The sequence below is a fragment of the Rhineura floridana genome, chromosome 2 (assembly GCF_030035675.1).
Source record: "Rhineura floridana isolate rRhiFlo1 chromosome 2, rRhiFlo1.hap2, whole genome shotgun sequence".
Taxonomy (NCBI): Eukaryota; Metazoa; Chordata; class Lepidosauria; order Squamata; family Rhineuridae; genus Rhineura; species Rhineura floridana.
In genome coordinates this window covers 152,000,341-152,072,429 of record NC_084481.1, presented here as the reverse complement: position 1 = coordinate 152,072,429, position 72,089 = coordinate 152,000,341, and the positions used below count along the sequence as shown (strand labels likewise).

The window sequence follows — 72,089 nt, the reverse complement described above, 5'->3', positions numbered from 1 at the left end:
CATATGTTGGATAACAGAACGGACCAAGGAATTTCAGAAGAAAATCACCCTGTGCTTTATAGTTTACAGCAAAGCCTTTGATTGTGTAGATCACAAAAAACTATGGAATACTTTAAAAGAAATGGGGGTGCCACAGCATCTGATTGTCCTGATGCACAACCTATACTCTGCACAAGAGGCTACTGTAAGGACAGAATATGGAGAAACCAATTGGTTCTCCATTGGAAAGAGTGTGAGACAGGGATGTATTTTACCACCTTATTTGTTTAATCTATATGCAGAACAGATACAGAAAGTGGGATTGGACCAAGATGAAGGAGGTGTGAAAATTGGAGGGAGAAATATCAATTATTTAAGATATGCAGATGATACCATATTACTAGCAGAAACCAGTAATGATTTGAAACGAATGCTGATGAAAGTTAAAGAGGAAATCACAAAAGCAGGACTACAGCTGAATGCCAAAAAGACTAAAGTAATAACAATAGAAGATTTATGTAACTTTAAAGTTGACAATGAGGACATTGAACTTGTCAAGGATTATCAATACCTTGGCACAGTCATTAACCAAAATGGAGACAATAGTCAAGAAATCAGAAGAAGGCTAGGACTGGGGAGGGCAGCTATGAGAGAACTAGAAAAGGTCCTTAAATGCAAAGATGTATCACTGAACACTAAAGTCAGGATCATTCAGAGCTTGGTATTCCCGATCTCTATGTATGGATGTGAAAATTGGACAGTGAAAAAACTGGATAGAAAAAAATCAACTCATTTGAAATGTGATGTTGGAGGAGAGCTTTGCTTTTGCATGGACAAAAAAAAGGCAAATAATTGGGTGTTAGAACAAACTAAACCAGAACTTTCACTAGAAGCCAAAATGATGAAAGTGAAGTTATCATGCTTTTGACATATAATGAGAAGACATGATTCACTAGGAAAGACCATAATGCTGGGAAAAACAGAAGGGAGTAGAAAAAGAAGGCGGCCCAACAAGAGATGGATTGACTCCATAAAGGAAGCCACAGACCTGAACTTACAAGATCTGAACCGGGTGGTTTATAACAAATGCTATTGGAGGTTGCTGATTTATTGAGTCCCCATAAATCGTAATTGACTTGAAGGCACATAACACACACACACATTACAGTAGGCCCCCGCTTTTTGGTGTTCCGCTAATACGGCGGCTTTCGATTAGAGTAAGGCCCCACTCATACGGCGCTTTTTCCGCTTTTTGGGGGGACGTTGGGCGCCATTCTATTGAATGAGTTCCGCTTTTCTGCAGGTTTCGCTTTTCGGCGGGAATCTGGAATGTAACCCGCCATATGAGTGGGGCCCTACTGTATATAAATTGCAGAGCCAATTCTGTGCATCTTGCATATGTTCAGAACCCTGCTGGCATCAACACAACCATTCACTTTGCTAAAGTGGATGTAGGTGACCCACACTTTGTGATCAAATTGTATTGTATTAGAAAATCTTATGAAGGAAGAAATTATTTTTACCACTTTCTTTGTTCATCTAAAGAAGCACACACAAAGTAAGTACAAAACCATTCTTACTTATATGTCTTCAGCCACCTATAGTTTGAGCTCTCCTTTTATATCTCTCTAATAATTTCAGTGTTTTATTTGGAACATGTTCCTATGTTTTGAACATAGGAAGCGTGTTGATAGTGTCATTATTATTACTATTACTGTTATTACTATTATTTTATTTTATTTATTTATTTTATTTTATTTATAGACCACCCATAGCGAATAGCTCTCTGGGCGGTGAACAGCAGAGTTAAAAGTGCAAAATGCGGCAGCCAGACTGCTAACAAGAACTAAGCGGTCTGAGCATATAACACCTGTGCTAGCCCGTTTGCACTGGCTTCCAATATGCTTCCGGGCCAGATTCAAAGTGTTGGTACTTACCTATAAAGCCTTATACGGCGCGGGACCACGATATCTGTCGGAACGCCTCTCCCGATATGAACTGGCCCGTACACTACGGTCTACTACGAAGGCCCTCCTCCGGGTTCCGACTCATAGGGAAGCCCGGAGAGTGGTGGCAAGATCTAGGGCCTTCTCAGTGGTGGCCCCCGAACTATGGAATGGTCTCCCCGAGGAGGTGCGCCTGGCGCCGACACTATCATCTTTTCGGCGCCAGGTTAAAACCTTTCTCTTCTCTGAGGCATTTTAATTCCTGTTAATTGTAAATTATTATATTTTGATTTTAGACTGTACAGTTTTGTGTACAGTTTTGCGTTATTTTTATTGTATTTTTAATGTTCACCGCCCAGAGAGCTGTTGCTAGTCGGGCGGTATATAAGCTTAATTAAATAAATAAATAATAAATAAAATACAAAGTTACAATAAAACATACAAGGTCACAACAAGGTAGAGTAAAAAACATTGAATATAAAACATGAACGTTAAAATGCCTGGGAGTATAACCAGGTCTTAACCTGGCACCTAAAAGAAAGTACTGTAGGCGCCAGGCGTATCTCCTCAGGTAAGCTGTTCCATAGTTTGGGGGCCACCACAGAAAAGGCCCTGGATCTAATAACAATCCTCCGGGCATCCTGATGGGTTGGTACCCGGAGGGCCTTGGATACTGAACGAAGTGAACGGGTAGGTTCATAGCGGGAGAGGCGTTCCATCAGATATTGTGGTCCCACACCGTGTAAGGCTTTATAGGTCAAAACCAGCACCTTGAATCTGGCCCGGAAATGAATAGGTAGCCAGTGCAAATGGGCCAGGACAGGTGTTATATGCGCGGACCAATGGGTCCCCGTCAACAACCTGGCTGCCGCATTTTGCACTAGCTGAAGTTTCCGAACGGTCTTCAAGGGCAGCCCCACGTAGAGCGCATTACAGTAGTCCAATCTAGAAGTTACCAGAGTGTGAACAACAGAGGCGAGATCGTCACTGTCCAGATAGGGGCGTAGTTGGGCTACTAAGCGAAGATGGTAAAACGCATTCCGTGCCACCGAGGCCACTTGAGCCTGAAGCGACAAGGAAGGGTCAAAAAGGACCCCCAAACTACGAACCTGTTCCTTCAAGGGGAGTGTAACCCCATCTAGAACAGGATGAACATCCACCATCTGAGCAGGTAAAGAGCTCACCAACAGTGTCTCAGTCTTGTCTGGATAGAGTTTCAGTTTATTAGCTCTCATCCAGTCCATTATCGCGGTCAGGCAACGGTTCAGCACATCAACAGCCTCACCTGAAGAAGGTGAAAAGGAGAAGTAGAGTTGCGTGTCATCAGCGTACTGATGGCAACGCACTCCAAAACTCCTGATGACCGCACCCAGAGGCTGCATGTAGATGTTAAAAAGCATGGGGGACAAGACCGACCCCTGAGGGACTCCACAATGGAGAGTCCAGGGTGTCGAGCAGTGTTCCCCAAGCACTACCTTCTGGCGACGATCCGCTAAGTAGGAGCGGAGCCACTGCCAAGCAGTGCCCCCAACTCCCAACTCCGCGAGTCTCCCCAGAAGGATACCATGGTCGATGGTATCAAACGCCGCTGAGAGATCAAGGAGAATCAACAGAGTCACACTCCCCCTGTCCCTCTCCCGACAAAGGTCATCATACAGGGCGACCAAGGCTGTTTCGGTGCCAAAACCGGGCCTAAAACCGGATTGAAACAGATCCAGATAATCAGTTTCATCCAAAAGCGCCTGGAGCTGGCCGGCGACCACCCGTTCCAAGACCTTGCCCAAAAAAGGGACATTCGCCACCGGCCTGTAGTTGTTCAGAACATCTGGGTCCAAAGAAGGTTTCTTCAAAAGAGGTCTCACTACTGCCTCCTTGAGACTACCAGGGACTACTCCCTCTCTCAAGGAGGCATTTATCACCTCTTTGGCCCAGCCGGTGGTTACAGCCCTGCCGGCCTTCACCAGCCAAGATGGGCAAGGATCCAGGGCGGACGTGGATGTGATGTTCCTATATTAATGTATATATGGTAAGTGTTGTTGTTTTAGAAGATACATGGTAAGTGGAGTGAAAGAGGAGGGGGAGTGAATGGGCAGTAGAATGCGAGATGATTGGCTGAGTGTTTAAAATGGCTGAATGTATAAAAGGAAGAGTGAGAGTGGAATCTGGGGGGGAGAAGAGAACTGAGTGGGTTGCTTGGTGGGGTTTAGAGAGTTGTTTGCCAGGAGGGAGGTGGAGTTCGGATTAGTATTGAGTAAAACCATATGCTTATGTGCCTTAAGAAGAAATCTTGTTAATCTTGTTAGCTTTGTTATCTGTAATAAATACTTAATTTGGTTTACCAAAGGCCTGATCCTTGGCTGGGGTTTCACAGACCAGAAGGGAGGGTAAGGTAATGACCAAGGCTGAAGGGGAACTGTAACAAATGGTGGCAGCGGTGAATAACAATACCAGTATTCAGAGTCTCTGGGAATACTAGTATTGGGACGTTACTGGTGGTTGCCTAGCAGGGGGATCTGTTGAGATCTGTGCTAGAGTGGATAGGTAAACCATAAGAGAGTGCGGTCCGGACTGGTGGAGTCCCTGGTGGTGCCTAGAGACAGGCAGTAACCACGAGCAGGTAGGAACCTGACAGGGAGAGCCAGGGAAGGATGCCTCACAGTGGACGCCCGCACCATTCCAAGCACCTTGTCCACTTCCTCAAGCTGCACCAACTGAAATTCATCCAACAATGAAGGACAAGACCGCGCTCTGGACACTCCAATGGAATCATCTGTAATAACATCAGAGTCTAAGTCCCGACGGATGCAAGCAATCTTGTCTTGGAAGTGCTCCGCAAATTCGTTGCAGCGGGCTTCTGATGTTTCTTTAGTGTCATGAGGGGCAGAATGTAAGAGCCCTCGTACCACCCTAAAAAGCTCCGCTGGGCGGCAAAGAGATGATCTAATGGTGGCAGCAAAGTAAGACTTTTTTGCCGCCCTAACCGCTTTTACATACGCCTTAGTGGAGGCACTCACCAAAGAATGACTGCATCCATCAGGAGTTCGCCTCCACCTGCACTCTAGCCTCCTTCTCTCTTGCTTCATCACTCTCAGCTCCGGGGTATACCATGGAGCTGTTTGAGTTCTGCACCGAAGGGGGCGCGCGGGAGCAATCATGTCAATGGCCCGGGTCATCTCCGTATTCCACAGGTCGACCATGGCCTCGACAGGAGCGCCAGTACTATCAGCCGGAAAAACTCCCAGAGCACTCTGGAAAGCAACAGGATCCATAAGCCTCCGGGAGCGGACCAACTTAATAGGTCCCCCACCTCTGCAGAGGGAAAGGGCTGTTGTGAGTCTAAAGCTCAGCAAGCGGTGATCTGTCCATGACAATGGGGTAGATGAAAAATACCCCACCCTCAGATCACCATCTCCATGACCAGTGGCGAAGATCAAATCAAGAGTATGTCCTGATACATGCGTAGGGCCAGTAACAACTTGAGACAGCCCCATGGTTGTCATGGAGGCCATGAAGTCCTGAGCCGCCCCGAACAAGACAGCCTCAGCATGAATGTTGATATCCCCCAGTACCACCAGTCTGGGGGACCTCAACAATACCTTCGAGACTATCTCCGTCAGCTCAGCTAGGGAAGCCGTTGGGCAGCAAGGTGGGCGGTACACCAACAGTATTCCCAATCTGTCTCCATGGCCCAACACAAGATGAAGACACTCCAAACCAGTCGCCGACTGGACAGGGTGCTTGGTGAGAGAGAAAAAACTCCGATAGACCACAGCAACCCCGCCTCCCCGGCCCTCAGATCTGCCACAGTGCTGCACCGAATACCCAGGTGGGCAAAGCTGGGAAAGAGCAACTCCTCCCTCCTCACCCACCCAGGTCTCGGTAATGCACGCAAGGTCAGCGCCCTTCTCCACAATCAAATCGTGGATAAGGGGTTTTTTATTAACGACCGACCTAGCATTTAAAAGCAGCACCTGGAGATCCGAGAGCTGGCTGACAGTACAACCAACAGTCCTGTGGATATGAGGAGAACCGGAACAGGGCATAGACACAACTTGTCTGGGACGAGTTCCCCTTACCTGGCACGTTCTCCTCCCAACACCGTACCTCCCATTACCCATCACAACATTAATTGGGCCCCCCAAAAAACTCCTTGCTAAACCCGAGGTATGTTCTCCCAGGCACATCTTAGGATAAAGCTAACACAACAAAACACTTAAACAACATGAACACAAAGACACACACACATCTACTCAATCTCATTCACACAACAACAGACAAACAAACAAACAAATTAAAATACAGCCAAACAACAACAATAACAACCAGCATTAAAAACCCTCCTCCGTAGCAAGTCTTCTCTAGAGTATCCTCCGCAGCGTTTTCCTGCCGCCGCCGTCGCCGCCAGCTGGCCCACGACGACAGCCTAGCCTCCTCCTGCGGTGCTCTCACCACCGACAAGCTGCTACATGGCCCCTGGGCGTTCACCCGGTCTTCCGCGTTGTTCTTGCCAACCCGGCCGTCTCGTTCCTCCAGCGTCGCTCCACACAGGGTCCTCTGTACTCAGCCGAATCTCTTTCCGCCTCATGTGCAGCTCCACGCGGTGTCCTCTAAAACATGTTGCTTCTGAATTTGTTTTGTCTTTCTATTTAGGCACACACCATCCTCAAACAGAGCAGAGCAGAGGGAGCTGTCTCAGTTGGTCTACCAGTGAGGACATATAAGCAAGCCAGCTTTCAGAGAGCGAGCGAACAGGAGTTTGACAAAGTAGCTGTAGCGAGGAAAGGAAAAACACCAAGAGGGCTCTGAAGCTGTGTTTTATTACCTGGCCTTCACTAGTAGGTCCTAGGGCGGGTTACAAAAATTTAAAATACAGTATTAATAACAATTAAAACACACTGCATTCACTGTAATACCACGGGTCTTGAAAACATACGTCTCAAGTGCCAAAGGCATTATATGATAATGGGTTGTATTCAAGGAAGTATTAAGGGGATTGTTTCATCAGTGCAAGCATTTCTATTTGCCTGATGGAACTATATCCCCTCTTCTCACCCCACATGTTGTTTTGGGGGTTCTGCTGATTCTTCTGAGCAGTTTTCAAGAGGGCACAGGGAACACATAGTGGGGGAGGGAGTCCCATTGTGCTAGTTGGAATCCTTGTTGAATACTGCCCAGAGTTAGTATGTGGTATATATATGTATGTGTATATATATATATATATATGGATTTATTACATATAGGTGGAGTCAGGAGTTTTCAGTTGCTGTTCAATCTTGGTTAGGAAAGACAGTAACTTTCTTGTCTAGCTTCCTAACTGGTATGCCATGTAAGCCTTGGTGTCAGAAGTCAAGTTTTAAACCTGCAGATTCCTAACATGATGAAGAAAATGGCACAGTTCCCTTTGGCTTTAATAACACTTCCTAAATGGAAGGAAATAATTGCTTGCTTTTGTCTGGCCACAAACATCCACAAGGAGGAGAGAATAATGTAAGTAAATTTGGACCTTGATGTCATAGGAAAGAAGCAAGTGATGTTTATAAAACCTTTACCTCGGCAGAGGATGGCCACAAACACAACTTTGAGAGTGTTTGTTCCAAGTTTGAGGGCTGTTTCATTTCCAGTAGGAATGTGGTTTTGAGAGGATCTGCTTCGGTCAAAGAGCTCAGAAGCTGGGATACATTATTGAGTCATTTGTTAAGGGCTTGTATGAATGCTGCGAGTTTGTTGATAAAAAGAAGCACCTTAGAGACAGATTGGTTCTTGGAATTCTAGAGAAAGGGAGCTCTGTGAAGCTAACAGAAGACTCTTTAGCTGGTATGCCATGTAAACCTTGCCACAGTAGTGGCAAGATAATCAAGAGTTGATCAAAAACCCAGAAAAGGGAGCAAAGACAATTTGGGAGTGACTTGGAGCAGGAAATCTCTACTCCACAAAACACCAGAAGCAACAGTAGCCATTTTGAAAAGGCAAATTCATTCCTCATGTCTCTGCAAAACCAGCAGAAAAGAAAGCCCGGAAAAGACGATCCTGTAATTTTAAAAGCACTCTGCAGCAAAAAGGCTCTTATTTTCAGTTAGCATGCACAAGATGTGAAAAAGGCCTAAACAATTAGAGGGGTTGCCCACTTAAAGGGCACAGTGCAGGCATTCTGCTAACATTTTAGGAAATAAGGCAAATAAGGAAATAAGGCATTTTGCTAACATTTGTCATACCAGATCATCTACCTGTTTTTCTGAGGAATGGTGAAATATCTAGATCTAGGTTAATGTTTGCAAGATATCTCAACAGAAGCACAATCACTAATTCTATTGCTGTATCCACCACAACCTGACTTTGGGAACTAGATCAAGGCACTACCTTTATAAAGGTAAATTACATGGTCTCCAATGTCCCAGTTGTATAGTTTCATGATGCCACCAGCTGGCATTAGTACAGGCGGGCCCTGCTTATACAGCAGGTTCCGTTCCGGACCCCCGCCGTAAAGCGGAAATCGCCATAAAGTGGAAACCCACTGAGTATAATGGGGCGCATCGCACAAAAATGACACGAAAATGCAGCAAAATCGGCTTTAAAACGGGGAATGAAAGCTGCCGCATTAGCAGAATGCCAGGAAGCAAAGCGTCGGGAAGCAGGGCCCTACTGTACTGAGCAAACAGCCTTACAATAGGTGCTACTACAACTGCATGGTTCAGAATGGATGTCAGTCAGGTTCTGCTCCAGAACTCTTGCCAAAGCACAAATAAAAAAGAAGTGTCTTATTAGCGTTTAGGCGTGTGAAACCTTTTACAGATATAAGTTTTACCTCCTTTCAGACTCCTCACAGACCATAAACCCATGCTGACCATTATAAAAGGAAAAGACTTGGACCAAATATGATTATAATGCCATTATAATCAGAGCTTGGAAAAGTTACTTTTTTGAACTACAGCTCCCATCAGCCTAATCCAGTGGCCATGTTGCCTAGGGCTGATGAGAGTTGTAGTTCAAAAAAGTAACTTTTCCAAGCTCTGATTATAATGCCAACATCTTCTAAAAAGATACGGTAGTTATATTCTACAAAAAAAGTTGTCCATAACACTCATCACAAAGCCCCACGGTGCAAATATTTGCTTACAAGTTTTATTTATTTGAAAATTTCTATTCTGCCCTTCTAATATGCATGTATTACTCAGCTTACAGCAATTAAAATCACAATCCCATGACAAAACAATACAAGGCAATATAAAATAGAGAATGGCTATGCAGATAAAATCAAAGCTCACCACATTTTATCTGCCTAAAATGTTTGCCAGAACAGGGTAGTCTTCTCCAAACTGTGGGAGACAGCAAAGGGTCAAGGGGACTGAAACTTATGTGACAAGGTATTCCACAGTCTGGGTGCAGCCACTGAGAAGGCCCTGTCTCTTGTCCAACCCACCATATGCTTCCACCATAGCTGGGACACACAGGAGGATCTCTTCACCAAATCTGAGGCAGCGGTCAGGCTGATATGGGAGAAATTAATCCCTAAATTATCCTGGGCTCAATTTAGGGTTTTAAAGATAATCACCAACACTTTGAATTATGCCTGGAAACAAACTGACAATCAGTACAATTAATGTAGGATAAGTGTAATATGGTGCCATGGGCGAACACTTACCAACATCTTTGCTGCTACATTCTGGGTCAAATTAAACTTTCAGACTCTTTAAAGGTAGCCCAATGTAGAGTACACTGCAACAATCTAATCTGGATGCAAGTAAGACATAGCCAAGTGTGACCTCCTCAGGAGTAGGAACAGCACTTTTGCCTCCAACCCTCCTGACTGGGCAATCACCTCTGCATGGTGGTGGAATATCAGGACAACTAACTCCCAAGGAAAGACCAGAACCATTGTAAATTGATATGTTCTAAACTGATCCCTGCCAGGTTACCCAGAAGGATACCAGGACTAATTGAATGTTGCTGACAGGTCCAGCATGGATGTATTACTTCTGTTCAGTTCCCAGCACAGACTGTCTAGTGTCTACCAAGGCAAGCAAAGCTGTCGCAGTCCTAAAACCAGGCTTCCCAAATGGCAAATTAGGGACTGGTCAGAAATTATCCAACACAGTGAGATTCAGAGAGGATGTTTCCCCACAGAGGTCTCACAGCTATTATCTTAAAGCTGAATGGGACTACTTTACACTAAAGAGACAATTCATACTCTTGTTACCCAGTTGACCAAGCCTCCTCTGACTGGTTTTATTATCCAAGAGGCTTGGTTGATCTCACACTACTTAGCTGATCTCACATCCTCATGCTATACAAACTGAAATGTATCAATCACAACAGGACAAGCAGGTGTCAAATACATATACCTAGGATCTGTCATAGCACTTAAGTTTTGTTTATTATATTTATATATTGCTTTACACATCCAGAGGTATCCCAAAATGATTAATAATAATCTGCTGGGAGGAAAGGTGGGATATAAATTAAATAATAAGTAAGTAAGTAAATAAATAAATAAATAAATAAAGTACAAAATACTAAGTCACAGCGGATGTAAGCAACTTTATGTGTTAAAGGCTTCTAGCCAGGGTCTAATCAGATTCAGCCTGAGTCTTCCTCTGTCAGGACTCTAATAGCTGTCCTTTCCACTTCATTGTATTGAGCTCCTTGTAAAACCAGGGAGCCTGTCTGTCTCCATCAGCAAGAATGGGGCACTCAGGAGCATTTATGTCAACTACCCGGGCCATTTCCCTGTCCCAGAAATCAGAGTTTTGACAGACTCAAAGGAAACTTCTCCAGAGTAGTGAAGAAGCCATCCAGATCTCTGAGGGAGGACCTTTCTAGTAGGCCTTTCATCCTTGTGAAAGTTAGGAGTTCTTGTAAGTCTAAACCCCACTGGATATTATTGTTGTTGTTGTTGTTTGTTTCTATGCCGCTTTTTGGCCAAAAGGCCCTCAAGGTGGCTTACAAAAAATAAACACAAATATGGAAATACATATCAATAAAAACAGTACAATATTGATTTGTCCACGATGAAGGAACCATGTACTGGCTCTCCATGCCTACATCACCATCATCTAGAGTTGCCAGGCTCAGGGCCTGAGACTGATCCTGTATCTTTAGGAGAAGAAAAAGTCAGCCAAGTACAGGTGTTCTTGCAACTCTGTAATGGGAAAAACCACAAGGTGGAATTCTCCCTTCCCCCTGCACAACTTTTAAAGATACAGAAGACCTCTTGGTTGTCAGGCCCGGCCTCCAAGAGGTCTTCTGTATCTTTAAAAGTTGGGGAGGGGGGAGGGAGAATTCTACCTTATGGTTTTTCCCATTACAGAGTTACATGAACACCTGCACTTGGCTGACCTTCTCTTCTCCTAAAGATACAGGATCAGTCTCAGGCCCTGAACCTGGCAACCCTACCATCATCCCATCAAAAAAAACCTGTACAACAGATCCAGAGTATGTCCTGCTGTAGGGCCCTATATCATCTGTCCCATGGTTGCCATGGAGGCCATAAATTTCTGAGCCATTCTTAACAGAGCAGTGTTTGCATGAATGAGGAAGCTGCCCACCACCATTAATCCACCAGACTCCAAAACTACACCTGAGACCACACAGGTAAGTAGAGAAGCTGTTTGGAACAGGGTGGATGGTATACCAACAGAATCTACTTGTCTTGGACCAAAATTATATTCTTTCCAGTGCAAACTTAATACATTTTATTTGCCCAGACATTTTAAATCATGGTATTTTAAGCTGAATAGTTTTACTTCTCTCGGTTTTATTGTACTGTTGGTTATGTATTTGCAGATTTTAAATTCAAATGTGTATTGCTTTGAAATCCATTTCTGGATGAAGATGTGGTTTATTCACTGTAGAAATAAACAAACTAATGATTGGTGTACTGACCATCCAACTCAAGGACAAACACTCAAAACAAGAAAACTGATGAACAGGACACCTAGTCAAGAAGATCACACCAATAGCACTTCCACGCCCTCCCCATCCTCCATCTTAGCTGTTGCTGTGCCAAAAATCTGGTTGGACAGAGCAGGAAGAGGATGTTAAAGCTGACATTTACGCAGTGCATGCTTCTCTACCAAGAGAAAGAGGACTTCATCAAATTAAAATGGCTACTTTGAGATCCAGAAATCCAAGATGTTTTACACTATATTAGATCAGGATGTCCGAAATACTTCGGTAATGTTTCCAAGATAGTTAGAAAGTTATTTGCTGACTGTGGACACCTCAGCAAATTGGAAGGCCTCATAACAAAAGGAACCATTTTCCGTTTAACTAGTTTTTGAGGAAAGGAATACTAAACCTTATCCACCAAGGACTTCAAGATCTAGCCACAAGCAAGTCAAATAGACAGTATGGTGGCTTGCTGTGGACATGATCGAACAAAAGGAACAAAATCTTACCCTGTCTCTACTGCAGGAAAAATAGACCAATACAACGGAAAGACCCTTTAATCTTTCACTACATCCCTACCCAATAATCCTTGGGAAAGGCTCACAGCTTATCTGTGTGAACTAGGAGGTCGACAGTATTTAGTTGTCATGGGCTAGTATTGCTATATTGAAATATTTCTCTTGCCTGATATACCTGCCATAGGATACTGCACAACTGAAGAATACCTTTGCTCACTTTGGCACTCCAGATGAATTTGCGACTGGTGGTGCAATCTAATTTATGGCATTAGAATTTCATTTATTCTGGGTATCTTACAACTTTCACCACATTACCACTAGCTAATAGCAGACAGTGTAGTGGGGCGGCTATGCTCACCTGACCTCCCAAAAGTTGAGTGACTGCTGCTTACCTGACAGGAGAGAGGAGGGACAAGGCAGTGGGGAGATTGACATGGTGCAAATGCACTGGCAACAGCAGTGGACATTTGCACTGTGCTGACCTCCCCACTGTCTTGCCGCTTGCCCTCCCACTCCTGGTAAGCAACAGCGACTCAACTGTTGGAATGTCAGGTGAGTGCCACTGTCCCATCCCTCACTATCTTCAAGTAAGCAGTGAGACAGAGAGCAGTAGAGACTGCAGTGAAAATATGTATACAGAATGAGCTACATATTGCTGTTTTAAACTATAAATCAACACCACTGATAGCCCAGCAGACTTGTTGAAGGGAAGACAAATCAGAACACCCATCCCAACCCTAGAGAGGAATCTCATTCCAAAGTGGCCTGACCTGGAAAAAAGTTGTCACTTTCAGATTACCAAGCTAAGACAGGTTATGAACACTTCTACAAGTGAGAACTATCACAGTTAGAATCAAGAAGGAGAGTTTATATAAAAATCAATACAGTAGGGCCTTGCTTCCCGGCGCTTCGCTTCCCGGCGTTCCGCTAATGCAGCGGCTTTCATTCCCCATTTTAAAGCCAATTTTGCGGCATTTTCGTGCGACGCGCCCCATTATACTCAATGGGTTTCCGCTTTATGGCAATTTCCGCTTTACGGTGGGGGTCATATAAGGAACCTGTCATATAAGCGGGGCCCACCTGTATAGAAAGATATGGTAGAGCCTATCTACTAAACAAAAGGGGGGATCATATTCAGAGAAGACCTAATGTGCACTACTTAAGGGAAACTAATGAGATCTTCTTCCTATCCCTGAGAAGGTACAATTGTCAACTGCAGTAGTATCTGAAAACCCAAGTTCTTCTACTGAGACTGAGCCATCTTGTAAGACTGCCAACAATGTTACCCCTGAAATTGCCATTTGCTCTAGTTAAGTTATGCAGAAGCCTTTGAGATTTAGCAAAGAATGAATGAATATCTGAACTAAGTCCAGATTTACTTAATTATTAATTATTTACTTAATTATTAATTATTACTTGGTCAAGGACTTGGGGATGTCCAGTGGAATCCTGAGCATATTAAAAAATTGAACAGCAGACTCCCATATCAAGAATGCTTTAGAGAGGCTCTCCATTTCAAAAGGGGCTTATGATGTAGCATTGAATGTTGCTGTTTGGGAAACACAAGCCGAGTACATACATTGAGTCATTCTTTAGTTCCTGGGCACTAACTATGGAGATTATGGTTGCTTTTTTACTGCGAAATAACTGGACCATTTAGTTTAATTCAAGCGAATGAAGTTATGAACTTTATAACTTCAAATCCCAGCATTCATGCTAAACTGGGTTGTTGACTGAGTTATTAGCCAGTAAAATGAGATAAATAACAGAGTAATGACAAAAAACTCAAGCCATTTAATACATGAATTTCAAATTTAATGTAAGGTTACAATTTTGTATAGGGTTAATGCTACCCGAAAACATATTTGAAATCAAAACAGTACCAAAGATGTTATAGACCCTGATTCCATACGAGACCAACTTCTGGGATCTGCCTCTGGTGATTCATATATTCAGACAACAGACCCACTGTCATGTCAGGACAGCCATGTCCCACCACTGTGCTTTAATTCAGTGATGGAACCTTTAATGTGAACCTCACCTTGTCCTATTAATAAAAACACATGAGGGCTTTTTATTCGCTAGGTTCTTTTAGAACATCTACTGTTCTTTCTCCTTGGTCCATCTTTTCTCATTCTTGCCATTTTTCATTTCCTAAAAATCTGCACATAATGGCTTATTAATCTGAATTGCTTGTCATATTTTTATATGAAGTACCCTGAACACCAATTAGCATATTCAAACACATTGTTCCTGTTGTTAAAATTGTAGGGACTGCCTTTTTCAAGAACAGGTAGGATAGAAAACATTTAAAATCAATTCACGAGCACCACATAAAATTCACTGGCTACATATAGAACAAAAATGCAAATTGGAGAGTAAGTAGGTTTTGATTCTAATACATGGCTGTTGAAATCAGCATTGTCCTGGGTAATTATCATTTACACAATGCCCTGAAGCCAGTAGCTCTGCTTATAAATAATAGTAAACATGGGAGAAGAATCCCTCTGTGAATCTGGCAGCAGAACTAATGCCCTCCAATGTGTACCTTTATTGAATGCCCTGTGTTCCTCTCCCATGCTAAAGGTGCTGAATAAAAGTAAATTATGAGGATATACTTGTAATTTTGCATAACATTTCTAGACTGCATTTCTACTAAATGTACCTATGGTGGTTTATGATTAACAATTATAAAATCAGTACATAAAACAAACAATATTCAAGCAAAAACAGCACCAATAGAGAGAGAGAGAGAATGTCCCAATACTTAATTCAGAAAGAGCCAATGGCACAGGCAGAAAACTATTAAGTTACCAGAAATAAAACTAAGATAGAAAATGGCCCCCTGGGGAGGCATGTTCCCTGACTATGGGTACAATCCAACTGCTTTTTATACCCAGGTGAAGTGAGTTGGATGTGGCAGACCTCCAGAAGAGCCAGCTGGGTCCCGGCTCAGCTGGGCTATGCCAACATAAGCCCTTCATCCCAGCTCAGCCACGACCCAAGACTTATGCGATATCCAGGCCCTGTTCAGCTCCCTCCCATGGCTCTTTGTCCCGGCAGCTGGTATGCCAGGAAAAGGGGTTGCGGAAGAAAATATGTATTATTTCCTTCTGCCATACTCTGCCGGTGCAGCTGAATTGTGGCAGCCCCTTCCACCAACTCCGCTTCTGCTGGCTTTCCCACCAGCCTCCCGTAAGTTGAATTGCTCTGCCCAGCATTGCCATAAAGTCCAAGTACTAGAAGAATGGAAAGAAAGGCAAAGGTTTTCAAAAATCAAAACCAGGCCAAGTAAAAGGTTCTGATTTTGGTGTACAAAGCCCTGTGCAGCTTGGGACCAGGATACCTGAAAGACTGTCTTACCCCCAGGGATGTAGCCGTCCAGGGTCTCGGGGGTTCTTAGACCCTCTACTTTTTGGGGAGCAGGGTCTCTATGTTTTCAGCTTCCTGTGAGCCAATCAGCATGAAAGGGGAGTGTCTTAGCCACTGCTTCCTTGACCTTTCCTGCTGATTGGAGCTAATGAGAGTGAAAGGAGGTGAGTCAGCCACTGAGAAGAGTCTTCTCAGTAACTAAGACTCTCCCCTTTCATACTTTTTGGCTCCTAGGGATGTCTATTGTGAGAGAAGGCATTAACAAGGATCTCATTCTCAACCGCGCAGCAAAAAAGGGGGAGGAGCGTGGCTATGACCAACATGAAGGGACCCTGTACTTCTGAATTTGCCACTACACTGCTGCTTACCCCTTATATACCTAGCCAATCACTGTGTTCTGCAGGTGAGGGCTGCCTGCAGAGACCATCTTATCAGGAGGTCTGTTCAGCACAACATAGGAAGTGGGCCTTTAGTGTTGTGGCACCAACACTTTGGAATTCCCTCCCCTTAAATATTAGACAGGTGCCATCTCTGTTATCTTTTCGGCACTTACAGAAGACCTTCCTCTTTCAAGAAGCCTTTTAAGTTGAGACCTTATCCCAGTCTGCGTCTATGTTGGAACTGCATTTTAAGATGATTTTAAAGTTGTTGTTTTTTTTAAAAAAGATGTTTTAAAAGATGTTTTGTTTTAATATGTTTTTAAAACTTTTGTTTTTAAGATGTTTTAGAGTGTTTTTAGTGTTTTTGTTTGCCGCCCTGGGCTCCCTCTGGGAGGAAGGGCTGGATATAAATGGAAGGAAGGAAGGAAGGAAGGAAGGAAGGAAGGAAGGAAAGGGTTGTGGGGCTCCTCCCTTCACATTAGGAAAACCGAGGAGGTGACCAGTCACCACATGATTTAGGGCTACCAACCAACCAGAAAATCAACACCCTGCCCAGTTTTGCTTTTATTTTTTTTTTAAATTATATACACTTTGCTTTGGGGGCAGTTGCCAGAGAAGCAAGGGACAAGAATGTTTTTCCTCTTTCAGGTATTTTAGCTATTCATCTTAAATGAGTGCACTGTATTTGTGTTAGACTCTGCCCCGTGTCTCCCCCAACATCTACTCTGAGCTCTTACCTGATCCAGAGGACTCTGTCTCCAGCCCCTGCCAACATAGGAGCACTGACAACTGCTACTCTACATTATTACTTATTTCATTATTAATATTTAAATAATTATATTTTAAGAGACACACACATGTGAGATTTTTTTCCTTTTACGTCTGAGGTTTGTGAACAGGGGTGTGGTTGTCCAGGGTCTTGGGGGGGGGTCTTAGACTCCATCCTTTTTTAGGAGCCAGGTCCCAGGAGGGTCCCTATGTCTCCAGCATCCTACAAGCCAAACCACTGAGAACTATCTTCTAACATGCTTCCTTGTCCTTTCCTGCTGATTGGAGCCAATCACAGTGAAAGGAGGCAAATCTGCCACTGGGAGACTCTACTCAGTAGCTAACACTCTCTTCTTTCATGCTTATTGTCTCCTAGGGATGTCTGTTGTTGTGGGAGAAGGAATTAAGTAGGATCTCATTCTCAACTCCGCAGCAAAAACTGGGGGCGCGGCTGTGACTAACATGAAGGGACCCTGCACTTCTGAATTTGTCACTACATTACTGTTTGTGAGAGCTCTGTAAGGAGGATTTAAAAAACAAACCAACAGGTCCATAGATAAGCCTCTGTGTGATTCCCAAGCAAATGCAAAGTCAACTTGTTAAGTTTACAGGGACATTTTTTCTCTCACACATGACACTAAAAGTGCATTTGGAATTTCCTGGGTCTTCAATGTGAATTTTAAACCTACAATAGTTAGAACGTACATTCAGTTTGAAAAGAGTTCTTCTGGCTTGGCCCATGACATTTTGCTGCTTAAAGCAAAGGACAAGATGGTGCCACCTAATTTCCATATACAGAAGCCAACTGGACGGGCAGTTGAATTTTACATCACCAATGTCAATGGTGCTGCATCCTCTGCCATATCAAAGGGCTGCAGCATAGCTTGGGAATGGGCATAGGCAGGCTGCACGATGCACACAGCTTTATCCTCCAACCCCACACCTAGTGTCTCAGCATCTACCACCTGAGAGAGTCATCTCATTCTGCCTAATGGTAGGGCTGGCCATATTTCTTTCTTTTATACGCTGACAACATTTACAAGTGCACACAGATAGTGTGTGAGAGGCTTAGAGAGGCTTTTACCACAGTGTTATTTGTTTATTCATTTGCTAATTGCTTGTTATGCTTTTATCCCACTCTTCTCTTCAAAAACCCAAAGTGGCTCATGTGGGCTCCTGAACAAACTTCCGTTGAGGCACTAACCCTAACCAAGCCCAGAGATAGCAGCTACGGGGTATCCTTCCTCTTATTCACCCTATCCTGTTCCAAATAAGGTGTGTTCCAGATTCTCATTCTCAATACTGATCCATTTTGAAATGTTAAATTTAATTTCCTCCATTTACATTTTCTAAATGGTTACAAACAGTTACCATATTGAATGATCAGATAAATTATTTTTCTTAAAAATTTAGTATTCTTAACGGGATTCTACCTAAGAATGCATTTTTAACAAAAATGATACATTTCCATTGTTCCTGCCCACATGCAGTAGTTTCCCTTCTGCCCAAAACTAATTTAGGCTATTGTTGCAAGAGATGCTTTGATTCTTTTTTTCCCTCCCCATATGTTTGTAGTTCAAATGTAACTAAATTGACTACAGAGTCAACAACTCTGCCCTATGGATATACTTGGAATTTTGAGAGAGTGTAGTTGGTATCACCCCCTCTGGTTGCTTTAATTCCTCCCTTCCCAAGCTAGACAGATAGAAAAAGAGAAAGTGTGTGCATGAACACACACACACACACACACACACATTATACTTTAGGTAAAAGTTGGATCCAGTCAAGCTAAAATGGATCCTCATGGATTTGTATGGTTTTACATAAGGTCACCTCAAATCAAAGCTTACACTGGTAGATTGCATTGTAAAAATCACAGATCCGCTGCTTTCCAGCACCAGAAAAACATTGATCCAAGCTGCTGATCTCCTTTAAAAATCAACAACAACACAGAGGATGACAATGGAGGGTGCAAGCATCAGGGGAAGTCCTCAAGGGTGCCATTGCACCTATAGGTGTCACAGAGCTTGGAAAAGTTACTTTTTTGAACTACAACTCCCATCAGCCCCAGCCAGCGCCATGCTGGCTGGGGCTGATGGGAGTTGTAGTTCAAAAAAAGTAACTTTTCCAAGCTCTGAGGTGTCATAGTGACAACCTCAGTGTATATCAACCACATTTAACACTCAATTACTCTCTCTCTTTTTATCCCACATTAAAAACATTCACAAGTGATGCACCACAGAATAAGACTTTCAGGGGATGGAACTTTGTGATGTACTTGACACACAGAGTGACAGCAAAAAAAATTGCATCCCTTTGCCAAGTTCTTTTCCTGTAATAATTAGTTATACTTTCCTGTGTCATGACATTATCATGTTCAGTTATGTGGAAAGAGGGCAGGGCAACACTCAATGTGGTGGTTATCGTAACAGAACTACAGCTGCTTATATGTTACAGGAAAGAGGTGATTTAACTCTAGAACAGCTCCTTATCAAGCGTAATGTGTCATTCTGTTTTTAGTTTCACTTCAAATTGCAATCCCTATATCCGCTTACCTGGGAGTAAGCCCCATTGAACTCAGTGGAACTTACTTCTGATAAGGTGTAGATAGGATTGCACGATAAGAGGTGCTTTCAAAAATGGATGGCTTTCTTTCATGCCCTTTCTCTTTTTCCAGCCTTTTCTTTCTCTGTTTTCATTCAGTCTTTTAATCTATTTCTGCTCAGGCTAACTTACGTTATAGCAAGGATATGGGTAAAGGTGGTAGGACTGATCCTAGGTAGGCCAGATATAAAAGAGGACTGGGCTCCTGTACCTTTAATAGTTGTGCAGAAGAGGACATTTCAGCAGGTGTAGGTTGTCATTCCATCCTCTTTTGCCTTTGGCCACTAATTAGGGTTGCCAGGCTCAGGGCCTGAGAATGATTCTGTATCTTTAAGAGAAGAGAAAATTCAGCCAAGTGCAGGTTTTCTTTTAACATTGTAATGGGAAAAACCACAAGGTGGAATTCTCCTTTTCCCCTGCACAACTTTTAAAGATACAGAAGACCTCTTGGAGGCTGGGCCTGGCAACCGAGAGGTGCTCTTTATCTTTAAAAGTTGTGCAGGGGAAAAGGAGAATTTCACCTTGTGGTTTTTCCCATTACAATGTTGAAAGAAAACCTGCACTTGGCTGAATTTTCTCTTCTCTTAAAGATACAGAATCATTCTCAGGCCCTGAGCTGGCAACCCTAACTTTAACAGGTCCTAGCTTCAATGCAAAGGTAAGTTCCTGTGCCTTTCCACTACAATCATGATTCATTATGTTGCAGCTCAGAGCATCAAATTGTACAAATCTAGATAATTTTTTTTAAACCTTCAGCAGCATTTTGCTTTCTCGTGCCTTTTCTTAACATGCCTGAATCAGCAAAAACATCAGCAGCAGTGCTCTGGGAATGCAAATCTACTTGGTTGCACAGACACCAGTGTCAAAATTAAGGTTGCAGTTTACAAACTATCTCAAGTAGAGTATGTTTTGGGATGATTCAGTCTTATTCATTCTAATTCAAGTGAATTGACCTCAACACAAGTTTTCTGGCTTATCTGATTTGTGGATTGGGCTATTAACTTGTTTGTCTTCATGATCCTTATGAAAAAACTAGTAATTGGTTAGGACATTGGGGAAAGTAGATAGGTCTTTGGAGCCTCCTGTTGGAGACCTGACATTTTTCATATTTTCCAGTACACCATCTCTGTTTCCCCCCACTATTCTCTTCTTAATAATCTGTCAAGCATTGTAGACACTTCAAGGGAAGGAGAATGAAAGAGAGATATAGAGGTAGGGTTGCCAGGTTCAGGGCCTGAGAATGATTCTGTATCTTTAAGAGAAGAGAATATTCAGCCAAGTGCAGGTTTTCTTTCAACATTGTAATGGGAAAAACCACAAGGTGAAATTCTCCCTTTCCCCTGTACAACTTTTAAAGATAAAGAGCACCTCTCGGTTGCCAGGCCCAGCCTCCAAGAGGTCTTCTGTATCATTAAAAGTTGTGCAGGGGGAAGGGGAATTCCACCTTGTGGTTTTCCCCATTACAATGTTGAAAGAAAACCAGTACTTGGCTGAATTTTCTCTTTTCTTAAAGATATAGAATCATTCTCAGGCCCTGAGCCTGGCAACCTTATATAGAGGTGTTTACGATCTTGATCCATTATAATGGAAGAATTTGACCTGACAAAAGAATATATTTCCTGATCATTAGAAATGCCAACTAGTGCACCAATATTGCTGGCAAAGTTACCATCTTTGGAGCTTTATTTAAAAAAGGTTTGAATAACATCAAACTGTTTTATGTTTGAATAACATAAAACATAACTGTTTTACAGGATTCAAGTGATAGTCCTCATTATAAGGCAGAAAACAAGCATGGTGAAAAGGCCACTTCAAAAGGCCTGAGTCCCATTAAATTCTTTTGGAAAACTCCTTCCCAAATACAAATGTTTATATTTATATGAGCACTCTCTCTCTCTCTCTCTCTCTCTCTCTCTCTCTGTGTGTGTGTGTGTGTGTGTGTAGTCCTGATATATTGCAAGTAGTCCTGTGCACTCTATAATATGTCACAGCAACCACTCATTTGAACACCTTACCTAGGAAAGGCATATTAGTGATCAGCTGATAGTTGGTACAATCTTCCTGGTCCAAGGAAGGCTTTTAGGAGTAGTCTTACAATCACTTCATACAATCATCCCACTCAAGGCAGATGGTATTGCCCTCTTTCTAAGGAATTTTCTACCTTCTGGACCCCAAACAAACCTTTAAAATAGAGTTTGACTTACATCAGACATTTTGCCAGTGTACATTCTGCTGGGTTTCCAGGTCATGTGACTGAACAGAAAGTGGTTCTCCTTCCCCTGTACCACCCTCCCATGCTCCCAGAATACCCCCATTTTGGGTCTTACTTCAGCATATGTTCCACTGGCTTAAGTTCTGCTGGCTGAGCCAGCATAGACCCATCTCAGCCAGGCTGAAGGAGTTATGTCAGCTCAGCCCTAGCTCAGCCCAAGATCTGACACTCAAAACTCACTCATCTCAGCACATTTTGGGTTTGGATTGCGCTGTAAGTCAAAGCAAATACCATTAGCTAACACATCACAGCAAACCTCTTAGTTGATCAAGCTAGTGAAGGCCCCAAACCAGTTGTAATCTTAAGGATCTTGAGGATGCAATACTAGCAAAGTATGGTTTCTTCACCTGCCATCACTGCCACAGAGTAGGCTCCACTGTTCAACAGTGTGTACTGTCAGGAGGTACTTCTTCACACATTGCATAGTTAAACTATGGAGTTTGCTCCCACAAGAGGCAGTGATGGCCACCAACTTGGAAAGTTTTAAAAGAGGATTAGACAAATCATGGAGGATAAGGCTATAAGTGGCTACTAGCCTTGATGGCTATGCTCTGCCTCCATAGTCGGAGGGACTATAGTTCCAAATACCAGTTGCTGGAAACCTCAGGAGGGGAGCGTGTTCTTGTACTCAGGTCCTGCTTCTGGGCTTCCCATGGGCAACAGGTTGGCCACTGTGAGAACAGGATGGTAAACTAGATGAGTCATTGGCCTGATGCAGCAGGCTCTTCTTATGTTCTTATGAGTTTCTTCCTAATATGTAATATTTAGTCTGGTACGCTACCAGGACCCCCAGTCTCTCTTGTTAGCCAACACCAGGTGCAAACATTCAAAACTGGAACCTGTCCATATAAAACTCAGCAGTGGGGACTGAACCTGTTATCTGCCCCCAGAACCCCCAGTCAATGAGAATAAATCATATACCTATCTGCATAATTCTGTCTTACCATGGATTCTGTTCCTTAGTCACACTAGAACATGACTGTGCAGGGAACTGGCTGGACTGATTGATTGATATTACATATTTGTATATTTACAATTATCATATAAACCTTGTTTACAGCCATTAGGATATTCAAAATTCAAACTTATTAAATTGTTAGATGCAGTACCAAAGCAAGTAAGCTGATACATTGCCAATCAAATGGATGCCATGTTCCATCACTACTTGAACATTCAGTATTTCCCACTAACTAGTACAGATAGTAAGAAAATAAACGCACTATCTAAGAAATATAACAGGAGGGTGTAGGCTTAAGACACTTCATGAAGAATAGATAACTTGGAACAATTTCTGCCTGTCCACTTTAATATTGAAAATATAACTCCACAGGACTTTCCTTCCATTTTGGGAATTACATGCTAAATGTCACTTTGGCCAATTTGGACCCCATTCTTGCTTAACGTACTATGAGAGTACAAGCATTTTACAAATTAGACATATATTGTAGCATTCAGTGGACATTATCTATACTTAAAACAGCAGATTAAGACCATACTTTCATACATGCATTCAGACATGACACATTCCTTTTAGAATTCCTTACTAATAAATATCTTTCAGGGCATATACTGCAAATCACAGGAGGGAGTAAAATTATCCTGAGAGAGCACAGATGGCTGAAACAGCATAAAACGTGACTGCAGCAGATCTTATATCATGGGGTACAGCCCTTTGTCGACCAGTGTCTTTTCTGACTCTAGATGGCGGATAATATGTTCAAAACCTCTGCCATCTTAAAATATTTCAGCACACTGCAGAGAAAGGTCCTAGCTTAGACTTTTTGCAAATGAACCAGATTTCTATGGGAGGAAAATTTTAAATTTCTTGGGGAGGGCCATAGCTCAGTGGTAGACCATCTGCTTTACATTCAGAAGGTCCCAGGTTCAATCCCCGACATCTTCAGGTAGGGCTGGGAGATACTTCTGCCTGAAATCCTGGACATCCGCTGCCAGTGAGTGCAGATAATACTGAGCTAGATGGACCAACTGTCTGATTCTGTATAAGGCAGCTTCCTATAGATAGGGAGTTTGGGTTTTTTTCCTTGGGAAGCTCTTAGGCACGAGTTCTCCATTTGCTGTGTAACGTGATGAATTCCCAACAGGACTGCATCACGTGACTATTTTGAATGTGCAGATTGGCTGTTTAAGCATTCTAGACAACCTTAGCACTTCTAAGGAATATGTGATGAATAAAGTAATTGAACTATACTGCATCACAAGTCGCCTTATGCACCCACCTCACAAGAAAAGAATTGTCACAGGGAATGTCAGTGTCACTGAGATACGTGCGTTCCACTTTTCTCCTCAGAGGAAGCTGTGGTCCGTGATGTAGAATGTGGTCCATAATGAGAAAACGAAGGGCTATCATGAAAAAATTGTGGTCTTTTATTACCACCACTGTATCACTTTAGGTTAGACTGATTATCACTGAGCTATCTCTAGAAATATAATAGGTGCAAAATACATGTCTTGACTGACTGGGGGGGGGGGAGGAACAGCTAGTCACTGCTGCCCCTGCCTCCTTAGTTGGTTGCCTCGCTTTGCCTTTAGGTACAGATGACCCTGAATAGGGATGTGCTTATAACACTCCAATTCTCACACTAAGGATATTTTCCTATCTTTCCAATCCTATCTGGCCAGTGCTGACTCATTAAGCAGACTGAAGTCACTGGATGTCTCAGGTAGCAGATTTTGGGTGTCATAAAAGGACATAAAAATGTTAAATTTGATGTTGTTGTTTAGATTTTTATCCTGCCCTTTCTCCCAGAGGAAACCAGGTGGCAAGCAACACAACAATAAAAACAAAACAAATATTTTAAAAGTTAAGAATTTCAAAGTTGCCAGAAAAATGTCAACTACCAAATGACTACCAGGAATTTCTTAAAATTCTTACTAAATGTTAATAATGAGGGGGACAGATGCACATCATCAGGGAGGGCATTCCAAATACATTATTGTATTTTTACTGCCAGTGAGGGAAAGAGATGCTTGTGGGATTTCCTGCCTGAGGTGCCAAAATAACCTGGCCAGCCTTGGGTACTCCTGTGCACCTTGATATGTGGGTGTGGAGGGGTGTTGTGGGGTTGCCATATTCTGCTCCACCTCAGGTAGCAAAATGTTTTGGCCTGGTCCTAAGTACTGCACACACAATTACACATTGCTGAAGACCCTGCTCCATGTGCTATATTGGTTTAATATGCAATTACCTCTTCTCTGTTGATTTAAAACCCAAGAGGTTGTTTGTTCTACAATGTGTTATCAACCATTCAGCATCCAGACAGTGAAATGTCAGGCTATCCACTGTATGGTGCTTTAGTGTTTGTGTATATATTTACATGGATATGCACTAGAGACAAAATACTTCCATTACCCTCTTAGTTATTACACAATTTACCTGAGAGTAAGCCCCATTGAATCCAATGTAGCTTACTTCTGACTAGACATATATAGGATGATGCTGTGTCAGACAGTTTCTAGACTCCTAGCTAAACCCTGAAGAACTACAACTCTAGAATGTCACACTACACTAACAACATTTTAACAAGGCATCCCCAAAAGGCAGGACAGCAATTGCAGAGATGGGTACCAGAAAATAGGAAGTGTCTCCAGCAAATATGGACCATCTCAGATGGGGTGCAGCCATTGCTTTATTATTGCTGATTCCTAGGTCTGTAATCTGATATCTGTAGCACCTCACAGAGATTTGTTCAGCCTGCAATCTCCGTTTTGGAATTAGTTTACAAGATGGCCTTATGGTTGTTTTTCATTGTGTCTACTGAGAAGTAAGCCCCATGAGTTTAATTAGACTTGTTCCCAGGTAAGACTTTACAGGATTAACTGTCCTAACTTTAACTGTCCTAACCTTTTAACATTAAAAAATGGTGGCCTGACCTGATACTTTGATTAAATGTCCCCTATTCACTGATTTATATCTTTGTCACCCTGGACATAAATACTTATACCCATTCACTTAAATGGGATTTATTTCAAAATACAGTTTTTCTTTTCTTGAATTGTTATTGCATCCCATCTTAGTGAGCTCAGCGCTGTTTATAGCATGGTAGCCCTCATGTCCAGAAAGATATTTAGATGACTTCCTGCCTTATGTGCAAATGGTTGTTGCAAGGGCACAAAATTCCACATTCAGATACTGTGACCAGTTGGCTGCCAAAATTTGTCTCATAGAGGGTTTCATGTGCTACTGTGCTGTTGAATCTATGGATCTGGGTGATTGTCCACATCATGTTTGTACATAGATTTGTAAGAGTGGTTGCTTCCATAAAGTGAACATTTGCCAATCCATTTCATAAAATTAACCTACTGGAGAGTTTTGGTTGGAAAAGAAGAAAGAAAACGACTAATTTTTGTTTTTCTATTATTCAAGCAGACAGTTTCTACAATGAGTGTGATTTTTGTTCTGGTTAAATCAATGGACTGCATACACATGAATGAATGAGTCGGGCTGACTTTTCTGGAGGGGGCTTTAGGAAGATATCAAAGGTTGCAGTAATCATACAGTTATTCTCAGGAAACTACAATCTATTGAACTATTGTGCAACAGCACAGGAAGAGAGATTCTAGAATACAAGAACTCCCATTTCTTGTGATTATTTTCATTTCCAGAATGCTCTCTCATCACACCATGGATTTCAGAATAATTTGGTATGTCAGTATCTAGCTTGTGTTTTTTATCCTGTACTGAAATGGCTGGATTTATATTTATATTTACTTTAAATGTTTTTACTGCTTTTATTATGATTATGAATATGTTGCTGACATTTTATATGGTTTTAAATTGTTTAAAATGTTGTAAGTCACGATAAGAAAAATACTGTAGTCTAAATGGGGGCTAATAAATGTATTAAATAAATAAGTGTGTTGTTTTTGTTTTTTTTAAATCTATTTACATATTAAAACTGGAGCTGAGCTGGGTTTGGATTTCACAAAACTCAGATTTTATACCTCCCCAAAATGCAGCTCATTTCAGATGGAGTGTTTGTGTCTGTGACTAACTAGGGCCTAATTTAATGTTGCAGAATTGTTAACAGGCAGAATTTTCAATCAATAAAGCTGCACTCATGTACCTAGTGTAATGTGCAACCAGGTTCTATATCTTGTGAAGAATTTAATATTAATTCAACTAATCTTGCCATCATCTTCATGTAGGGATGGAAAGATCTGTAAGTTTCAGTTCTCTCAGTTTCTCATAATTCCAATCTTAAATACAGTTCACATTTCTGCAGCAACTTGTGATTTAAAAAAAATCCTCATGAAAATTCTCTAGCATTTTAGTGTAGATTTCTCCTAATAAATACATTTTTAGGCAGTTGATTTATGTAGACATTTTTGCAAGCAATTTCTTGTTATATTTAACCAACCAATGAGTACAACAATGCATATGTTAGGAGAAAGTGTGCATAAAAATGAATATATGTGTGAAAATAACATGCAAGTGAAAAAATGTGCTATATTTTATTTATTTATTATTTGATTTCTATCCCGCCCTTCCTCCCAGTAGGAGCCCAGGGTGGCAAATATAACAAGAAATTGCTTGCAAAAACATCTACATAAGTGAATTGCATTGCAAAATTCAAATAAGTGCAAATTTTGAAGGATGGTTGAGTTGTGGTTCTCATATTGTTTCAGAAAGTGCAAAGTTGATATATTCAGTTTGAAATGCAAACTAAATCAAAATTTTCACCCATCTCTAATTGTGAATTGACTCTCTCTCTCTCTCTCTCTCTCACACACACACACATACACACCCCAAACCTAACCTATAAAGCCTATAAAACCTGTTCATTTTAATGAGACAGAAGACAGCGTAACCTTTTGAGCCAAAAGGATCTCTTCAAACTGAACAGATGGGGGAGGGGGAGATGTGATTTAATGTGGATTAGTGTTAGGATGGGGGAGAAATGTGATTGTTTGCATTTAAAGGTGAATCTGCCAAATTCACACTTTCCAGAACAATACACAAACCAAAACACAGCCATCCTTTGAAATTCGCACATCTACAAATTTTGTAATGCAATGCTGCAGCCAAGTAAAATTCATATATTACAACATGCAAAAATGTGTTGTATTAGGGGAAAATGTGTTGCAAAAATGTATATGATAAGAGAAATTTGCACTGAAATGCTAACTGAATTTAAGACTAGAAAAATTAGAAACTGAGAGAACTGAAACTAACTGACAGATCCCTCCCTCCCTAATCTAGTATACACTAGCTGCTGGGGAACAACAATGGAAGAGGATTGTTGCCATCATGTTCTGCTTGTGGGCTTCCCATGGACATCTGGTTAGCCACTGTGGGAAAGGAATGTTAGACCAGATACACCTTTGATTTGATCCAGCAGGATTCTTCCTATGTTCTTACGTGTTATTGTGAGTCTTCTCCTTCCAGTGAAATGAATGGGCCAACCGAGTGGAAGCATTGTCTGAATATAGCGGGTAGGTACAAAAGTATGGACGGAGCCAAATCTATTTGGAATATATATTTGAGTTCAAAGATTTTGCTGGGATTTATATATTGTCAGATATTTTACTGACATTAAATATTTTGCTCTGTGTGTGTACTGTGTGTAGTTGACGACTAACTTGATAATATTTGCCGTTTTGGGAATGGGACACTGCAAATTTCATCGAAAATTACCATGAACTGAGTAGATGTATTCTAGGATCAAGTGTTGCAAGAATTACCTCTAGTACCAGCAAGATTAAATTTTTTAATAGGTAGTATATTTTAAGAAAAATTATTATAAGCTATGAGAATAGTCAGCAAAAGGCTTTGTGACTCTGACATCATGCATATCTTGTACATGGACCCACTTAATTGTTCATAACAACAGTTGCTTATGTTGCAATCCTGTGCATGTTTATGTGAGAGTAAGCTCCACTGAACACAGTAAGAGTTACTTCAAGTAAACATGCATAGGACTGCACTGTTACAGTATAATCAGTGAACTGTCCAGAGATAGCCAAGGAATAATCATCTATCGACAGAAACAAAGGGTCATGCTCCCTGCACAATCTTTTTTCCCAGTGGCACTGCAGTACTGGCACAAGGTCACTTCACCAAGTTTAGTTTGTGCTGATACCAACTTCAGCTATTATAGAAATTAAACATTCCTAACAAACCTACTTGGAGAGGCTAGCATATGTGGAGCCTGTGGAAAAGAAGGCAGCATACAACTTTGCCACATCTCACCTCCAATCAGGAGCCCCTGGGAGGGGAGCATGTTGGTTGTGCCAACAGAGCTCAGCAGAAGGGAAAAATGCATATTTCCTTCTGCCATCCTTTCCCCCAGCATATCATCTGCCAGGACAGGCTACAGGATCAAGCCGAATGAGCTCAGGATGTGGTGTAAGTCTCCCTCCCTTGGTTCCGTCCTTGATAGCCCCCCGAGATGCCCCCTATTGGGCCTTACACCAGCTCCACTTTTGTCAGTCTTGGCTGAGCTGGCTGGGCACCGGCTGCTCCTGGGTGGTGGTTGATTTTCCTGTCTGCACCGCAGTTGCCTTCAGGGGGTGCATATGCACTGACACCCTCCCTCCTTTCCTGGGGATAAGCCACATCCTGTATCCCCACAGTCCAGCATGAATGCCAGTTGGATTGCACCCTAAGAATTTATTTATTAATTTATTTATTATTTAATTTATATCCCTCCCTTCCTCCCAGCAGGAGCCCAGGGCAGCAAACAAAAGCAGTAAAAACACTCTAAAACATCATAAAAACAAAAGGATATAATCTTAACCCCATTGACTAGGGCATAAGCCCTGTTGAATTCAATAGGATTTACATCTGAGTAGGGATGGGGATGAAATTCAATTCAGTTTGCCTTTAAAGCTGAATCTATCAAATCTGCACTTTCTGAAACAATGTGAGAAGCAAAACACAGCCATCCTTCAAGATTTGCACTTATCCAAATTTTGTGACACAGTTCTTCAACAAAACAATGCTTACAAAAATTCATATATTAGGGGGAAATGTGTGTAAAAATGAATACATGCGTGAAAATAACATACAAATCACATTATATTAGGAGAAATGATAAAAATATGTATATTAATTAAAACTGCATACAAAAATGAATTAATTAGAAGAAATTCAAAATAAAATACTAAAAAACTTCCATGAGGATTTTTTTTAAAAAAATGCAAATCGCTGCAGAAATGTGGAGAATTAAATTTAAGACTGGCAAAATTAGAAACTGAGAGAACCAAAATTGACAGATCCTTCCATCCCCACTTCTAAGTAGACATATTTAGGATCAGGGCCAGCCCCAAAGGGCGGCCAGGTTGGGCCCTGGCCAAGGGCCTCTGTGGCCCAGAGGGGCCCCTGAAGGGTCCCTCTTTAGAGTGGGAGGGTAGCACTCTGGTTCTGTGATCCGCAGCAATGCTGACTCCTGACCCAGCTGCAGATCGCAGAGAGGGAGCTCCCAGGCATCCCCCCCATACAGATTGTGCAGGCTTCAATAAGCCCACACACACACTCCACCAACCTCTCCCATTGTTGTGGATGCTGTACAAGCATGCCTGCCATCAACCAAGATGGCAACGGAGGCTTCCCTAAGGGGCTGATGCCCCTGCCACTGTCTTGGTTGATGGCAGACATGCACACGCATAGCGTCACCCCTTAGGCTTGTGCACACAGTGTGCATGGCATTAATGTGACGTGACTGGAGAGGTAGGTGGGGCATGTGGGCAGGCAGCCCTGTTTAGGATTGCACTGTAAATAAGAATGATTGGTATCCTGTATCCCCAGGGGATTATATTTGCATTTTTATGAATTTGGATATTGCTATTTTCATTAATACAGACTAAACTTAAATGCTCAATAAACTGAAAGAAGAAAGGATGCCATTGTTAAAGACTTATAGCATTCTTCCTTTGCCTTATCAAGGGGAAAGAAAGCTGTCAACCCAGTTCTCTGTAAACTCAAGATGGCAGGGGGGAAATCTGATATTTTCACTAAACTAGGGTTTCTCATTTGGTGAGGTGTGCCCCCACAGGAGGGTGTGTGAAGATCTCTGGGGGAGCTGAGTGTTTTTTAAAAAATATGTACAATATAGGAAAAATTTGAATAAATAATTTTAAAGAATTATAAGTACTTTGATTGATTTTTATTATTAAACTCCAAATGTTATTTATAATTACAAGTCACATATTTCAATCCTTTTGAAAATTAAAATAATTAGGGAGCCAGGTTTGAAGGGGAACGTGGGATTTTTGTTATGTTATGAAAGGGGGCATGGGTTAAAAAAAATTGAGAAACACTGAACTAAACATTAGGGGTAAACTCTTGTAACTGAAATTTAAATAATTTAATTTGCCACAAGAAGTGATCACAACAGAGCCCCTTCTACTCCATTACAGGTCCACAGGAGCCTTGTTTCACAGGACAGAATAAGGCCCACTGCTCCTGAACAAAATGTGAAGTTAAAATAAATGAATTGTAGATACAGATATACTGTAGCATGTTGCAGGGGCTTTAGAGCTCACATCTGCTAGGGTATCCATGACAGACCCTGGTTTCTAAAGGATTATTACAGCTCAGCCTTATTAATTTTCCTGAGTGCTGAAACATAATGTGTTAGCTTTAGAGATGCTTTTTAAATACAAAAACAAACCACACACACACACCCAGCCTCCTAGTTTGGTCATTAGTGATGAAAGCAACAAAAGAAATTAAGGGTGTCAACCAATTAATGATTTTTTTAAAAATTGTCTTGCTTTTCATTGATTTATCAATTAAACAACCATTTAAAATAAATATTATAGTATCTAAGCAGAAGTCGTATTCCTAAGATTGTTAAGCGGAAACTGTGTTTCTATTGACTGAGTAGCAGTCAGACAAATAATATATTCTTAGAAACATACTCTTTATATTATACAGCCACAACGGTGGCTATGTACTATAGGCAGCATGGATTTTTTACATTCCACCATGTTAAATTGAAAACACCCCCATGCCATTCTGCTGCTTACCATAAGCTCATTTCAAAACAAAACCTTACAAAACTTACAGTCCTGAACTCAGAAATGCTTGCTTAACAACTAAGTTTTCATGGCGATACATAAAACACTCAGAGAAACAGGAGGGGGGAAAGTCCAGACTCCTGTTGGACTTTTTTCTGTCAGTGGTCTCATAATTTGTTGAAATCAGCCATGTTTACAGAGTACCTGTAATCCTATTCCTGACCCTGTCCCATACACTGACCTTCACCTTCTGCAGTTTAAATGTTAAAAAAATGCATGGCTGCTTTTTAATTAATTTAAGAAACTTAACATTGGAATCTATGATAGTGCAGATATGCTCAGTAAGAACCAACTGTCGATGTTCTAAAAGTCAGACACACAGCTGTTTGGCTTGGCTAATCGGGGCCACACCCACGCCAGACATTTTTTCCACTTTAAACAGTCCTGGCTTTCCCCCAAAGAATCATGGGAAGTGTAGTTTGTGAAGGGTACTGAGAGTTGTTAGGAGACTCCTAGTCCCCTGACAGAGCTGCAGTGGCCAGAGTGGTTTAAGAGTCAGCCCTTCTTCTAGTGATTGTAGCTCTGTGAGGGAAATAGGGCATATTCTAACAACTCTCAGCACCCTTCACAAACGACACCTCCCATATTCTTTGAGGGAAGCCATGGCTGTTTAAAGTGGAATAAATGTCTGGTGTGGATGTGGCCAGGAACAACTTTGGTTTAAATTTGGGTAGGAGACTACATGTGTCTGCTGTAGAATAAAAAGGTGTGGGTAACCCCCAAAAATGATACTGTTAATAATGTTTACCTTTTGGAAAGGAAAGGAGCTTTCCATCTGCCCAGTGCCCATCCACCCAATCTCCTCCCTCCCTCCCCCTCTCCCCTTCCTCTTCCTCCTTACATCTTTTCTTCCAATCCTTCTCTCCCCTTCCCCCTCCCTCCTCCTCAACCCTCCCTGCTCCTCCCTCAGATCAGTTTCACCTATCCTAAGCATGATTGCACAGGAGTAAATCCCATTGAACTCAGTAAGCATGCAAATGATCAAACCTGCCCTCCCCTCCTCCTCCCTCCTATCCCTTCTTCCTGCCCCTCCTCTCTTCTTCCCCTTTCCCCTTCCAATTGCCTCCCCCTCCTTCCCCTCCCTTCTTCTCTCCCCTCCTCCTCCCTTCCTCCCTTCCCCATTGTCAGTCTCACCTATCCTAAGCATGACTGTAGGGGAATAAATCCCATTGAACTCAATAAGCATACAAATGATCAGACCTGCATTTCCTCTGCCTCTCTCTTCTGCCTCTCCTCTCCTCCCCTTCCTCCTCTGCCTCCTTCCCCCTCCCCTCCCTTTTTCCTTGGCGCCCCTGCCCACTCAAGCCCCTTCCTTTCCCGCCTTCTCCTCCTCCCCCCATGGTCAGTTTCACCTGTCCGAAGCATGATTACACAGCAGTAAACCCCAATGAATTCAATAAGCATGAAAATAATCAAACCTGCCCCCCTCCTCTCTTGCCCCTCTCTCCTGCTCCCATCCCACCTCCTCCCCTCTGCCCTTCCTCCTGCCCTCCCTCCTCCTCCTCCTCCTCCTCCTCCATGGTCAGTTTCACCTATCCTAAGCATGATTGCAGGGGATTAACTCCTATTGAACTCAATAAACATGCAAATGATTAATCCATTCTCAGCAAACTTGCAAATTTCTTGCCTTCCAGATTAAAAAGCACTAATAGACAAAAACCCCTTGTGATTTAAGAACATACCTATAGCCAACAGACATCTCTATCAAACTTTAAAAAGCAAGGAAATTGGGCAGGTATAGTGAATGCACCAGGAGAGCATGAGACCTGACCTCCTCTTTGAGATATTGTACTGCCCTACAAATTTGTAAAACTGCAAACACAATTTGGGTTGGTCTGTCACAGACCAATCCACTGCCTGTGTAGCTTAGAAGAATTTGGTAACGTCTCTGAGCATATGGTGAGTGGTGGCAACACCTGCAATCAGGACTTCATCTCGAAAGACAGAGAATTACATTTTTGTATGTTTGTTGGTGTTCTTACTTTGCTTCTTTTCTGTGTTACTACTATTTCTACAGGTAACCTAACCTAGAAAATTATATTTCTCTCCTTATTCATCCTAGAAATCTGTGTCAAATTTATTTTTATTAATTTCAAAGCTTTGCCTTTTTATTGATCAATGTCATATGATGGTGCAGGCAGCCTTTTGTGTTTCAAATGGGAAGATATGTTCTATTTCTATCTTGGGTGCATTAACAGTTGAATCTGAAACTGCAGTTTGATGTAAAATTAGTCTGTTTACAACATGCTGCTACTTAAGCAATGAATCTAGCTGTTGGAAAAAACAAACTTGGCCTACCCAAGATGCATGTGTTTAGTCTGCTATGCTTAAACCACTCCACTTAAGGAAAGGTGGGCATGGTCAATTAAAAACATAGAGCACACCTAGAAATTTGCTAGAATATATTTCACCTTTCACTGTTTTACCTTGTGCAAACTGAGATACTCCTCATGTGCACTGGAGACTATTCTGCAGAATAGTCAATGCCATTATTCCACAATTGTTTTTGGAGCTTTGTTTAGTGTAAATTATGCAAAGTATTGCCGTACATATATTCACAGAAAGAGAAGCAAAAGAAAATAATTTACTTTAGGAAACGTCACTAAAATTGCAAAGTAAATCAGACATATTTAAAGTGATTATCTGAACTGTATCAACTGTCTTAATAATGTTGCTTCCTCCCTGCTAAAACAAGATCAGCACAGCACATGTTTCTGTTATGTGGACTGATTGCAGGTGCTGCCACCACTCACCATATGCTCAGAGACACATGTTACCAAATTCTTCCAATCTACATAGGAAGTGGATTGGATTATGAAAGACCAACCCAAATTGTGTTTGCATTTTTACAAATTTGTAGGGCAGTGCAATATCTCAGACAGCAGGTCAGGTCTCCTGCTCCCCGGTGCATTCTAGCTGCCCATGTTCTCCACTTTTTAAAGTTTGATAGAAATATCTATTGGGTATAAGTACGTTCTTAACCTGCAAGGGTTTTTTTTGCCTATTAGTGAATATATGACTGTGCACATGGATTGTCTCTAGAACAATTTCATTTACAATGACTACATTTACAACACCTATCTATGCCCTTTACCCTCCTCCTTTGTATTGTTGGATTAATGAATACACAAATAAACACCATCTTATAACTAATTACTGTTTTCACTTTCAAAATAAACGTTGGAGACTCCTTGGACTAAAGTATGGTAGGTCTCAGGCCTATCCCTGGTAGGACTGAGGATGAAGACTTGTCACATTAAATACCAACTAGGTATGATAATTAATGTGAGTGAAAAAAATGGGGTGTCCAGTGGCTATATTGGTTTCAACTTCTTCCAAACCCTTTTCAGATGTGTCCAAAGAATGAAGGCACATGTGAATTGGCTTCATAAGGTAGATTTCATTCCCAACCTGTATATATTCCTTAATATGCCTCAACAGAGCCCTTGTTTGTACTAAGAGTCTCTGTTCAGGCATTTTTACGATCATCTTACCCTTTATATACCGAGTCGATAACTGCACTCGGTAGGTGAGGGCCTCCTACAGATACAGTACTTCTTATCAGGATATCTGTTCCACACAACATAGGAAGCAGACCTTTAGTGTTGTGGCACCAACACTTCAGACTTCCCTCCCCTTAAATATTAGACAAGTACCATCTCTGTTATCTTTTTGGTGCCTACTGAAGATCTTCCTCTTTCAATAAGCCTTTTAAGTAGAGACCTCCCAGTGTGTCTGTGTGGGAATTGCTTTTTATGATGTTTTTAAAACTTTTTTTAAAAAAGATGTTTTTAAATATGTTTTTTTTAATATGTTTTTAAAGATGTCTTATTTTAATATGTATTAAAGTCTTTTGTTTTTAAGAGTATTTTTAGTGTTTTTGTTTGCTGCCCTGGGCTCCTTCTGAATATGATAGCACTCTTCAAGTACATGAAAGGTTGTCACACAGAGGAGGGCTAGGATCTCTTCTCGATCATCCCAGAGTGCAGGACATGGAATAATGGGCTCAAGTTGTAGGAAGCCAGATTTAGACTCAACATCAGGAAAAACTTCCTAACTGTTAGAGCCATATGAAAATGGAACCAATGACCTAGAGAGGTAGTGGGCTCTCCGACACTGGAGGCCTTCAAGAGGCAGCTGGACAGCCATCTGTCGGGAATGCTTTGATTTGGATTCCTGCATTGAGCAGGGAGTTGGACTTGATGGCCTTATAGGCCCCTTCCAACTCTACTATTCTATGATTCTATGAGGAAGGGCGAGATATAAATAAATACTGGGCACATCCACTCCATTTAAAGCACTACTATACCACTTTAACAGTCATGGAGAATCCTGGGAACTGTAGTTTGTGTTAAGGGTGTTGTCCTCACTGAGCTACAGTTCCCAGCACCCTTGACAAACTACAGTTCCCAGGATTCTCCATGACAGTTAAAGTGGTATAATAGTGTTTTAAATAAATCTTTCGGATGAGGGAAATATTGCCACCACACCCACACCCTTCATTCTCCACACTGCCTCTTTGCTGCCTCTATTGCGTCTGTGGAGTGCTGTCCCAGGAGGCTGTTCCAGGTGGTCCGAAGCCTGGTCGGTCCAGTTGCTCAGGAACCCTTGGAACAGTCAAAGGCCTCCTGTGACTTATTAGCAAAACACTTCGCCGATAAAATCGAACACTTACGGAGCTCGATCCCGTGCGCCGTGGACACAGTAGATGAACCAGAGTTGGCCAGTTGCATGCCGGTAAATTGGGATTGGTTTCGGCTTCTCCCTTCTGAGGAAGTGGACAAGGTGCTTTCATCTGTGAAGCCAACCACTTGTCTTACTGATCCTTGCCCTTCGTGGCTCCTTGTGAGCTGCAGAGAGAAAGTGGGCGAGGGGATCAAAGCGGTGGTAAACGCATCCTTGAAAGAGGGTGTGATGCCATCAGCCTTCAAGGAGGCAATTGTAAAGCCCATCTTAAAGAAGCCCTCCTTGGATCCCCAAGTATTCGATAACTTCCGCCCAATTTCGAATCTACCATTTCTGGGCAAGGTCATTGAGCGAGTGGTGGCCAACCAGTTGTCAGCACACTTGGATGAAACGGATTATTTGGATCCATACCAATCGGGTTTCAGGACTGGTCATGGAACTGAAACAGCCTTGGTCGCTCTGGTAGATGATTTGAGGAGGGCATTAGATAGAGGAGAATCCACCTTTCTTGTCCTCCTCGATCTCTCAGCGGCTTTTGATACTGTCGACGACAGTATCCTTCTGCTTTGCCTGGAGGGATTGGGAATTGGAGGCACTGTATTACAGTGGTTCCATTCCTTTCTCTCCGACAGGTACCAACAGGTAGCGTAGGGGAAGGAGGTATCAGACCCTTGGCCTCTCAATTGTGGTGTGCCACAGGGCTCTATCCTCTCTCCCATGCTATTTAACATCTATATGAAGCCGCTGGGGGCAATCATCAGGAGATTTGGGCTGCAGTGTCATCAATATGCGGATGACACTCAGCTCTATCTCTCGTTTAAATCTTCACCAGAGTTGGCTGTGGAGACCTTGTCCAAGTGCCTGGAATCCGTGAGTGGATGGATGGGAAGGAACAAGCTGAAGTTGAACCCTGATAAGACCGAGGTACTACTTGTGGGGGACAAGAGAAGGTTGGGCGACATTGACCTGAAGTTCAATGGGGTGAGTCTACCCCTAAAGGACCAGGTCCGCAGCCTTGGGGTTGTGCTTGATTCCAGGCTGTCCATGGAGGCTCAGATTTCGGCAGTGAGCCGGGCAGCCTGGTGCCAACTACACCTCATACGAAGGCTGCAACCCTACCTTCCTGTTCACCAGCTCCCACTAGTGGTACACGCCCTGGTCACCTCTCGTTTGGACTACTGTAATGCGCTCTACGTGGGGTTACCTTTGAAAACGGTCCGGAAATTACAACTGATACAAAATGTGGCGGCTCGACTACTTACGAATAGTCGCCGCCGAGATCACATCACACCAGTGTTGTTCGACCTACACTGGCTACCAGTTGTTTTCCGAGCCCAATTCAAGGTGTTGGTATTGACCTTTAAATCCCTACACGGTTTCGGCCCAGTTTATCTCACGGAGCGCCTTCAACGCCACCAATTATGCTGCCTGACAAGATCGGCCACACAGGGCCTTCTCTCAATCCCGCCAACAAAAACAGCCAGATTGGCGGGTACAAGAGAGAGGGCATTCTCAGTGGCGGCCCCCACTCTTTGGAACTCCCTCCCACAAGATCTCCGGCACGCCTCTTCCCTAAATGTGTTTCGGAAAGCCTTAAAGACCTGGCTCTTTCAGCAGGCCTTCGGGGTATCCGGGGAGGGTTAATTGTTATAACTGTAATGCCTCCTGCCCAGTTTTAATATTGTTGCTGCAGATGTATTGTTTTTATATTGTATTACTGTATTTTATCAATTGTATTTTAACAATTTTGTAAGTCGCCTAGAGTGGCCATTGGCCAGATAGGCGACGAAGAAATTATTATTATTATTATTATTATTATTATTATTATTATTATTATTATTATTATTATTATTATTATTATATAACATGACCACTTCTGAAAAAATCTTCCTTGGACCCAGAAATTTTTAACAATTACAGGCCGGTAGCGAACGTTCCATTCCTGGGCAAGGTTGTAGAAAGAGTGGTCGCGGACCAGCTCCAGACACTCTTGGATGAGACCGATTATCTAGATCCATTTCAATCGGGGTTCAGGCCCGGTTTTGGCACTGAGATGGCCTTGGTCGCCCTGTATGATGACCTCTGTCGGGAGAAAGACAGGGGGAGTGTAACCCTGTTGATTCTCCTTGATCTCTCAGCGGCTTTTGATACCATCAACCATTGTATCCTTCTGGGGAGACTCGCTGATTTGGGAGTGGGAGGTACGGTATGGCAGTGGTTCTGCTCCTATTTAGCGGGTCGTCTCCAGAAGGTAGTGCTGGGGGAGTCTTGCTCGGCACCCTGGGTCCTCCAATACAGAGATCCACAGGGGTCAGTACTATCCCCCATGCTTTTTAACATCTACATGAAGCCACTGGGTGCGGTCATCAGGAGTTTTGGAGTGCGTTGCCACCAGTATGCTGATGACACGCAGCTCTACTTCTCCTGTTCATCCTTTTCAGGTGAGGCTGTCATGGTGCTGAACTGATGCCTGGCTGTGGTAATGGACTGGATGAGAGCGAATAAATTGAAGCTCAATCCAGATAAGACTGAGATGCTGTTAGTGGGTGGTTCCCCTGACCAGATGGGAGAGGCTCAACCTGCTCTGGACAGGGTTGCACTCCCCCTGAAGGAGCAGGTCCGTAGTTTGGGAGTTCTTTTAGAACCATCCCTGTCACTAGAGGCACAAGTAGCCTCGGTGGCACGGAATGCTTTCTATCAACCGGTTGGTGGCCCAACTACGCCTCTATCTGGATAGGGAAAACCTTGCTTCAGTTGTCCATGCACTGGTAACCTCAAAATTGGACTACTGCAATGCACTCTACATGGGGCTGCCTTTGAAGACAGTTCGGAAGCTGCAGCTCGTGCAAAACGCAGCGGCCAGATTGCTAACAGGGACTCGGAGATGTGAACATATAACTCCGTTTCTGGCTCGCTTGCACTGGCTGCCTATATGCTTCCGGGCTCAATTCAAAGTGCTGGTTTTGACTTATAAAGCCTTACACGGCTTGGGACCACAATACCTGGTGGAACGCCTCTCCTGATATGAACCTACCCGTACTCTGCGTTCAACATCGAAGGGCCTCCTTCGGGGGCCCACCCAGAGAGAAGCCCGGAAGGTGACAACAAGAAAACGGGCTTTCTCTGTGGTGGCCCCCGAACTATGGAACTCTCTCCCTGATGAGGTACGCCTGGCGCCAACATTGCTGTCCTTCCGGCACCAGGTAAAACCCTTTTTGTTCTCCCAGGCTTTTTAACAACATTTTAACAACATTTTTAACATCTATTGTAACACCTACATTTGCACTTACACTCTTAATATTTTAGTAATTTTGATTCTTAACATCTTAACATCTTAATACTTTTAACTGATTTAATATGTTTTAATATTTTTAGGCTTGTGTTGTAGTTGTTTATATGTTTAATTATGTTCTACTATTTTTGGTATATTGTTTTTAAGTTGTTGATATGTGTTTTTACTTGTATATTGGATGTTTTTATGTTGTGCACCGCCCAGAGAGCTACGGCTATTGGGCGGTATAGAAATATAATAAATAAATAAATAAATAAATAAATGTGAAAAGGGCTTCAAATTAGGAGCATTATTGTAAAATTCATAAGAATTTTATTCTTCAGACAAATGCCACCTCATATCACACATTTACTTTGTGTGTGTTTAAGAACTAATTAATGTACTACATGTACAGTTTATTCTTTCTTTGAGGAGCTGCATACATATGGATGTGAGGGAGTCTCACATCTAGGTTTACTAATGTCAGATCTAAAAAAAAATACAGGTTACCTGCGGGAAACTGTAAATTCAGGAGAGGGAGAGGAAGATCAGAACTCAATCAGTTATAAGTAGACACAGGACATAATGTAATAGGTCAGCCTAGAATATATGTCTAGTAAGTATAGAATTTAGCAGATCAAGGTCCCAGACCTGCAGCCAGCCTTCTTTGTTAGGTAGGGCAGCCACATTTCTTGGCATGGCAGCCACATTTTTAGTTGGGGCATTTTTTGGGGGGGGGAGGTAGAGGCACATAGCTAATTCCCCCCCTCACTGGTTGAGAAGATGTGAGGGCCGGGCCAGGGGAAGGGAAAGACTCTTCCTCTATCCAGAGAGTGTGCTAATTTACATGAATGAAGTTTAATCTGTTGAATTGTCTCACCCTTTTTTGAGACATCTCCAGGGATAACAGTCTCAAAAGCCTGACTTTGCCTATATCTAGTCCTCCTTCACCTGTGGTCTGTCCTTGTGTTCTGATTCTTCATAAACTGAACTACTTTGGTAAAGACAGTGACCTTCTGAGCTTAGCTTTGATGCTGCATTAGGTATCTCAGATTTAGATTCCACTTGAAAAACAAACTTGTCCATGTTACAAGTTTAGGGAAGGGCAGAGAGAAAATAAATACTGTATGGTGTGTTTGTTAACTCCTCCTTGAGAGTCCCTCCTTCTTTTTCCTAGCCTTTAGATTTTCCTTGCTGTTGGACAATAAAGGGAAAACTTTTTAACTGGCTGCTATATAAAGGACAAACTAAGCAATTGGAAACTAATTGTGGAAAGCAATTGGAATTTTTTTACTGATTGCTGGGTTGATTTTTCTGTCCAGAAAACCTGAAAAGGCCTCAGGCTGAGCTACACATACTGGGAAAATCAGAAATTGGGCCTGAGTTACAACCTAGGTGTCCAGCCAGCCAGCTAGCTAACTGTAGTGTACACAGCAATATTTCTGTTCATCTAAGACTTTTTTTCATCCTTTGCCATCAATTAATCAAGGAAAAGAAGAAAAAATAGCCACAATGATTGTGAGTATAGTGAGTGCTTTAAAAGAGTAATGGGTAGCCATTTTTTCACATCACTTTGTTATCTCTTTATTTGACCCTTTAGCAATAAGCACCCAATTCTGCTCTACTCATTATAATAACTGCAGAATAAACAAAAGCTTACTTCTTGCTGCAGGCAAACAAGCATGCTTCTTTATTGCTGACGGGGTAGAGAACACAACTGAAACTGAAGCTGAAAAGCAGAGCAAAGGAAAGTCCAATGGGTGGAGTCAAACTCTAGCCCATAATACAGACTTCTAATATTTAACTCTTCAAAGGTCATGTTAAGATACAGACTGTTTTTCAGGATCACTTCAGTAATTATAGTGTGACTGTGATCATGAAAAATCCATCCTCAGACAGGGGAAGTCTCGAGTGAGCAGATGTTTGGGGGCTCTTCCAGATGAGGCTTTTGTTGTGGACACGCTTTGCCTTATTTATTGAATTTTTCAGAGGGTCCTATTCTTACATTGCTCCTATTCGTAAAATAAATTATCACTCTTTAAATTGAGGTTGTCATTGTCTGTCATGTCGCAAATTAAGAAGACAATTTCCCTAAAAAATCTGGAGGGGGGACGCATAGCTCTTGGGGTGTGTGTGCCCCCATCCCCCCCTCACAGGCCTGCAATGTCCAAGCCACGACAAAACTAGACAATATATTAAATGCAAGCAAATAATTAATGTGTCAGCCACAGGTGAAGGGGGATCTGGAATGGATGATGGCACATGGGTAAGTTTTTAAAAACTCTTTAAAAATAGGCACTGTTGTCTTGGTGACCCCATCCCATCCCCAGAAGCTGCTACTCACTCCTGGAGGTAAACTGCTACTTGTGCTAGTGATAGCTTAGCTGTTCTTCTCAGGGTTCATTCTAAGCTTCTTTTTCCCCTACTGCACAAGGTAGGCAGCATGCTGCCTGCCCCCAAACTAGTGAAGTAATTAGTCCAATAATATACTATTAATAGGGTTATGATTTTAAAGGAACCAATATTTGTCTTCATTTTCTAATTCTTTTTATCTTTACTCATCTATTTCTTTTTTAGAAACTATCTAGCTCCTTATTAAATCCCACATGCCCAACTGCACAAATACTTATTTTACACTGCACAAGTTTTTTGGACACTGCACAAAATGTGTCTAGCTGCATATTAGAATAAACTCTGTTTTTTCTCCCCATGAGAAAAACTGACATTGTGTCCATGGCAGCTTCCCTTCTAGGGTGAATTCCAGTTTGGGGAGAGGGGATGTAGTTTTGCCATGATTACAATCCTGGATGGTTAAAAATGACAGCCACGTGTTATGGTCTCAATCCCGCTAGGGGCAGCTGTGTTTAAAGTAAGTACAAGTCACTTCTTAGAGATTTTTAAATATTAAGCAGTTTATAAAAATGCTTTTAAATAAAATAAAATATTGTGTTAAATGTTTAAATATTTATCATGTCAAACAACAAGAAATAATTTTGACCCTGAATCTGGTAGATCCCTGGTGGGAAAACCTGGCAGAATCTTATCAGTTCTGGGAAGAGTCTCACCAAATTTCCATTTTAATTGAATTTCTTTGGATGTTACTTGCCAGAACAGTTTTATGGGTCTGTTGGATACTCTGTTCTCACTTAGGTAACATATAGGTCTGGACCAGTTTAGCATCAGAAAGATAACTGTTTTCTGTATCCTCCTCGGACCATATTCTCTTGGCTTACTTTGTTGTAAATGTAATACAGTTAGTAGCGAGACTCAAAAGGAATGCTATCTGGGAGTTACCAAAGGTTTGTTGTGTTGCAGTCAGAATCAGATAATAGTCTCCAAAACCACTCAGAGGAAAAAGTAACAGGCCAACAACTTTTGGAGGTGATGTGGAAATACATTTGCTCCAGTGGCACCTTGCTGAGCTAATGTTAAAAGAAAATCACTATAAAATCACATACAGGTGATATTTAACCTGACATAGATCAAACAATATCTGAAAGGAGACCTGATGGAGACTTAGAAGCCCAGAAGCCAATTATTGTCATATCTGGTAGCAATCGTCTCTGATTAATAATTTTTGGTTACTGTGGAGGAAATCTTTGGTTCAGGCTTCAGAGTGAGCACCAAACTGGCTAGGCCTCACTGCATGTTAGTTAGGGCAGTTCCCTTGCGTACTAAATAGAACAATAAAGAGCATATGTATTTTATTTATTGAATTAAATATTTATAATCTGCACTTTCATAACATATATCAAGGTGGTATACAACATGTAAATAAAATCAATAAAAGTATCCACAAATTAAAAACATAATTAAAAACATCAATAAAACATCAGCAGGTACTGGCTGGTTAAAAAATAAATTCATATTGTGAAGGCCTGTCTAAATACCATTTTCAGATGATGTCTAAAAGAATACAGGGAAGGTTCTTGCTGAATCTCTACTGATAGGGAGTTCCACAGGGCAGGATCCACCACACCAAAGCCTTTCTTGAATACTTTGCAAGTACTGAAAACATATTGGTTGTACTGGCTTATGTAAGACAAATGGGAGGAAATCTAGTGTTCCACAAATCAAATCTTGAGTACTATGTATAGCACATGGCAGGAATGGTAAAACTAACAGACCATATCAGGATCAGAGAAAATTAATTGCTGACCAATAGATTTAAAAGGAAATGGATCGTGATCATAGAGGCAAGAATGGAAAATTTAGAATCAATGTTAGGTTACAAATGTTTTTCTTTGATATAGTTACTACATTTTTATCAACATAATTTATTGTTTTTATATTTAAATTAATGCTATAAAGCTTTTTAAGTCCCCCCAAGCTTTCTTTCTTTCTTTCTTTCTTTCTTTCTGTGCTTAGTCACTGCCTTCTAAATTATTAATATATAAATAATTTTGGAAATTAATTGAGTGGGGACACAACAAAATCCAAACTGAGGGGAAGCACCAAAGTCTAACTGAAGCCTCCATTCTTAATCCAGTTTGCTTAAAATAAATATGAAGGACTCCCCTTTACCCAGGGCTGGATTTAAACTTGTTGTGGCCCTAAACTATAACATGAGTGAGGCCCTTCCCTCTTTAACAAGTATGTGCATTACTTATAGGGTTAGCACAGTCGATGCCACCTGTCGACACGCAGGCTGTTTTCTGCAAGAATCAAAAAGGCAGCATGTGTACAATGTTCTAGAATTGTTTACTGTTGTTGGCAAGCGAGCCGCAGCAATGATATTCAATACCTACCAAAAATTATCTTCATTTTGTATGACGTTTATGGTATCCTGGTGGCAAAGTTGTAAATATTTCTTTCTTTCTTAACACGAGGCCCCTCATAATGTGAGGCCCTAAACTGTAGCTTGTTTAGCTTGTAAGTAAATCTGGCCCTGCCTTTATCTGCCGAGACAACGGGAACTGGCTCAGTCTTCAGGGCAGGGACAGACAATACAGACACTGAGGCTGGACTTTGAAATATTTTTTTGTAACAGGGCAGCTGGAATGAAAATTAGGAGAATCCCAGGGGGAATCACAAATACAAGTAATATGCAGGTGGCTGGACACTTGGAAGAGTGGTTCTCAGTCAATTCTCCTTTGTTAATGTTACCACATTTTTATTATGTTTGCTGTATTGTAATATTGATGTTTGTGTTTTACTGTTCTTGTGAGCAGCTTTGAGGGTATTCTATATGGAAAAGTGGCATATAAATAAACTGAATAACCACAGCTGCCGTTGTTGTGAATAGCAATTCATTAGGTTCTCTAAGCAGTCAGGTCCTGCAAAACTGTCCTCTCATCTATAGAACAAGACCCTTCCTGACCTTATCAGGGTTCAGATACACTGGCAAGGGACGCAAGGGAGTTTTGTTTTTTCCTGTTGCAGATTAACTAAAAACTTACTTGGTTTGGTTGAGTCTGACTCTATCCTTAAGAAATCCAGAAAAAATTAAAATGGCAGCTGTTAGCTACTTAACATTATATAATATTATGAACATTAATTTCATTTGATAGTTTTTAAAGGGAGAGCTAAGGTCATTCAGAGAATATAGTATTTGGATTTTATGGGCCTAAATATCAGTTTAGCCATAATTGTTTTTGTAGTTTCTTGAGTATATGACTGTGTAAAGACACTTATTTCATGGAATAAGCTGCCATTCCTTGAAGGGCTGAGGTTAGATTATAAACATCATGAACATAAAAGACCAAAAATTAAATATCATAACGATGTTGCAAGAAAAAAGGAGAATAACATACGTTCAAAATGAAAGAATTTTGTATGTATATATGTGTGTCTGTGTAGAGATATATCTATTTCTACATCCATATCCATATCTATCATTTAATTATAGCTAACTACAGTTTTTTTGCCTGACCTCTTAAATAGCCTGTGGAAGATCTTTTGCTTTTGAGAACCTCAAGAATAAGCTAAGCTGCTGTGAGAATGAGCAAGCTTTTATTTATCTTTTACATTTATGCAGCCACCCCCATAAGAAGAGTTCCCTGGACAGTTTAGGAATAACATTGGGGCAGTATATAGCTAACAAAACCTTATCCTAGTCTGCGTCTGTATTGGAATTGTTTTTTAAGATGTTTCTAAATATTTTTAAAGATGCTTTAAGATGTTTGTAAAGATGTTTTGTTTTAATATGTTTTAACGTCTTTTGTTTTTAAGATGCTTTAGAGTGTTTTTTGGGCTCTTCCTGGGAGGAAGGGTGGGATATAAATTAAACAAACAGTTTTGTCTCATATCTCTAGAACTTTGTAGTAACATAAAACAAATAGAAAACGATTAACGCTGTCTTGACATTTGAGGGGTAAGAGGAACAAGGAATGTTGTAAGGTGTAAGATTCAGAGAACCACACCATTCATTCTACATTTCCAAGGCCATCTTGACCCTCCATGCCATATGGCAAACCAATTTTGAAACAGAATGGATCTTCTAAATCCATTTGCAAGATGGCATGGTGGTCTGGTGTTCAGACAAAGAAAGAAGGCAAACCTTCTACTGCATATGCCTGAAGAGGCTGTCTGGATCCCTGCCATAGGCTATGATCCTAAGAGTGCTTATTAGGAAGTAATTCCCAAAGAAACCAAACGGAAGCTAGTAAATCTGGATAAGCATGGTTAGCCTCAGCTCTGATGTTATTGTCCTGCAAGTACTTCTGTTCAATATGACTGTTGATTTATATGTGCTATTGCTGTGTTGGTAACTAAAATATTCATCTGCAAGCCTGACATGATTTAGGCTTCATTTCTACAGATACTTACCTAGGAGTAAATCTCACTGAATGCAGAAAGACTTGCTTGCAAGTAAATGTGGATAAGGTTGCACTGAAAGGCTGCAGTCCTTTGTATGTTTTCCTGGGAGTAAATCCCATTAAACAGAGTGGGACTAATTTCAGAATAAAAATGCTCAGGATTGCAGTTATAATCATAGACATGCATTAATCAACTATAGCATTAATCTCTGATTAAGATTTTCTCTCTGATTAATCTGTGGGGCTAAGAGTGAAGGGCAAAGGCCATATTCTTCAGTCTTAGGCCATGCAAGTGCACCACTGCTCCAATTTAGCAGATTTCCCCCCTTTTATACTGATACCACTGTACTGTTTGCTCCAGCAATAAAACAAAGCCAAATCAAATCCATACCATGAAAAATCTGTATCTTTGAAAATACTGATGGGCTTTGAACTTGTTCATTTAGCTGTCCTGAGAATATTTATTTTGGAGGGGCAGCACAGAAACTTTAGAAATAAATATAAGAAAATATTCCAAATTCCCTCACTGAAGTAAAATAAATGATTAAAGAGGGATTTGCCTTCTAATAATATATGCTTTAATTATTAATTTTTAAAATCATATTGTGAATTATCCCATATTAACAGAAACTACGTCTACCTGTTGTATCCCCCAAATGTACCTATGACGAGACTTCAGTAATATTCAACTGTTTTCATATATCCCATTATCTGTTTTAAAACATATGACTCACCAGCTGAAAACTTTTAATTGGCTAGCTGCCTCACTAAATGGAAATATTAGGTTCTTCTGACAAAACAAAACTGAATGTGTTCAAAATTAAGTTGCCCACTTAGGAGATCACCACAATTTTATGTGCACTTCAGGGAGCCTAATCGATCAGTTATATACATTTTAATCCCCCCTCCCAATGTTTAACCTGTTAGGGAAAATTATGTTGTTGTATGCATATGAGTACCTGAATTTGCTTATTTTTGTACCCACCTCATTTCTTTATTTTTTGTTGCATATAAAGCATCCTGAAAGAGACCTGCCTTACTTTTTGCAAGGTGCTTGACAGAATTGATACATAATAAATAATAATAAATTGGTATACATTTGACCTGATTTTGACACAGTTATCACAATTATGATGATACATAGATAAAAATATGACAACACCACCACGGCCACAATCTAAGAGAGAGCAACCCGTTTAACTCTCCCTAGTATTTTGGCATGCCCTAACAAATTATGGTTGATGCAGTTAATTCTGTCACTATTTCCTATGGGAGGAGAGAAGCAATCTCTCCTCACTTCTCTAGCACATAACTGTCATTGCTAGAACTAAGCAACCATCTCTTGAGAGATGTGAGCATGATTCCATTCAGCAAAGCTCACCATGTGCACTGTGGTTGTTTTTTTTTTACAACACCCCCCACAGCACCTGTTTGCATGTACATCACACATCTAGCAAACATCTATGCAACCTTTAGGCAGTTGCCTGTTTCATGGAAAACCTTTGCTGGATTAGTGAAACAAACCTTCTTAAATTCCTAAGAATTTGGTATTCCCTGCTTGTAATGCAAGGCTTCTGTACAGCTCTTGTTTCTTTCACTGAGGCTTGCATAGAAGTTCTTATCATTACTTGAGCAAGTTCAGTCTCCTGTTTTAGAATGTTTCAAAGTCTAATACTTATAGCTGTGACCCATTTGCACATCTCCGATTGCCCAAATTAGTTTATTATAACATATATTTTTGAATTATAGATGTGTTGTAATTAGGCTATATAGAAGGGGGTTATGGTATTTTAAGTAATAGTTCTATGATATTGGCCTTGGGAACAACTGAAGTTTAATGTGTAAGTTTTGTGTGTGCACGCACATACATATATAATTTAAAAGTAAGGAAGGAAAACAGGCAGGGGTATTCCTGGTGAATTGTATCCATTATGTGCATTTACAAAATGGTAAGTAAATCTTATGTACTCTGTCAACCTTTGGACTCCATTCTCTCTCTCTTTCTCTCTCTCTCTGTCTCTTGCCAGGTGAATGTTTTTTGATTCTTGGTTTTACTTTTGTTCATTTCTCTTTTTCATTGCCATTTTTCCAATAGAAAAAATGCATGGTATCAAATTGGGCAAATTGTTATTTAAAAAAGAACAAGATTTTCATTTCAATATTTTAAACACGCACAAACATGGTATTTCTTTTGCTGCATCAGACCTATAGCTTGCTTGCTGTCTTTTTCAGGACAATGAAAATAAAACAAAAAGAAGCATGCCAAGTTGCATGTGTGTTGGATACAGATGGGTTCGGTTAGTCTTAGATTTTACAAGTTGTGCTCCATACTGGAATGCAATGCCATCCAGTCCATAAAAGTTCAGTCCTCCACATGTAAATATTGACACTAGTAAGAAGAGCTTAGTTTTGGACGTGGAGGTGGGGCGAATTCAGAAATATTTTTGTAATTAATCTGTATTCAAAGCAATATATCTACAGGTACAAATTAGCAACTTCATTCTGAGTGATTTCTCTAAAGAATTTATCAGTATAATATAACTGTGTGCATTTGTGTATTTGTGTGTGTTACCTTATCACAGGTAACAATGACAGCAATGTTATACAGCCACCCAGGCAAGTAACATGTGTTTAATCTCCATTGATTTCAGTGAGACTTAAATGTGCAGTTGCGTGCCCCAATCCAGAGCCTCACATGCACTCTCAGTGTCCCAGCAAATGCTTCAGCAGGGTAGGATGGGAGAACTGTGTGTACATGTCCCTTTGTGCATGTAGAACTTCCAGTCTCTATCAAAGTGGAGTGAGGGAGCTCCATGTAGTGAAAAATATGACTTGAGTCTCCCTCCCTCCACTTGCAGCAAATCACTGGATTGGTCAATAGTGTGCAAATTGCTTCATGATGATGCTCATCCTCCTAACAATTTTGCTAAAAGGTAAAGGTGTCCCCGCACTTGTAGTGCGAGTTGTTTCCGACTCTTAGGGTGACGTCTTGTGATGTTTACTAGGCAGACCTTATATATGGGGTGGGATTGCCAGTTCCTTCCCCGGCCTTTCTTTACCCCCCAGCATATGCCGGGTACTCATTTTACCGACCACGGATGGATGGAAGGCTGAGTGGACCTTGACCCCTTTTACTGGAGATTCGACTTCCTCCTTCCATTGGAATCGAACTCCAGCCGTGAGCAGAGCTTCGGCTGCGTTACCGCCACTTTACAGATCAGAAACAAAGGGGATGTGATTGGCCTCAGGTCATCCAATCGATTTATAGCTGAACAACTGTAGATGCGATCTCACCTGCCAGAGTCTTGATTTGAACATAAATCTTCCAGGCCAAATTCAATCCTCTGCCTTTTTGAACACAGAGGTTTTCTTTGTATATATATGTCATTTATAGAAATATATTATAACATATGGGACCAAGTAGTACCTTTTTTGTATATACAGCATTTGGGATTCCAAAATCTATATTATGGCAATACCTTTATTAGGCCAACTAAAATATTACAAAATCATGCAAGCTTTCAAGTTTTCTAGAAACATAGCAAGGCTTTTTTTTAAGGGGGGCACAGTTTACATTGAAGCCATGGTGTTTGCATCTGGTCACAATTTTAAGATGTAACAGATGGTATTTTAGGTTTTATGTAAGTATCAGGTGGAAAATAGGAATCAAGAGAAAGTAAGCAGTCCTTATATTGGTAAAGCTGGACATTTATTTGAGATAGTTTGTTAGGCAAAAAGTCAATAGAAGCCAAACTGGGTAGCTTTACCTAGCACTTGGAGGGAATGTTCCCTTAAAAAAAAAAGTCCCATCTTCAGGTGGCATTTTTTTCTTTCTCTGGTTTAGGATCCTGCTATTGAACAATTAAATAAAATATTTTCCAAGTCACACAAAAAGTAAACCTAATATAAGCTCTGCCCCCTCCCTGATAGGTTTCCGCCGAGCCTTGAAGACCCGGCTGTTCAGGCAGGCCTACGGGATCCCTGGGGTGGGTTAGCTTTTAATACTGTTATTAATCAGAATTGTAGTGTTTAGTCTAATTATTGATTGTGGCCCTCATTGTTTTATATTGTATTTTATTGTATTGATGTACATCGCCTAGAGTGGCTGTTAATTCGGCCAGATAGGCGACTCATAAATAAAATTTTATTATTTATTATGCCTAGTTTCTCTTGATTCCTGTTTTCCATCTATCAAGGAGCCTGTGTGTTTTGCCTAAGGATGGAGACAGACCTGGGTAATAGCCATTTTTCAGAGATGGGGAATCAGCCATTGTTATACTTCTGCTGCCGAGCATATCTTGGCGCATTCTCTGATACTTGCATAGCATCTGTCATTCAGACCCTCATTTAGATGTCTGCGACGTCTTCCCCATTTCATCTGAAGACTGTGACCAGAGGCAGACTCCATAGTTTCAGCATCTCCCTGCATTCCCATTGCTCTGTTTACTATCTAGCCTGATGAAGAGTTCTGGAGAGCACAAAAGCTTGCACGCTATTATGTGATATTTTGCTTAGCCTGATAAAAGTATTGCCCAAATATCGCTTTGTCTTCCTATTGGCTGAGGAGCTCGCTTCAAAGTGTTGTTGTTGACATTTAAAGCGCTATGCAACTTGATGTCAAGATACCTAGCTGAACACCTCCCCGATTACAGACCAAACTAAGCCTTAAGATCTTGCAAGTAAATGCTGCTGACCGTTGTACGACCACCAGATTGTCACTTGGTGAAAACACAGAAGAAAAAGTTTTTGGTGGTGTCACCCTCTCTTTGGAATTGCCTTCCCCAGATGACTGAGGAGGCAGACACAGTAGCCAGTTTTAAACACCTCTTAAAGACATGTATGTTTACCTAAGCTTTCCCAAGCTCTGATTCCTAAATTCTTAAAACTTTTTTTCCCATTTTTGTTCACTGCTCAGTTTTATCTATGCTATACAGTTTTATTCTATATTTATTTAGGATTTTATTTCAGTTCTGTATTTCTATATGAATGTCTATTGATTTTTTAAATTATATTTTATGTATATCACTTAGAGATTTTAAATTAAACAGTATATACATTTTATAACTGAAATGAATAATAAATAATTTTAGATTTTTTCTTTTGGGCCAACATGGCTCCCTTTAGTTTTTGAGTTTCACTTGTGTGGTTCAAAACCTGTGGAAAATATAAAGAAGTAGGAGAGGAAGAAAGACAAAATGTGGGTATTAAGTAGTATAGGTGCTGTCAGCAGCTATCTAGTTAGTATTAGCCTCATGAAACATGTATATATTCATTAATAGGCAAAAAAAACTTGCAATTTAAGAATGTACCTATAGCCCACCGATATTTCTGTCAAACTTTAAAAAGCAGGGAAATTGGGCAGGTATATGCACCAGGGGAGCAGGAGACCTGGCCTCCTCTCTGAGATATGTACTGCCCTCCAAATTGGTAAAACTGCAAACACAATTTGAGTTGGTCTTTCACAGACCAATCCACTTGCTGTGTAGCTTGGAAGAATTTGGTAACATGTGCCTCTGAGCATATGGTGAGTGGTGGCAACACCTGCCATCTCCAAAGATGGAGAATTATATTTTTGTATGTATGATGGTGTTCTTACTTTGCTTCTTTTCTGTGTTACTACTGTTTCGACAGAGAATCTAACCTAGAAAAATTTCTTTCTCTCCTTATTCATCCTAGAAATCTGTCTCAAATTTATTTTTATTAATTTCAAAGCCTTTTTATTGGTCAATGTCATATGATGGTGAAGACAGCCTTTTGTGTTTCAAATGGGAGGTTATGTTCTATTTCTATTTTGGGTGCATTAACAGTTGAATCTAAAACTGCAGTTTGATATAAAATCAGACTGATGACAATGTGTTGCTTCTTAAGCAATGACCCTAGCTGTTGGGGGGGAAAAAACCTTGGCCTGCCCAAGATTCATGTTTTCAGCCTGCTATGCTTAAACTACTCCACTTAAGGAAAGGTGGGCATGGTCAATTAAAAACATAGAGCATACCTAGAATTTTGCTAGAATATATTTCACCTCCCACTATTTTCTCTTGTGCAAACTGAGACACTCTTCATGTCCATTGGAAACTATTCTGCAGAATAGTCAGTGCCATTATTCCACAATTGTTTTGGAGCTTTTCTTTAGTGTTGCAAAGTGTTGCTGTACTTCACATATTCACAGAAACAGAAGCAAAAGAAAATGATTTACTATAGGAAAATTACAAAGTAAATCAAATGTATTTAAAGTGACTATCTGAACTATATCAACTGTTTTAATATTGTTGCTTCCTCCCTGCTAAAACAAGATCAGCACAGCACGTCTTGTTTCTTTTATTTGGGCTGCTTGCAGATGCTGCCACCACTCACCATATGCTCAGAGACACGTTACCAAATTCTTCCAATCTACATAGGAAGTGGATTGGATTATGAAAGACCAACCCAAATTGTGTTTGCATTTTTACAAATTTGTAGGGCAGTGCAATATCAGGTCAGGTCTCCTGCTCTCCTGGTGCATTCACTATAGCTGCCCAATTTCCCTGCTTTTGAAAGTTTTATAGAAATATCTGTTGGCTATAGGTACATTCTTAAACCACAAGGTATTTTGCGTATTAGTGAATTTCTCTGCTTTTTAATCTGAGAGGGCAGAAATGGGATCATGTGCAAGTTTGCTGAGAATGGATTGATCATTTGCATGCTTATTGAGTTCAATGGGATTTACTGCCCTGCTTAGGATAGGCAGGAGGGAGAGGCGGAGGGCAGGTTTGATCATTGGCATGCTTTTTGAGTTCAGTGGGATTTACTCCTGTGTAATCATGCTTTTATTCTACAGCAGGCACATGTAGCCTCCCACCCAAATTTAAACCAAAGTTGTCCCTGGCCACATCCACACCAGACCTTTATTTCACTTTAGACAGTCATAGCTTCTCCCAAAGAATCCTGGAAAGTGTAGTTAGCGAAGGGTGCTGAGAGTTGCTAGGAGAGGCCCTGTTCCCTTCACAGAGCTTCAATCAGAGTAGCTGACTGTTAAACCACTCTTGCCACTTGAGCTCTGTCAGGGGAATAGGAGTCTCCTCTCAGCACCAGGGCCGGTTCTAAAGGGCGGCCACATTGGGCACTGGTCCGAGGGCCCTGGAGCTATAGGAGCCCCTGAGGGGCCCTTTGCTTCCCTGCTGTGATCCACACACCCCCACGTCCCCGACTTACCTGTCAGCCGGCTTTTTAGCATTGCCCTTAATGAAGATGGTGGCCGCAGCTTCCCTAAGGTACTGAAGCCACTGCCGCCATCTTAGTTGATGGCAGAGATGTGCGCGCGTAGTATGCATGTGTGCCATCAACAAAGATGGCAGCAGAGGCTTCATTCCCCTTAGGGAAACCGCAGCCGCCATCTTCATTAAGGGCAATGGTAAAGACTAGACAGGTAGGGGGCCGTGGGGGGCGTGTGGGGGGCCACGCACGCGAGCATATGTGTGCACGTGCACACCCACCCACCCACCAGGGGGCCAGGGCAAGCTGATGCCCAAGGGCCCCTGCATGCCTGGAGCTGGCCCTGCTCAGCACCCTTCACAAACTACACTCCCCAGATTCTCTGGGGGAAGCCTTAACTGTCTAAAGTGAAGTAAATGTCTGGTGTGGGTGTGGCCTCCTGATTAAGCAAGCCCAGCAGCTGGGAGTCTGGCTTTTAGAACACTGTCAGTTGGTTCTTACTGAGTATGCCCCGCGTTATCATTGGCTTCAAGCCAAAATTTATTAAATTAATTAAAAACCAGCCAGGCATTTTTAAAACTTTTAAACTGCAGAAGATGAAGGTCAGAGTATGGGGCAAGGTCAGTAATAGGATTACAGGTCCTCTGTGAACATGGCTGATTTTTAATTAATTTCAACAAATTAAGAGACCTCTGACAGAAAAAAGTCCAACAGGGGTCTGGTTTTTCTCTTTCTCTTTTTATATTTTGAACTCATGATTCTCTCTGACTGTTTTGTGTATCACCATGAAAATTGAGAGGGTTGTTAAGCAAGCATTTCTGAGTTCAGGACTATATGTTTTGTAAGGTTTTGTTTTGAGATGAGCTTATGGGAAGCATCAGAATGGCATGGGGGATATTTTCAATTTAACATTGACCAATGCAAAAAATCCATGCTGAGTATAGTATACTGCCACTCTCTTGGCTGTATAATTCCATTTCATTTGACCAGAGAAGCAATCAAATGTTATCTGTATCAGGTACCAGTAGAAAGACTGTATGGAACAAGTGCCATATTGTGTCATACCAATGACCTGCTTAATCCTCTATTTTACCTCTGATGTTGGTCAGCATATGGGAAAATAATAAAGGATACATCTTAATTTAAAAAGTGGGCTGCTCTTCCTACTTTCTGTGGCAACAAGTCCTGAATTCATCGGTTCCAGTCTCAGGTAGGACAAGATAGCCCATCTACCAGAGACATGCTCCTGTTATTGCTGGGAAGAATCCCTACCACATTCATGTGCTTGAACCCTGCTTCCCAGCGCCTCTGGTTCTTAAATCCACAAGTGTTTGTTGTACTCATAGACAGGAGCAAGGGCAGGAAAGCTGAGCAGTCCAGGATCTGACTGACAAGGCTTTCCTTTGACAGCATTCCAGAGAAGACAGAGAGAACAAGCAATGAGATGCTTTGTGAGTCGAGAATGGGAAAGGAGCAAGGGAAAAGAAATGGAAGAATGGAGAATGAAAAGGAAAAACAAAAATAAACAGAATAGTCTAGTTCTCAAGTCAGTCAATTGTGTATGAGAGTGTATATGAAAATATATTTATTTTGTGGATCTATGCTATACAGTTCAATGCCTTATGCGATGTTTGCATCATAGGATTTGGTACACGAATGCTTAAGTAGTAATGTCAGAGGGGTGTGTGTGTGTGTGTATGTGTATCTATGCCAAAAGCAATTAGGCTTCCCCCCTCCTGTGCATTATTTATTTAGTCCCTATTTTAACTCAAACTTTATTTTCAGGAGCAGCTTTTCCCCCCAATTTGTTTTTTTCCTGTGCAAGTCCTTGGCTTCTCCCACAAGAATACAATGCCTCAGGCTGACTTAGGGTAGACAAACCAAATGGCTGCCCCTCCCACTGTTTAATATGGGGCACAATTCTGTCATGTTAATGTATTGGAGGTGGATGTCTGATTTTTCCTTGTAATAGGACCACCTCTGAAGGATGGGCTGTTACAGCTATTACACTTGGTGATATTTATCTAGTTGTCTGAAAGCTGGTTCCCAAAGTTTGATCACATTCTACTTAAACATAACACAGGATGGATCTATGCAGCCAGCAGCTTGATTCATATTGGCTATGATGACTATGTTATCAAAGCAAAGGCCCTCACAGGGAAGCAGGATTCTTTCCCTATTCATTTTGGGTTCCAATACAAGTCCTTATCTTCTTCCACCACAATATGAGACAATATAAGGCCGGGAGCAGGTTTAGCCCCATTACAACAGTGTCCCCAAGTCTAGTACTTTACTTTCTCCCATATAAATGAATGGCTATGGCTGAAGGGAGATATGAGAACACTCTTCAAGTACTTCAAAGGTTGTCACACAGAGGAGGGCCAGGATCTCTTCTCAAGCATCCCAGAGTGCAGGACACAGAATAATGGGCTCAAGTTACAGGAAGCTAGAGTTTGAGTGAACATCAGGAAAAACTCCTAACAGAGTGGTACGACAATGACACCAATTACCTAGGGAGGTGGTGAGCATTGACAAGGCAGCTGACTAGCCACCTGTCGGGTATGCTTTAAATTGGATTCCTGCATTGACCAGGGGGTTGAATTTGATGGTCTCATAGGCCCCTTCCAACTCTACTGTTCTATGATTCTATGCTAGTCATTTCAGTAGGGAACAGTAAAGCACAGCTCTTGATACATATGTAGTAGGCAAAGCTACCTTCCACCCTGGCACTAAGATGCCCTGGCCCTCACAGGGAGTGCACTGTGTGTGCACAGACTACACAGAGATGTGCTGCACCCACAGGAGCCCTTGCAGCACACAAGTCTTCCTTCCATGTACACACTAAGCAGCGCAATTATGGGCATTTTGCTAGTGTAAGATAAGCATCAGGTCTGTTGACATACACGTGGTTCTACAAAAGCAGAACAGGCCACTTGAGTGACAATAGTCTGAGATAGTATGTTAATCCAGCATAAGTTTGGTCAAGGAACTTTCATTTTATTTGTCTATATATTGCATAGATAGACTTCAGATGATGCCAATAAATTGTAAAGGGGGGGGGAGAAACAACAGCAATGTTGCAATGAGGATTTAAAGGCACAGTGAAAGGCACAGTCAGAAAGCAACATCAATGAGTGGTACCAGCTTGTGATAATTTTAGCATGTCAATAAAAGTTAGGCTATTGCACCTTAAAAAGGCCCCAATGCATCAACTTTTTTATTGTTGGTATTTGCATCTTTTGTTGGATGCTCAAGATAGTTCTCTGAAATTAACAGTGCTGGCATATTCTGGGCATTGTGGTGAAATAGCAAGATGGCTGCTTGATTGGGCTTCTCATCCGCCATTGCTTCCCCAGACAACACAATAACTTCATTAGGTTCTTTCAGTGCTATTAAATCTTCAACAAACTTTTTTCTAGGATAAAAGCAAACATTTATGCTCTTGTCACTTTCTATGTTACAAATCATAACCAGACTTGTCCTCTCACTGGCCCTCCATCAAAAAGCCCCCATAGTCAGAGGACTAGTTTAAATGTAAAGTTATTGTGCCTTGTAGCCCCAAGGCTGTGTAGGGAGAGTAAGTATGGAGTAGTGGTTAGAGTATCAGGTTACTGAGCTACGGACCTTCCCAAAGGAATAAAATTAGCTTCACATCTATGAGTAGATTAAGTGGAACTGGTCATATTACAATTGACTTCTTACTGAGAGATGGGAGCAGGATGATGCATTTAAAGTGATGCAATTAATTCCTCCTTAGGATTAAAAAAAAGTTCCCTGTTGTGCAAACGTTCATAGCAAATACTGTATTATATCTATATATATGGCACTTTTTCCTAATTTCCCTTTTTATCAGTAATTTAAACACAAGAAATAAGAAGGCCTGCAAGCACTGTAAAACCTGAATGTGTCACACACACCCCGGCACACATATGTGTTTGTATTTCCCCAGTTTTTTACATACTGAAGAAATGGGGCGATTTCCTTCCTTTTCTTGCCAAATGTGTACTGTGTGTTGGGCTGGCTGGTGATTTTTTTTCCCACCTCAGAAGCAGAGCATGCTCACCAGTTGTTTTCTCCTTCTGTGTCTTGAGAAAGGCCTTCTACATCCATCGCCATGCCAGCCTCAAGTACACAAAAAGAGGAGCAGCAAAGAATGACTTGTGTGTGGAAAGCAATTATGCCTCTTCATGGGAGAAAGATTATCTCCCCGTGATGGGTGAAACAGAAATATTGAAGAAAGCAGGAGTTATTCAAAACTACTGAAACACTGAGGAGCTCTGAGTGAAGTGAAAAGCTGGAATATAAATTTAAGGGGGGGGAATTAAAAGCTGATTAATCAGAGATTTGGGAAATGAAGGATGCAACAGGTTGCAATGCAACAATTTCTAATGATATTATATAATTTTCATTTTGTGTGGAAATGTGCATACTTATTATTATGACCGTTACAGTTTTTCTGAGGGCATTGAAATCTGACACCTTGATCTTGTGAGGTGCCTGATGCCACATTAGTGGCCATTGTAGAGCAATAATATGATTTCAGCCTATGTCCATACTAAAATCATGTGAAAGGAGCCAAGTTGTGCCGTGCTAATAGATCCATTTCTTCAAGAATATTAATATGAAATTAAATATATAAATAAAGGTTTTAGGGAACAACAACCCTAAAATATACATATGAAATGTCTATGTTGTGACTATTTACTCAAAGTTATTAAAAATACAAGCTTTGGAGATCTGTGCATTAGCCAACTTTGACAGGCTGAAGTTAAAACAAGTTACTGAAATGATCTCAACAATATTTATTTAATAAACAAGACCTGCTGTTTATTATATCTGTCAGTTTATCTGTCTATCTACTTGTCCATATTGGAACAAGACTATTGTTTCCTATAATTAAAATGTATAATTTCCTCACTTCTACCCTAAATTGCATATGCACATGAGGCCCTAGGTCAGAGCTGTAGTCTCCATAGAAGATCAATATGAAAAATAAAAGGTGAACCTAAGAATTAATGGTAGACCTGCATTCAAGATCTGCTCAGACCATTTCTAAACCCTCTGTAGCCGGGTATTGAGCAACTGCAATAAAATATGCATCTTTGCAACCATTAGTTGAACCTAATCAGTGGCCTCATTAACGCTTGTCCTAATACAAATGGGTATTTTAAACATAATGATTTGCAATAAGAAATAAGAAATAGAAGACCCACTTTAAATGCTGGCAATCATCAGATGCCACTAGTGACAGCTAAATATAATTTTTGTTGTTGTTTCATCTTATTTTGCAAAAAGCTTTATTTGTCCCTCTTCCCCAAGTGAGTCAGCAGAAATATCGTGATGTTCCATATGATGGGAATCACTGGCTAGGAAACGGAGACACACAGTTCATAAATTGTAAATTGGTCCTCCCTAAGAAGGCAGTATTAGTTATTGGAAGGAGCCCGAGCTCCTTTTACTCTTCCCAGGTTCCACTTCTGTTATGAGAGAATGGAGGGAGTCTAGAACTCCCTTCCTAACCTACACAGTGAGTGACCTGTAAGTAGAGAGGAACAGATTTTGGTCTTGATATAAGCTGGATCACTGTGTGATGTCTGAGAACCTGACCAACCCAGGACTTCATTTTTGTACAGACTGTGACAAATGTATGTATTATGTGTGCACACATGCACACCAACAATAATAAGCTTTTTTTATGAAAAGGGAGAAAATAAACCAGATATCCACTTGCAAATTAGCAGCCCCAAGATTTACTCTCTGCATTTTTGATGGAGAAAAAAAATTACATAGTAGAGTTGTTAACTATTCAGTAGGGATGTAAAGGTGCAGAAAACTACAAAACAGCAAAATGACTTCTCAACCAATTCCCAAAATTTAAAGAATAATAAATGTTAATTTATGAATGCCTATAATCAATCAAATCAATTTTATTTCCATGTTAGACATGATAGGCCACAACAATGCAATACAGCAAAACTTTAACCTCTGGATGAAGATTGTTTTAAGGTGATTGCTAGTGAACTCCTACCTATAACAATGTATGATTTAGGTCTGACCTATAGGAAATCTTTGGACTAATGAAATATGAACTAAACAAGAGATGGGTGATTGAGGAGGACTGGGACAAACTGGGATGCAAGGGTTCATGGACATTGAAAAGGAAACAAATGGACATGATTTTAACAGGGAGCCCGCTATGGAAGGACACTCGTTGCATTTCGGAGACATTCAACCCACCCAGACCAAGCTCAAGAGAAATTTGTTCTTCTGGTGTACAGAATTCTGAGAAGCAGTCAGAAAGTCATCTTACCATCCCAGCACCACCTCACTTTCTTGGTGCACCCTTTCAAGCGTAACAAACAAACAAAGCATGTTTTGGCTTTCAAAAAATAAATAAATAAAGTGATGGACATTCTATCAGATAAAAGCATGGGGAGAGGAGAAAGCGGCGAACCACCAAAGAGAGCAAAGCACCAGAGGGGAGAGGGCAAAGTACAAGGCCACTGTCATTTGATTTTGAGGCCTTATGTGTGTCATTTGAGAGATGATGGAGGGGAGAAGCAGAGCTCATTCCACAACAACAGAAGAACCCGCACCCATTTCTGTTATAGGTATGTCTGTATACAGACTCAGTGAGTGTGAAAACAGACAATATAAATTATATACATTGATATGTAGCATTATCTTATGGATGTTTACTCAGAAATAAATTGTACTGTGTCCAGTGGGGCTTACTCTCTAAAGAGTGGGTTCAGGTTTGCAGCATTTGCAGCTTCATTGGTCTTTGCTATTTAGATATTATCTCTGTTGTCAGACACCAGAACACTACCAGTTTAAAACTGCATATGCCTAACCTGGGCAGAAGAATGCGCTAAATGTATTTACATATTGCAATTTATACCCCATTTCTATCCTGAAGACCCCTCCTGGCTGAGAGATGTTGTCTTTCTGTCTCAAACTAAGGTTGCAGTCCTGTGCAGGACATATTTTCAAATACACATGTACAGGATTGGTACTGAACCTTGCCACCATTTCTTTGCCTGTTTTTTTAAAATACTTCTTATTACAGTGACACATGACATAAGAGTTGTAAAGCACTGTGTGGCATAAAGAATGGCCTAGCCCACTGGTTCCCAGACTTTCCCCCCTACGGACCACTTGAAAAATTGACGAGGGTCTTGACGGACCACTTACATTATTTTTCTACCTGTTATAGTGATTGTAATGGACTATGCTAGATGCTATATGATTTTTTATTTTTGTATTACAATTTGAATGCCATGGAATTCAAATTGCAACACAATGAAATACAGTATAAGAAATAAAAGAAACAATAAAAATACAATTAAAAATCAATATGAATATTTAATACAGCCATGACATGAACCAGCTGAATGAAGCTCCTGGGCCACTGGTGGTCCATGGTCCACAATTTGGGAACCCCTGTTCTAGCTCAAGACAATTGAAAAAAGAGTATAATGTTTGTGATGCCACCAGTCCATAACAGCACCTTTCTGAAGAACATTGTTACATTTACAGAAAATTGTGTATAATAGGATAATGGCTTCCTATCCAACCAGGAACTAAAATGGAATGACAGAAATGGTCTTCTAATAGAAAAGGATCCCAAAAACTCTTACTGGAAGACTCATAATGTAGCTGTCTGGAAGATACTTTGGGAACAATTTTTCAACTACAGATATTTACAAATCCAGAATTAGCTTGTCATTTCTCATTCTGTTTATTTTACACTTACACAAGACAGAATCAAGTGCTTAAACCTCCCTCTCTAAATAGGAGCAGATTTACAGACAATGAAAACAGGCCAAAATCTTCTCTTTGTATATACATTAAATTGAGTATGCAGAACACATATATAAATCTATACATAAACAGTAAACCAACCTTCTCATGATTTTAAGACAAACTATAACATTATTTTTGTGGCCTTCATTTGCTTCTAAATTACACTAGGGTAAAGCCAACCCTGCTAGATTTTTTCTTGCCTCATATGAATTTTCTCTAAACACAGCTTAATGGTAGGCTTGAAGCTACGTAAAGGTCAGCAGATAAAGGAGTCACCTCTTAGCACAGCAACCTTCATGGCCACAGTCTTACCCCTAGGTAAAACTCATTCATTTAATCAAACTGTATCAATATAACTGTGGGAGGGACTGCGGCCTGTACGTACAAGCTCTGGGTTAATGCAAAAGGTACACAGGAAATAAAAGAGATGTGCATTATGGACCAAACCCCTTTCTAAGTGATGACAACTTAACTTAATTAGGCTGGAAAGGACAAGAAACATTTTTAGTATTGGCTGGAATTTTATAAAATCATAGCCTGCCCCTAGGGCCAATGTGGGGATGCCAGATGCTGACATGGGGTAGAAGCATGCTCACAGTTTCAGTGCATCTCCACTTCTCTCTTCTGAAAATGGGAGCACATTATGCTAGTCAAACCCTGCCCCTTTTTAGTGTAAAACCTGGTGGGATCAGCTTGAGTGTTTTTTAAAATTCAGCTTCAAAGAGATTTCACAACTGATCAGCAGATCAACCATGTTCCTGCTCCAGGTGTGGCTAATGGAAATGTATGAGATTTCTTCCCTTATGCTTGCTGTTACCTAAGTTTATCCAGTGACTTTTGTCAACTCATTCTAAAAGCCCTCCTCTGCCACATGTAAATGACCTTCCTGTAGTATAAGAACTAGACACTTCAAAACATGAACAGCAATATAATTTCAAGGTATGAAGCAGAGCATTTCATATCTGCCCAGTTAAGCTGCGGTCTTAGTAGTGTAGTGGGGCCAAATAACCTTTCATTGTCTTATCTGAGTTGTGGGTTGCAGTCTTCAACTGCACTTCAGACTTCTTCCGTACTATGAAGGGAAGCCTGCTTTCCTTCAGACATGTAACAGGTTGGTGATACTGAAAATGATGCTTTCAAGTTGCATGCAAAGTTGAAAAAGGGGAAAATATTATAATTCAGATATTTCTATTTTAAGGGGAGAGGCCTTTGCAACTAATCGAAATGCTTCTGACTGACTGACTTTTATTTACTGTCATAGGCCAAACTGAAAATGCTTCTTTCATTTCCGATTCACCAAGGAAAAAATAGAAAATAAACTCCTATATCTGCTTGATTTTTTTAAATCTGGCCATTCCTTTTGCAGGATAAGGGGTGGAAGAGAAACCAGTCCGACCTACCCTACCTGGCACATTAACAGAAGGCCTTTAGAAACTACCTGGATGGCAAGAGATGGAAGAGTGGGTAAAATACATAGGTCTCTGCTGAGGGCTTCTTGTTTTGAAATTCAGTTACATTTCTAGGGAACAGGAAGAAATTTTAAGGACTAGCACATGTCAGTCGAAGGTTAGAGACCAATTTATTTTGTTCAGGGTGAGGGAAGAACATGACAGGCTGCAGTCCAACACACATTTTCATGGGAGTAAGTCCCACTGAATCCAACAGAGCATATTTCTGAGTAGACATGTATTGAATTGCAGCCTTAGCCTGTCTCTTTTACTGCTGAGATCATCTTTCTTATAACTTTTTTTTTTGAAGGGGGCACATGACATTAAGTCAGCCCCTTCCCCCTTCCCTTCCCTTCTCAGAGGGCCGGTGGAAGCAATCCCGACCAGTGGGTTAGATCTTTCTGGGGTTTTCTCTTCTTTTTCTGCCTCTCAAAGAGGTATCCGGCCCCTGCCTTTGGAAAGTGCTCTGCAGCTAGCCTATCTGCAGGCCCCGACCTCTCCAAACGGCATTAGCCAAGCCTGTTCTGACAAGGGAGGGAAGGGGAATAGCACACGTTGTACCTGCAGCGACCCTAGAAGGGTTCCCTCTGTTCCAGGGGCAGTGGGATTGATCTCAAGGGCGCCTTGTTTAGTCTCTCCGGACTCTTGTTTAGTCTCTCCTAGCTGCCGTGACCTTTAAGGCTAACACTGCTCATGCTGTCAGGGCTTTCCAGGTGTGTTTTATGTGTTTCTCACCTGCATCACCTCCCAACTAGATGAGTTCTCTTCTCCTTCCTTTCCTTGGGAATCGGATCTCTTTCCTCAGACCATCAGCCTGGAGGTAAGGGCCTGCCGCCTGCAAAAAAGCACAGCATTTTCTACGTTAGTGCTGCTTAGGGCAAACGGGATGTTATTGCGGGGATCACGGAAAGGAACAGAGAGGCTGTTTCTGTGGGAAGGAGGTGGGAAGAGATGAGGGCAACCTCTAACAGAAAGCAGTTCGCCTCTGCTTAGATCGGACGTCCTTGAAACTTCTTTGGAGGCACATTGCAAGGAAAGAGGGGTGGGGGAGAGAAACGAGAGGTTAAGTAGGTGAAGAGCCCGTTTGAGAAGAAAAGGAAGATGAGTGGCTATCCTTTTTTTAAAAAAAAAACCTTTTCCCCAAAGACAATTTTCTCACAATATCTCTTCCATTTTGCGACGGGTGGAGTTTGGTTGCGCTCTTCCACCTGACTCAGCTTGTCGTGTTTTGAGCCAGCCAGTCTGGATTTTTGGTCATTCCTAGCGTACCCTCGAAATATAAGTTGGGGCGTTAAATATTTAGAGGATTGGGGGGGTCTTGGAGGGGACAGATATATAATTTCCTCTATTGCCCCTTTCTTTCAAAAACCATCTGTGTTCACAAATAAGCAAAGGTAGCGTAAACGTTAGGCATGCAGAACTGTTAAAGGTTAGCCATACCTTCCCTCTTGCCTAGAAAAAAAAAGCCCAGCATCCCCTATGACGCACCCCCAGCTTTCCAGCAGCCTTTGCCTGCAAGGACGTGAGAAAATTTCATTGGGAGAAAGGGAAACGGAGGATGAGGCCTTGCTGGCATTCTAGACATGTTCTCTAGATCCTTAGAAAAGATCTAAGTGACTCCCCTGAGAAGTCCATGGATTACACCTCCACCCCCAAAAGGAAAACAAAAATAATTCAGATTGAGTGGATCACATCCAAACCTTTGAGATTTGGAAGGACCAAGTGCTGTCTCTTGCCCTCCAAGTCGAGCAAGCGAGGCAGTCGCTGTTCTGCTGGGCAGAGCTGATGGAACGTCCCCCTAGTAGAAAGCGACCTCCTTCCAGATTAAGAAATACTCACACACAATTGGAGTGAGGTGAAGTGAGGGGAAAGAGAAAGATAGGATGCCAGGATTTACTTTTGCCCTTTTAACCTGCATTGAAGAGCTCGGCTTGGGGCTGAGAAGCGAATATCCCCGCAACTACAGTAGTTTCTCCAGACTGGTAGCAACAGTTGGCTGCCCATGTAAAGAGCCGAGGACAGGAGCTAACCCACGGTGGCTTGGCTCTTCCAAACGCTTCTCCTCAGACACCCGTCCCCTCCCAGATTGCTTAGGTTGGGATTCTCCTGCAACAGGGATGGGCCAGACACACAAAAAGCGAGGCTCTTTCCAAAGCTGATCCATCTCTGCACATGCCTCCCTTCTCCTTTCAAGTACCCCTCTCTATACAGCCTGCCTTGCCCTGAAGAGATGCTCCCAGGACTCAAGAGCCTGCGAAGAGGGTTGCAGGCGACTGGAAAGAGGGATACAAAGGAGGGGGGATTTGGGGGGATGGACGAAGGCGAAAAGGGGGATTCTTGGGCTGTCGAGTTGGAGAGACCCATCTAGTGTTGCCTCCCTCGAGCCAGGTCGACTCTCAGCCACTAATCTTGGCCAAGGGTGGGGAAGAAACCCGAGGCTCTTCTTTGTTTTGCCCGGCTTCCACACTCACCAATTGGGCAGACTTTTACTCTTTTCTGCAACACCGTCAGATTGTCAAAATCTCTTTTATCTCTGGAGAAACAGCAGCCCTTAGCCTCGGCTGTGCCACTCGCCCTCAGCGTCTCCACTGCAGCCTCCTCTCCTGAGCAAGAGAGACGCAAGTGGAGCACTTTCCCTCTGTGTTGGCTGGAAAGGGGAGATCCTGGGAGTTGTCAATAGTTAGAGAAGGATCCTTTTGGAACAGCTGGGTTCTCCCCCTCCCCTTCCAAGAAGGCTTTTGCAACCAATAGGCCCTTAGATTGCGACAACCGGGCATTCCACTGGCAACTAGCTGTTCACCTCTGGTCTGTTCTGTCCGGGCCGAAATACAGTTGTCTTCTTAGGAGGTGGGGGCAGCAAGGAAGGAAACCTTTTCTCCCCACCCCTCCCCCTTTCTTATGTTGCCCACGAAAGCCGACTTGTTAATTACAGCAAAGGGGAAAGGCAAAGCAATGCAGGCTGCCTCTAACTCTCCTCGGCGCTATGTGCATGGCAAAGAAAAGGCGAGGCAGTTTCAACAGTGCTAGACAGAGGGGCTGAGGCGGCTTCGCTCGCTACCTATCACCTCGTCCAAAAGCAACAGTTCGGCCGTGTTTCCCCCCGGATCTGGCCTTTTTTACCCCGATCGGGGCCACTTTCAGTTGGGAAAGGGGAGACCTGGGGGATCGGAGGCTTGAAAGTTGCCTAAAAGGAGGTTGGAAGTCATGGGGGGGGGGATAGAGGCATCGCCTGATAACAGGAATCTCCCCTTAAATCGGGGCTGATTTCTGAGTTTCCCCCTCCCTATCATTTATGGGGTGATCCCCCAGTATTCCACCCACTCCCACTCTGAAACCAACCGAAATCTCCCCCGTTTTAAAGAAAGACTTGACGACACTTGTCTCAATTTAGTGGAGGACTAAACATCCAGCTCCATCCCTGATGGGGTGAAGGGGGATGAAACACATCACACCCTTCTGGTGTGGGAGGGGGCGTCCTCTGAACTTCGAGAAAGTTTTTATTGTATTTTATTCTATGAAGATTCTTTTCTTTTTTTAAAAAAAATGAAAGTAGTATGAAATCATTCACGGAAAAGAGCGAGCAGAAGTCGATTAAGAAAAGTTAGGCTACGAAGGGATCTCGGGAGTGGGGACGAGGGGGAAGGGAGTTTAATTCCCTCGAGACACACACACGGATGGAGGGGGTCGTAGGGGTTACAGAGGAAAAGAGAAAGGAAAGGGAGAAGCCCAGAAAATCAAGGTAAGTCCGAGGATCGGCGGTCGCGCTGCTGCTCCTTCGGCGAAAGCGCCCTCCGCAAATGCTTTTTGGGGTAAGGGCTTCCCGGCTAGGTATTTATATACAGCAAGCCCAGACCGCAAAAAGATTCGCGAAGGACAAAGTCTCCCGTGGCTTCCTACATCCATCCATCCGGCTGCCACCAAAAAAAAAGGGGGGGGGACTCCAAGGCACCCAAAGACAGCCGACTGCTGCTTTCCCAGACACTGTCAGGATCACCAACCGCCCCATCGTCCATTCACTCACACACGCTCCATCCCCACTGAGTCCCTTTGCAAGCCCAAGCCGAGATATCCAACTCAGGAGAGCAAGAGATGGGGAAGGAAAGGAGGAGGGATGGGGGGGGTTCCCTTGGCCCAGCCCTTCACATCCAGCCGCCCTCCACTTCCTTCCCCCTCCCCGTGAAGGGGCCGGGAGCAGTGGCTTGCAGGATCGGGGGGCTCTGTGATCAAGGCAGAGTTCGGAAGGCTCTCCCCCCACACCCCTCCGTCGCTCCGCTCCCGAGCAGAGGGTCTAGAGCTGTGCACAGACGCTGCGTAAAGAGAAAACTCTCCCCCTGAGCACTAAATAAATAGAGACGAGGCCGGCCGTTCATTGGTGCGGGCTAAAATCGTCACTCACCAATCAGGAGGAGCTTCACATCTCTCCTTCTCCCTCTGCCTCTCCCTCTTCCCCTCCAAAAGGGGAGGGGGGAAGAGCAAAAGAAAGAAACATTCCCATTTCTAATTATTCAACAAACCCTCGACAAGACCACGTTCCATAGTGTTGCTATCCCTGTCAGACTTCTTCCTGCCCCAGGGTTGAACATTGGGGATTAGGGTAGAAGGGTTCAAGATGAAGGTACTTACAAACAGGCATAAATATTAACACCGAGCAGCTAGGCAACACAAGACAACACGTACCCAAAGGACTAGCTCGCGCCATGTGGGCAGCCCCCCTCCCCCAAGTGCACCCAAGCCACAAGTCAAAAGTTGAGACCCGTCGAGGCTCGCCTAATCCCTTAACTCACCAAGGAAAGCCCACTGGTGGAGGTCAACCAATGGCCGTTGCTGACCCATTGGCCAGATAACCGACATGAGACCCAGCAGCGTTGGGACTGGGCTGTTGGAGGTGGTGAAACTCCAGTTGAATTTGCCCCGCGGTCACTTCTGAGCCTCTGCTCAACACCTGCAGACTGGGGACTGGGGCGGCGGGGAGATGCGAAGAAACGCCTCCCCGGCGAAAAGTTGCGAGAGCATGACACTGAACTTAAGTCCACATGCCTGCTGGGGACTGGGAGCCGGACGAAGATGCCTCTCTGCAGCGACTCAATAGCGAAAGAGAGTCGCCACTTTTCGACGGAGTTCCTAGGCAAAGTTCGAGAAGAAGACATCCTCGACCAAGAGACAGCGCGACCGTTCAAGAACTTGGAAGTTCCCTTCCTGGTTGCTCCCACCCCGCAATTACAGTCACGCCTCAAGAGGAGTCCCTACCAGAAGACCCAAACGTTCCTACCTTTTCCGCTGCCTTTCCCCCCCAGCAAATCCACCCTGAGGGAAGAAACAGCCCTCCAGCAGCAGCAGCGCAGCCTCGTCGAGATGCAAGCTCCTACTGAGCCCTACCTGCTTCCTCTTTCCCTTCAAGTACTGCTGTTGCTGCTGCGGATTCGCTCCCAACTTGCTTTGCTTTAGAGAGACCTTTTCGACTAGCGCCTCACAGAGATGGGGAGCGACGAGCGGAGGAAGGACAACAAAGTTGTAATCCCCCTCCCCTTTCCCCCCTGACTTACCTTTCTTGCCAGGCGCTCAAGCAGCCGCTGTTGTGAGCGGGATAGGATCCTAGCTTGGAGGTACAGGCATCACCGCCCCCAGTGTGTGTGGGTTTTTTTTTTTGCTTTTTGGGGTTTTTTTGTGTGTGTTTTAGGAAACGCGTGGCAAAGCATCCCTTCCTCCAGGTATGTATAAACTACTGTAGTGTGTGGGAGGGTCACGATCTTGCTAAGTGCAGAAGATTTCCCCAAGATTAACCCTTTCCTCGCCGGCTCTCTTCTTCTGCAACTTGTTGCAGACAAGTGTGTGTGTGTGTGTGTGTGTGTGCCTATATATCTATATATAGGTATCTGAGACACACACATGCTGATGGGGAAGCAAAAAAGCAAGCAAGCTCGGAGGAGTCCAGCTGCCCCCTTGACGCCGTTTTGATTGGATGGTCTTTTCATGTAGAGGGGACGTCTCAAGTCGAAGTCACGATTCCTCCTCAGTTTGGAACCATCTGTGACTGGAGCCATGACGCAGCCAGCACACATTACTCACTTTTACAGTCACGACTTGGAAATCCGTGCAGTTTGCAACCAAAATTACACCGCCACCATTGAATTATTTAATAGGAACCAGTTAAGGGTAATCTTATGCATTGTGCCAGGAGATGTGCGAGGATGATCTGGCAAAAGTGAGGTTAGGGTGGGGAGATCTGAGGGAAGGGGACGGGAGGGTGGGGAATCGGACAGAACTGAAAGCTTTTTGTTCATTTGTAATTACTTTGATTGTGCGTGCGTGCATATAATTCATATATGCCCACATGGAATGGTATGCCAAGTGTTTGGAAGCGGTTTGCTTGTTCTCAAACGACCCATTTGTAAATACAGACACGAAAGCCTAAGTAAGGGATAGCTTCTCTGTGCATCATAAGGACATCTGTGGGTGGTGGTGTGCTCAGCAATTGATTCTGTAGCTTGCGTTGTCTCAGTAGCAAGAAACTTCCGAGCTATTGCATGCAATATGAGCCAAGGCTGCTGGAACCAAACCGATTTATCTATATCCTACAATTCTCTCCTGATGGTCATGGCTGCATCTGTCTAGTTGTCTAAAAGAATAGTAGGTGTTGCTGGGCTTTGCATGTGATAGGTGCACTCTCTCTCTCTATATATATACACATGCATACATACACACACACATTCTGTTAGGTGTGCTGCTTTCTTGAAATCCCCTTCCTTCAGTGTTACCTGCTTTAAGTCTTTTCTCCCCACTTCTTGCATATTTGAGGCTGCAACTAAAAGTATCTTTTCCTTGGGAATACAACCTCCTTTTTCTGTTGTTAACACAAATGGATTCATGAATGTGAGTGCTGTGATCTGTCTGTTTCAGAGCAATCTGATGACATGGCTTTTGCTAGCTAGAATGCCTTTGAACTGGCATGATCACTGGCTAACAAGAACATCCCCGGCTTCAAGAAGGTACCGGGGAATGATTGATATTTGTATCGTCAAGGTAATGGAGCATCTGCTCAGTACATACCACAACAAATCCTCAACATCCCACTTTTAGTCATTCCTCCAGCTCATCTGTTGAGGATATCTCTAAGGAAGCGAAGGAAAGGTACTAATAACACACACACACACACACAAACACACACACACACGAGATAGGCAGGTGGTGTGGGCATTTCGGAGGGGAGAAACGAGGTGGGAGGAGAAGGGGTGAGTCCAAATAAAACAACCTATAGACTGTTCTTTTGAGAAGCACCATCATCAGGTGCGGGCTCTTTCAAACGCACAGGCGGGAAAGGGGCAGGCAAGTCTAACCAGAGCGGCGCTTTTACGCACGGGATGGAAAAACCTGAATTAGAGGAGAAGCTCCCGGCGCTTAACTAGCAAATTCTGCCCCACATCTCACCGTACCCCCCCCGCCTACTCGCCTCTCTCGCATAGGTGTAGTAAAGGTGATCTAGGAGATAGCAAGGCAACAAGGTCGAGCTGCTGCGGAGGGAAAGAGCCACAAGTTAAGCAGAATGGGCTAATATTTCAGCACCCATATCCATGGACAGCTCCCAGCAATCGCCGTTTGGGTGGCTTCTTTGGCAGAGCGCGTTGAAGAGCAAATTGATAGTGTCAGCATATTCCATGATCCCTTTATTCAATCTGCACAATCTCTCTCTCTCTCTCAAACTACACAGGAGCCTTGTCATTACATTGCGTCTAGCCACCCTTCCGAAAATAAAAAAAAGAGTGAGAGCTCGAGAGAGAAAGAGAGACTCAACAGCGCCGACAGAGAGGGAGAGAGAGTGTTGCAGCTTGCTATTGATTCAGAGATTTACCGACAGGGTGATTCCCCTTTCCACAAGAATTCCCTATGTCTGGGTTCCGTGCATGCACCAAATTCGTTAAGCAGACGAGTATGTTCCACTCTTCCCTCCCTCTTCCTCCCTCCTCCCCCTTTAATATAAAAATAGCAAGAGAGACAAATAAACCCAAGCATGCATAAAATAAAGACAAGATTCACCGTCACTCTCTCTGCCGCATGCACAAGAAATATTACTACTTACCCAAACGGGAACTCCTTTGGTAGGAATGGGAGGGGAAGAGAGTTGGGGGTAGGGAGTGAAGGGAAAGTGGTGGCGGTGGAAGCGGTGGGGGGGGGGACAACATACAGACAGAGAGAGGGGAAAATCCAACAATTAATTTCCAGACAGTAGTTGGGAAAAATATACTGCGGTGATGTCCAGGTTTTCTTCCACCCGCGCTGGCGTTTATATACAAGTGCAACTCTCTGTCTATTTCTGGAACGCGATCAAAACCCTGATGCTATTTTTAGCAAGTGCTGGGGAGAAAAAAAACCCACACAAAGGCATTTCGCTGGAACGTTACGTCCAAACTATTAAATGTGCATTAAGTCTCCCACCTGCCCACCTCCCCTCCCTCAAAAAACCCCTCAGCATCTTTCTCCTTCACCATTCAGAGTTGTTTTAGGTGCAACGTTACAGAGTATTTAAAGGGCTGATATTGATCGCTTTCCATATTGTCCTGTTGCTCAACCTCCCCCCCAGTTCACAGATATATTGAGTGTGACTCTCTGCCTGTTGCCTTGCAAGCATTGCTGTGTCTGTCTTCTTGCTGTGTCTTTAATAAAGTAAACGTAAAAAATAACAACAAAAGCAAACACAACAGCCATGCACTACTTTACCAGCATGCACAAGTGTGGCATTCAAGCAAGCTTGCTTGTTTTCCTGAGAAAAAAGAGAATCTTGCACAGAGTGAATTACACTCAGCACAAAGAAAGGTTGTTTTTAACACTCTTCTTTCTCCACCCCCTTTTTAAAAAAGCCTTTGTCTTGAGAATAAAGAATCTATAAATACACTCTCTCTCTCACACACACACACCTTTAAGAACGTGAATGTGTGTGCGCGCGATTGCGTTCTAGTAATTCACTACGAAGGAAGATGGGAAAAAAATAGAACCATTAAGGCTTGCAGGCTACAAGAAGCCAGCCTGAGACTCCTTTGCAAGGCTGCGTCAGTTATCAGCTATTGACGTCACGTTTAGATTCTCCTCTTCAGAGGCTCCAGTTCATCATAAAAGATGTCTGTGCTTGGAGCTTTGTGCTTGCAGAAAAGCACTTCAAATCGAGGAAAAAG

The 72,089-nt window shown here is 42.2% G+C and overlaps 1 protein-coding gene across 1 annotated transcript; it reads right to left on the bottom strand.

The window, feature by feature from the left end:
• Positions 1 to 15,358: 15,358 nt before the first annotated feature.
• LOC133378000 (uncharacterized) lies at positions 15,359 to 67,776 on the bottom strand. The gene is made up of 6 exons (XM_061612787.1): positions 67,710 to 67,776; positions 65,397 to 65,528; positions 64,956 to 65,031; positions 63,487 to 63,598; positions 36,441 to 36,615; positions 15,359 to 15,567 (listed from the first exon to the last, which is right to left on the bottom strand). Exons 1-6 carry the CDS (start codon positions 67,774 to 67,776, stop codon positions 15,359 to 15,361), a joined length of 771 nt encoding a protein of 256 aa, XP_061468771.1.
• Positions 67,777 to 72,089: the final 4,313 nt, after the last annotated feature.

Bases quoted from the DNA above. Each gene is read 5' to 3' on its own strand.
- LOC133378000 (XM_061612787.1), bottom strand. From the start codon at position 67,776: ATGTCGGTTATCTGGCCAATGGGTCAGCAACGGCCATTGGTTGACCTC. The intron at 36,616-63,486 runs GTACAACGTGTG...TTCTCTCTGCAG, and splicing joins CCCTTCTAGGGTCGCTGCAG to CTCACAAGGAGCCACGAAGG. The intron at 15,568-36,440 runs GTAAGTGTTCGA...CCATTCTTCTAG, and splicing joins GGCGCACGGGATCGAGCTCC to TACTTGGACTTTATGGCAAT.